The sequence below is a fragment of the Vigna umbellata genome, chromosome 9 (genome assembly GCF_029865625.1).
Source record: "Vigna umbellata cultivar VRB3 chromosome 9, Vumbellata_1.0, whole genome shotgun sequence".
NCBI classification, from domain to species: domain Eukaryota; kingdom Viridiplantae; phylum Streptophyta; class Magnoliopsida; order Fabales; family Fabaceae; genus Vigna; species Vigna umbellata.
In genome coordinates, this window is record NC_142173.1 from 32,169,709 (window position 1) to 32,239,705 (window position 69,997).

Consider the following 69,997-nt stretch of genomic DNA (forward strand, 5'->3'; position numbering starts at 1 on the left):
CGCTCGCTACCCGAGAACAAAGCAACATCAAGACCGAACGCCGCTTATATGAACGCTATAAGACAGAACACTAAGATCGATCACCATTAACCCTTACACCAATAGGACGAACGTTTGAATCCTGGCCGAATGGTCAAAACTTAACACATGACCGACCAATACCGCATCTGCACTTAACCGCATAAATCAAAGCATGACCGAACGGTACTTAAATTACTTCTGACCGATCGGTACCAGATTAAATCCAAACCGATCGGTAAAGATACTGGTCACAAAAAAACGAACGGCTGCACAGTAGGAAGGAGACGAACGCTTGATCATAAAGGACGAACGGTCGTATGCTTGAACACTTGAGGCTAAGGATGACCGAACGTTCGTATGAAGGAACGCTTGATGCTGAAAAAATGCTGAAAAGAGACTGCCATCTCTTTGGAACGAACGAACCCAAGAAAAAACAGCCATCTAGGGTTTTAAACTAAACCCTGCAACTGTTAATCCTTGGACCAATTTCTCAGTCTTGCGCTTCGATGGAGAATCCAAAGAAGAAGAAGAAAACCAGTCAAAATCCTGAGGCAAAGTTCCAATTTGAGCTCAACTCATGTTCCAAGGCTAAGGACCTGCGAGGCGCCATATCCCTCTATGACGACGCCGTTTTGAACAATACGCGCCTCAACCAACACCACTTCAATGCCCTCCTCTACCTCTGCTCCAACTCCGTCGCCGACGACTTGCTCAAAACCACCGCACTCGATTACGGTTTCCGCGCCTTCCGCCACATGTCCTCTCTCGGCGTCGTTCCCAATGAGGCCTCCGTCACTGCCGTTGCGCGCCTCGCTGCGGCCAAGGGTGACGCCGATTATGCCTTCGAGTTGGTGAAGGGCATGGGCAAGTACAACAACGCTACCCCGAGGCTGCGAACCTACGATCCTGCGTTGTTCTGTTTCTGTGAAATGCTAGACGCGGATAAGGCCTACGAGGTGGAGGAGCACATGAATGGCGTTGGGGTGAGTTTGGAGGAGGCGGAACTCGCCGCGCTTTTGAAGGTGAGTGCGCGGAGTGGTAGAGCGGACAAGGTGTATGAGTATTTGCATAAGCTTAGAAGCTGTGTGAGGTGTGTTAGTGAGTCCACTGCAGTGGTTGTTGAGGAGTGGTTTTGTGGTGCCAAGGCCTCTGAGGTTGGTGAGGTGGAATTTGATGTGGGGCAGGTCAAAGAGGGGGTTTTGCGGAATGGGGGAGGGTGGCATGGTCAGGGATGGATTGGTAAAGGGGATTGGGCCGTCAACAGAACGAGTGTTGGTGCCGATGGACATTGTTGTTGTTGTGGGGAGCAATTGGTTTGTGTTGATATTGATGATTCGGAGACGGAGAAGTTTGCAGGGTCTGTTGCTGGCTTGGCCTTGGAACGAGAGGTCAAGGCCAATTTTAGTGAATTTCAGGTGTTGTTGATATCTCCATTCATTGCAATGCAACACAATTTTAAATGACATGAATGATGATATATTATTGTTAGAGTTTAGTTTCTGTGCTAGGTAGGTATCAATCAGGAATCTTGATAGGTATGACTTTTTAGGGGTGTTATTGTTAAAGTCAACAAACTTAATATGCATGACAATTTTTGATTGGATTACTTTCGTATACAAACCCTTCGCAATATTGCTGCATCCATTATTTACTCTTCTTGATATTGTTAGTCTAGCTATAATAGCTTGGTTTTGATACTTCTGGTTGATCCCTTACAGGCCTGGCTTGAAAAGCATGACTCTTATGAAGCTATAGTGGATGGAGCAAATGTTGGGCTCTACAAACAAAATTTTGCTGATGGTGGATTTAGCATTTCTCAGGTTGTATTCCTAAGTTATAGAGTTCCTTTAATTTTACTGTCTGAACAAGTTATGTATGTTTATTGCTCTTGCCTGATAATTTTGCTTGATTGCTTTTGCAGCTAATTGTGTTTGTTTTGTTGATTTTGTAATAGTGCAGCTTGATTGTGTTGTAAAAGAACTTTACAACCAGAGTGGGAATAAATGGCCGCTCGTTGTGCTGCACAATAAGCGCCTAAGAGGGCTAATGGAAAATCCTTCCAGCAGGAAACTGGTGGAGGAGTGGATGAATAATGGTGCACTGTATACAACTCCTAATGGGTCCAATGATGATTGGTAAATTTCCAAATAAATGTCCTAAACATTGCATTTGCTTTTCACTGTTAATCTTTGGACAACCATATCGTTTCTTGTTCTGTTTGACTCTTTATTTAAAACTTGAATTTATCATGTTATCTATGCAATATGTATAATCTTGTGTGGGACTTAATTCACATTCGATGTCCCGTATATGATATGTTTCTGCATTACACAGCTGAAGCTCTTGGTAAAACCAAAGTGGACGTAGACTTGAATAACTGAGAAGGTCTAAATGAAAGCTAAACTTTTTAAGTACTAAAATGTAAACGATTTTAACTTTTGGAGGTTCAAATATTTAATAGTTAATTTAGTCAAAATTCTTTGTTGTGTTTTTCATGAATATGTTATAACATTTTTATTTTCTGTTTGGCACTGATTCATATGTATTTTTAAAATTTAGTTTCAATCTGTTAAGTTTAATAACCCATTTACTTATATATTAATCTTTTGGGTTGCAGGTATTGGCTCTTTGCCGCAGTAAAACTTAGGTGTTTGCTTGTGACAAATGATGAAATGCGAGATCACATATTTGAACTCATAGGAAGTAACTTTTTTAACCAGTGGAAAGAAAGACATCAGGTAAGTTATTCATTTTTCTGGCTTTACTTACTTTAGCAATATACGAGTGAGTTGTTGCCTATTCACAATTTAAAATGGGTCTTCTATGGGATCTTTTTCCCTATAAATTTAATTTAAAATTTTATTATATCTGTGTCATGTTTGGGCACTTTTCTGAAATTGATTACTCCTAAGGTTAGTTCAGGAGATTTTTCATTTGGATATTATGTTTTGTGTTAATTAAATTTTATTGTACCTGTTTTATGTGGGATTGGGATTTTTCCGGGAGGGGTGTGTAGTTTTTGTGAAAAAAAGGTGATGCATAATTTTTAATTGTTTGTTATTCCCTTTAGGACATTTTCCTATGTTTGACATAGGAGTAGTTGATTCCGTTTCGAGCTTTTAAGGTTCTTCTGCGTATAGTTCAACATGTGATATGTAGGTTATTCAAGATTTATATGGCTTACCCTTCTTTTTCTTTACTAGTTATCTTGTTTTCTTTACAGGTTCACTACACTTTTATTAAAGGAAACCTAAAGCTTCAGATGCCTCCATCATATTCATTGGTTATCCAGGTAATGTTGGAGTGGCCACTCTATTACTGTTCCTTCTGGGATGCGCTTGCATTTTGTTCTGTGTGACAACTTAGTAGTTTTGATCTTTTGGTATTCGAGGGGAGATGGTAGGAAGTTAGGACTTAGGGACCCAAGATTGAGGACTGAGGGTAAAGGGATTCTATTGTGTTCTGTCAGTGTAAGCTTCAAAACATAAACGAATCACAGACGAAAGAAAAAACATAAGTGTAAAAGGGGCTGCTTTACTTTTCTGGAGCACAGCTCCTGCAGAGAATACACCTATACTGCAATGCCCTCTGCTTTAGATGAAGAAGAGAATAATCAAAACCCACCTCTCTCATTTAGCAAACTTCCCCTAAATAATTAATTTAATTCCTCTATACCTTCTGAACGGGACTCAATAACTAGTTCCCAGTGCCACCTCAATCATTTTCATTGGTGTTTGTGTATATCTTCCTACTATTTGTCCTGAGACAATTATTCTGGTTATTAACAAGAGATTTGTATTGTCATTTAATAAAGTGATGATTCAGTATATTCTTTTTAAACTTTTTTTTACCTCTAATGTTCATGAAGTTGTGCAAGCAACTTTGATCTCTGTCCTTCAGGGATCAGAGTGAGATCCTTTTTGTGATGACAATTGTATGTCTCCTACAATTGGTGTGGATGCAGATAAGTTATTCTTAATTAGTTTGATCTCCAAAATATCGGCATTTGTGCAAATAGTAATGCTTAATATATATTTTGTTTGCATTTTTGTTTGTTCATTTCTTAAGCATGGTATGTTTTCATTGTATTTATTGTTGATAAGCAGAGGGGTAACACTGGAATATACTTGCAAATGTTTGGTGAAATGGTGCTTGCTCTGACATCTGAGCAAGATACTCACGATTTATTTACTAGGGTATGGCTTAACTACATATGCTTCGGATACCCTTTCCATCTACCAAGGAATATAAAGATGCCTGAGCAGGAGCAGTAAACAAACCTACGGCGCAAAGATACCTTGGATGCTCTTTCTATCTACCCAATTGGCCAATGTGTGTGGGATGTGACACCCTTCCAAACCCATAGGAATTTCAAGATGCCTGAGCACGATTTTTCTACCCTTTTTTTATTATCAATTGCTTGTTTTTACCTCTTAATTAGTTTCATATTACAAAAATAGCGTAGAAACCGGTGAAGTTGTATGTTTGGAAATTGAAGTTGGATATCTGATGATTGTTATTAGTGAAACATTGTATAAGAGCATTGAGATTATTCACGTGGCATCTAAGCTGAGCTTGCAAACATAAAAATCCTAACTACTTCAGCATCCAAAATGTTTGTATACCATGCCTCGTCAAATTCAGAACTTTGTTTCTTGACTACTGTTTCTAAATGCTGTTCTTGAAATGTTTCAGGAATCGGAAAAAGGTTATTGGCATGTGCCGCTAGCACCGGGCACTAGCAGTGAGTCTTCGATATGTTGGCTCTGCATTACCCGGCCAAGTGGTCATGATGCTGTCGCTACTGTTTCCAATGGTGTAAGTAGCTGCTTGGATTCCCAAGTCGATGAAAACAATGCCACTTCTATCAGTGGTAAAAGAAAAGACAAGTCAAACTAACGGCAAGCCCGCGGAAAGATTTATCATGAAGGAGGAGACCTCTGTTGGGTCATCATCATTTCATTTAGCATTTGTAGAAATTATATGCCCATAAGGTGTTTGTAGAAATGATGAAAAACTGTCCGTAACGGTGAAATACTTGTTTAGTCATTTGGTATATTTTTATAAAAATTTAATCACATTACTTGATTGTTTCTTTTTTTCACTCACCATTTATTCCTCCATTCACTTCCCTTATGTTGTGAATTAAATTCAAAAAGATAGACACACTTCTGAAATACAATAACCGTGAAGGCCGCGGTAAACCCCTGCATTTGCAGTTTTATACCCATCAACCGTTCCCTTGTACAGCCTTAGCTCACCGATCACCGCTAGCCAACCAATAGCAATACCAACTATACTATGATATTGTAATCCGTGTTTTTTTTTTCTGCAGTCGTATATTGTGAGCTGCTATAAAAAAGAAAAAGAACAGAAAAAACCAGAATTGTTGTGTTTTCTTTGCGGAAGGATTACCAGAAAGCAACCATGGATGGTACGTCATCTCTGTTATACTGACTATGTTGTCTTTACTGGCATGTTAAATTGTTTTGCTTTAGGTCACATACCTTAAAATATGAAAAGGTTCAAATGTTTGGAAGATGAATAATGCTAATAAACTTTTGTGTGGGTTTCAGTCGATTCGCAGCCAACTATGGATGAAACAATTTTGGTTGGTGATGATTTAATGACCGGTCCTCCATCGCCTGTAGTACCACCGGAAATAGCCTCCCATGTCCTCCAAGGTGTTGATTTGTGTGATGGACTTCTCAGGAATCTATTTCTCTGTAAGTATCGTTTTCATTAACCAGGTGCAACTGTTCTTTCCCTTAATTCCTTTTCTTGCATAAAATTAGGGAACAATTTATTCAAGGTACACAATTTATTCGGCATCTTTGGTATTATTTTTGGAATGTTAGTTTGTTTTTTATATAGTTTGTAGTTGTATTTTCTGTTTTTCTTGTTGCGGTATAGTATGTATATATAAACATTTCCTTTAAGTGAATAAATGTAGTGAATTCTCCTGTCTTAATTTTAATACAGTTGTATAGAGAAGAAAGAACGTCTAAAATCCTAATAATTAATGTGTATAAAAAAGGTTTAATCCTTTTCGACATCCCTATTTGTGTAGCAATGTCTCAGATAGGTCCTCGTATTTATTTTTATCTCAATTAGGTCCCTATTTTTGTAAAATTGAGTCAATTGGAACCTTGCCGCTAATTTCAATAGACGGCGTTAAATTTATTGAGTCGTGGCACACTGACGAAGCAAATTTTAATGACGTGGACCAAAGTAGGAATAATATGATTCCCATACATTAGTAATGTGGAGATGCCATGTTGAGTAGGAATAAGGCAAGATTATAATATATAAACATGTCAATCTTTCTTACAAGATTTTATGAAATTGAGTTAGACATAAACCTACTTACTAAAATAGTATCAAAGTCATTTCAGATTCTATAGCAGTCAAGGTTTTTGAGACAATTATGCTACCGTTATTAGGCTCCTAGTGTAATAGAGTATTGTATTGTAGATTTTACATTGACTAAAAATAAAATTATATTATAATATATAAGTGACGTACAACTCGATTTTATGAAATTGAGTTGTGTTTAAATTCACTTACTAAAAACTAATAACTTTATAATTGTGACTCTTTGCCCTCAGAAATCACTTCATAATTTCTAAAGAACTATTGATCTTATTCCTTAAACTTCAACAATGAAGGGGATTAGTTTCCGTTTTTGGTTCATCCGAGAACAGTGCTTCTATATTTCTATCATATACATGTTTCTGTGTCTCGAATGTAATCTGCAATACTATATTTTCATAACCTGTTTAAAGATTTGGATATGTTTGAAGTACAGTCAGAATTGAATACACGAAGCAAATATAAGTATCCGCGCACGTGCTTCATATGATACTATCTACAGCAAAGTTCTTCAATCCGCAAATTCGTGAAATTAAACAATCATAAGCGCTAAAGCGACTCTTTAATTTGGCATCACAAATCATGTCAGCATATTAGCACCTATCATATTCAAACACAATTGCGCAGGAGAATTTAAAAATAAAATAAAGAGAGGAAAGCAGCAGCAGAAAAGAAGAATAAGAAGATGCGCAACCTGGTTGCTCCTGCAGTTTTGGCCATAGGAAATCGACCTTAGTGGAAAGACAAGCGCCAGAGGCAATTGCCACGGCGGTGACCGCAACCTGTGTGATGGCTGAAGAAACGGCGCTATGGACGGAGGCAGCTTTGGCAGCGGCGGCGATTACGTTATCGGAAGTAAGAACAGGAGAGAGAGAGACGTCGGAACAGCGATTTGGTCAAGCAAACATCGAAATCTGGAACGGTGAGGTTTGAAGGATCGGAATCTGCGAAGAAACGGAGATTGGTTCTGAGCTGCTAATGTAAGGACCGTGCGTCCATTTTAAAAGAAGAAGTGGGGAAGAGGGCGGCTGCACGTTCGTGTAGTGGTGGGAGAGGGGCTCCACGTCCAGCAAAGAAGTGGGCAGCAGCAGATGGTGGTGGGTCTCTCCACCTGGAAGTGCTCCAGCCATCATCAGGAACCTCCATCATCTCCTTCGTTAGTGGACACTGCACTGAGGAGTGGAAGGGAACGGTTGTGGTTCTTCCAGTAGTGGAGTGTCCAGTTCCTCTTCCCTTAAAGGAAAGACTCCATGGATTCAAGGGGGCTGGGTTCTGCAGATTGGAAAGGTTGCTGCAAAAACATCTGTGAGAGGGTGAAGTGGGAGCTGCTGAAGTGCAAGGAGGCCTTGGATTGCAAGTCTTGGGGGAGATTGATTCAAGAGGGGTGTTCGGTGCTGCATCTGGAGGAGTGAAAGGCTTGCTGCAAATCTGGGAGAGGAGAAGTAGAAAGCTTTTGGATTTGGAAGGAGATCAAGACACTGCATTTCAAGATTCAAGGAAGTCTTCAAGAGGTAAGGGGAGTTAGATCTTTTGTTTGATTGTTGAAATATACTGTATTTGATGCAAATCTGGGAAGAAGGGGATGAAAAATGGAGTTTCTGGGTTTTCTGGAAAATCTGGTGCGATTCTGCAGAATTCTGCAGAACGCGCGTACGTTCAATTTTTGGTGCGCCAAAATGGGACGTTCGTCCCATTCGCTCGACCAATTAGTGGTCAGCCAAATAGTATGAGCGTTCGGTTTTGGTGTTCTAAAGTATCGAGCGTTCGCTTTCGTCCTTAGGTAAAGTTAGAAATATATTAAACGTTCGGTTTTGTATTATCATGTACGAGCACTAGCGTTCGTCTAAACAGTATTCCACCTCATAGCGATCTTCATATTAAACGTTCGGTTTTGATGTAATAGTAATGGTAAGCGTTCGGTCTTTACTTGGTGTTCTTAGGTTTGGATCTTAAACGGTCGGTCTTAGTGTTAGTAGCTTTCGGTCTTAATTTGGTATGATTAAGTGTTAATCTTGAGCGTCCGATATTGATCTGATATACTTAAGCTTATGATTTTAGCGTTCGGTCTCAAATTGATAGGTTTCAATCTTGAGTGTTCGGTCTCATACGATTGGGTCTATGTGCGTTCGTCCCAAACAGTGCTTACATATTGGGTTTCGTTGTATTTGGCTATGTGCGTTTGGTCTCATAGTATTGACTGTATGTGCGTTCGTCCAAACAGTATTTACATGTTCGGTTTTGTAGTATTTTTCTATATACGTTCGGTCTCTACGTATTTGATCTGTAAAGCGTTCGTCCAAACAGTGATTATTCGGTCTTATCATATTTGATCTGTACAACGTTCAACTAAACAGTGTTTATTCGGTCTCTTCGTATTGGATCTGTAAAGCGTTCGTCCAAACAATGATTATTCGGTCATATCATATTTGATCTCTGTAGCGTTCGTCTAAACAGTATTCGCAGTAATCTGATAGTGTTCGTCTTACTGAGCGTTCGTCCAAACAGTGTTCGTTGGATTCTGATAGTGCTCGGTATATTGTGCGTTCGTTCAAACAGTATTTACCTCACAGTATTCGGTCTCGTGGTAATTAGTCTATACACGTTCGTGCACACAGTATTCGATCTCATTACGTTTGGTCTGGTAGTGTTCGTCCAGACTGTTTGATCTCAGTGTTCGATTTCTTAGTAATCGTCCAAACAGTATTAAATCTGATAGTGTTCGGTTCTGATGTTGCTTGTTCTCAGGTAACGAGCGTCCATAAGTTGCTTTTGATCTTGATAATAATTGTTCTCAGGTGTCCTCAGGTAGCGAGCGTCAATAAGTGGTTACGAGCGTTCGGTCTTGGTGTTGCTTGTTCTCAGGTAGCGAGCGTCCGTAGGTAGTAGCGAGTGTTCGTATTAGTAGCGATCGGTCTTCGTAACGTTCGTTCAAAAAGTATTGAGAGTTAGATCTATATAGTGTTCGGCCTTATAGTGTCTAGTAAATAACGTTCGTCCAATAGCGTTCGGCGAATAGTGTTCGTCCAAGAGCGTCCAGATGAATAGTGTTCTGCAAATAGTGTTGGGTTCTAAGTTGAGTTTCTCTGGAATTGAATTATGTGTACAAATGTTTGGAATATATGCTGCGATGTGATATATGTGAAAATATGAGAATGTATGAAATATGATAAATTACTGTGATAATATGATTATGAATGTAAAATGATGAATTTGAGTATGATTCGGACATCTCGGGGAGAGATGGATGAAAGTGGTTATGTGGGGGATTGTGGTTGTAACATCCCAAAAATACAGTAAACACCATATAGTAGAATTAATCACATTTAGTGATAAACCAAATCAGTCTTAATTAAAACGAAAGCACAGGTTCTGGCCGAACGGCCTTACAAGAAGATAAATAAGAATAAAGACGTTCGACTTAATCATTCTTGACCGAACGGTTTACAAACCAACACCGAACGATCATAAAGAAACATAAAAACCAAAAACGGACGAACGTCCACATAACAAAATAAGAAAACACAGGCCGAGCGTCCTATTCTTCGGTCTTCACCTCGACTTCCACTAAATTCTCTTCCCCCAAGTATTGTTCTTCCAACGCCTCTTCCAACAAGGCATCTCCTTCTGCTCACATCCACACGGATGATCATTGCAAGGACAACGACGGACGTACAGATACAGGACAACGCAAGGAAAATACACAGGGTAAGCTTATATAATTTAATTCAATTAATAACATACAATCACATATACCAGCAATCAAATACATTCTAATAGACACTTCCATCAAAACCCTGATGCTAGACTGACTGTCCGGACTGTATGAATCTTGTGTAGCTACGACGTTCGTGCACCCAGGTGGAATAGCTGTAATTCTCATCAGCTGCCACCCGAGGTTAGTCCGTTCCGTCCAAGTTACAGTTATGGACTAGGACCTCCTGTCATTCCCACACATGACATACTCCTCTCTACTTGAGAACGAGCACTCACGGAATATCAGGATGAATCGACAGCTTAGCATTGCCACATTCATACTTTACAAATCTCAACTTTCATCCAAGAGTCGTTCCTCCCTGGAACGCTCGTTCAAAATCCACAACCATAATTTCATTTCTTATACTGTTCGCACATTACAGTTTTCCACATTAATATCAATTCAATCTTTCGTTCCTCTTTCATAAAATGACGAGCGTTCAGTCCTTTTCAAGATAAGGACGAACGTTAACACGATACATAGGAATCCTCGTTTCTGAACAGAAGGAAACGAATACCTTTCCAATGACGGACGTTGTGACAACTTGAATCAGTTAAATGAACTGATCCTAGAACATTTCATATGATACTTAGAATAATTTAAGTACAATAACTATAGATCGAATCCAAATGAATAGAGACACCACAAGGTGTTTAAATACTTATACAGAGTATGATTTAATCAAAGAGACTAACCGCCAGTCAATGACCGAACGCGGTAATGGATATTTATTGAAGTTTTGGACGAACGCTGTTTCTCTCGTTTGTCAATTAAAGGAAAGAACGAGCGTTCGGTATAAGACCGAGCGCCACTCATAACGTACGCTTTAGGTCGAGACCCATCGCTGATTCAAAATTATAGAAAAAAGGATTTATATATGGCGAGATGGGAAAGTTATGTTTTTAACAGAAGGTTTAATCATTCACTAAGTCCCTATTTTCGCATGGAATCTCAATTTCGTCCCTTTCTTTCTGAAAATATCAATTGGGTCCCAATTTTATGAAAATTGCAACAAATCGATCCTTTCCGTTAAATTGGCTGGACGGCGTTAAAAAAATTGATGAGTGGATGCTGTGATGACGAACGAACGCTCGTTCACCAGCGAACGAACGCTCGTCCACCAGCGAACGAACGCTCGTCCACCAGCGAACGAACGCTCGTGGACCTCTTACTGCTGGACGACCGTTCGTTCCACACTGGACGACCGTTCGTTCGGTGGTCGACGAGCGTTCGTTCGCTGGTGGACGAGCGTTCGTTCGCTGGTGAACGAGCGTTCGTTCGCTGGTGGACGAGCGTTCGTTCGTCATCTCAGCATCCACTCATAAATTTTTTTAACGCCGTTTGACACTATTTAACGGAAAGGATCGATTTGTTGCAATTTTCATAAAATTGGGACCCAATTGATATTTTCAGAAAGAAAGGGACGAAATTGAGATTCCATGCGAAAATAGGGACTTAGTGAATGATTAAACCATAACAGAATGACTAAGTGTCCGAATGTATACTTTTAAGCTTCTCAATTTCTCACACAACACTCAGGATATCTACGTTTGGCCGAACGCTCGAACGTAAGACTAATATAAGAGGGCGTTCGTCCTCTGCTGGAATCCTTTCCAAATGAAAGAATTCCATTTTAACCAGTTTACTAGAAAACCGAACGGTAGAGGACCGTTCGATGACGAACGTACATAATCATAGTCAGAAGTTCATATTCAAATTTTGCAACTATTTTTAACTTAAGTTTTTCAACATACCAGTTCATACTTTTATTCTTCACATCAAATATCAATTTTTAGACTTTATAGCATCCACATTAATAATTCATACTTCGAATTAATAACTCATTTTCACATTTATACAAATCAAACATCATTATACAGATCAACCAGCATACACCATATTCATTCAAATCAAACAGCGATCGTTCATACAAAACACAACATACGAATTAAATCAAATAAGCTTCCCTTACCTGGATTTTGTCAGCAAATTGTCCTAAACGCAAGATTTGGAGCTCGTCCAACTAACGTTTTCTACCCTCAACGGTCACTTAATTCTTTCAAACTAGAACAATTTACAGAACCAAGATTTTGATTCAGACACAGTGTGATGGCAACCCCTTTAGGGACTTTCCATCTAAAGAAGTATCAACTTTACTCTAAGACCAAGAAAGGGAAGTTGAATAAAGGACTTAATATTTTCTTTCTAAGTCTTAGAATGTTCTCTTTAACTAAATACATTTACCTTGTTTTGTAAGTCACTAATAAGAGTGGAAAACCATAGCCAATCAACCAAAGAAGCTTGGTGAACTAAGGGAAGCAAAGGAGGTAAAGAAAGGAAGAAAGGAAGTGCTTTTTGGATTGGAAAAGCAAAGCTGATATACAACATTCGGCCAACCAAGCAAACCAGCGTTTCCACTTTCTTTTAAAGCATGTTTTCAATGTTTACCGTATGGAACATGTGGCCAGCTGTATAGCTTCTCCTGCACACTTCTTATAGAGCTTCATGTACATTGCTAATATGTCCAGTAGCTTGCTAGGCAAGTTTCTCTTCATCTATAAAAGAGAAGCCAAATCACTTGTAAATGTAACTTGAGTTTGATAATGAAATGCTGCTGAAATCCAGCCATTCTCTCAAGTTCATTGCTTAAAGCTATTTTAGCTTGTCTTCCTCTAGCTCCCTTCCCCGTTGGAAGGCCATCTGAGTTAGAACTCTACCTCACACACACATCCAAACACTGTCACGCATTTTGACAAACACCTTGCATGCGCCGAACTCCTTCAAACCATTCTTCATTCCGCTGCGTCATTCTGTCCAAGGAGCCGCTCCAGTCTTGAACGTGGAGGCTGCTTCCATCATTTGGCATCAAGAGCCAGTCGTTTCAGTCACGCTTCAAGAGCTAAGTGTCTCGTATCCATTCCTCTGTTTTTTTTTTCCGTCTTGTGCTGTTCATATATGTCACTGTTCCATTTTGTTTTTCTGGTTTGATTCTGTGTTTGAGTGAATGTTTGATTCTATTCACTGTTCGTTAGTGCTTGTTTTCCATTTTAATCGGTGCAACTTCTTTAATTTTCGTTTGAATCCAGCTTAATCATCATTCCAAGTTTTGTCCAGTTTTGTGCAAGTGTTTGCTGTTTTTCACTGTCTAATTGGTTTACTTCTGTTCCAGCATTATCTCTTGTTGTTTAAGTGTGTTCAATGCATTGCTAGCTCTATGTTGATCATATAAAGCAATGGCAACATGTCCAGCTTTGATCATTTGAGCCAATTAGCATTGCAAATATTGATTCCAGTAGAAAAATCTGCATAAAACATCATTTCTGGATTAATTTGATATCAGCTGATGCAGTCCCGATTTCTTTATTTTCAAGCTTTGTACAAGTTTGTTTACTGTTTTTACATGTGTTTGAAGTGATAGCAACTCCTAATAATCACAGAATTGAAAAATGAGTGGTTGAGTTGCTTGAAATCTGGTTTCACATCACTGTTACTGTTTTATCCAAGCTTCTGCACCGTGCTTGACTTCTTTGATGTGTCTTAGGTGTTTAAAGTTCCTCTAGCTGATACTCTACAATTAGATCTAGTTGTTTAGGACCTTTCTTGCATGATTGTTGATTCATCCAGCTTTGACTCTGTTGCATTTTAATTTCTGGTGCAGTTTTGTCCAATTTTTCTGCATATTTTGGCAACTATTAGAGTGATTTTGAGAATCTGTGTGCCTCTGTGGTGTTGGATTGTTTGTGCAAGAATACTTGACCATTTCAAACTTGTTGTTACTGTTCAAATGGTAATTTTCCAGCCTTTGTATCAAATCACAGTTTTAGTCATCAAATTTGGTTAAATTTGAAAGTACACCAGTCAAAACTGTTATGGATTTTGCTGTGGCTGTTTAAGTGTTTCAACATATTCCATTTGATGATACAAACTTGTTTGAAGTGGCATTTGAGCATTTGAATCACTGCTGTTCTTTTTCACCACTACAGTTTCCAATTTTTTTTTGCCAAATTTCTAATTCTGGTGCAGTTTTTGTGCATTTATTCTGCATAAGTCACAACTGCCACTGCCAATTGCTGCCTCCCCTTGTTTCTGTGCATTGTGACTGTTTGAACAAGAATGTTGGGTCATCATCATTTCATTTAGCATTTGTAGAAATTATATGCCCATAAGGTGTTTGTAGAAATGATGAAAAACTGTCCGTAACGGTGAAATACTTGTTTAGTCATTTGGTATATTTTTATAAAAATTTAATCACATTACTTGGTTGTTTCTTTTTTTCACTCACCATTTATTCCTTCATTCACTTCCCTTATGTTGTGAATTAAATTCAAAAAGATAGACACACTTCTGAAATACAATAACCATGAAGGCCACGGTAAACCCTGCATTTGCAGTTTTATACCCATCAACCGTTCCCTTGTACAGCCTTAGCTCACCGATCACCGCTAGCCAACCAATAGCAATACCAACTATACTATGATATTGTAATCCGTGTTTTTTTTTTTCTGCAGTCGTATATTGTGAGCTGCTATAAAAAAGAAAAAGAACAGAAAAAACCAGAATTGTTGTGTTTTCTTTGCGGAAGGATTACCAGAAAGCAACCATGGATGGTACGTCATCTCTGTTATACTGACTATGTTGTCTTTACTGGCATGTTAAATTGTTTTGCTTTAGGTCACATACCTTAAAATATGAAAAGGTTCAAATGTTTGGAAGATGAATAGTGCTAATAAACTTTTGTGTGGGTTTCAGTCGATTCGCAGCCAACTATGGATGAAACAATTTTGGTTGGTGATGATTTAATGACCGGTCCTCCATCGCCTGTAGTACCACCGGAAATAGCCTCCCATGTCCTCCAAGGTGTTGATTTGTGTGATGGACTTCTCAGGAATCTATTTCTCTGTAAGTATCGTTTTCATTAACCAGGTGCAACTGTTCTTTCCCTTGATTCCTTTTCTTGCATAAAATTAGGGAACAATTTATTCAAGGTACACAATTTATTCGGCATCTTTGGTATTATTTTTGGAATGTTAGTTTGTTTTTTATATAGTTTGTAGTTGTATTTTCTGTTTTTCTTGTTGCGGTATAGTATGTATATATAAACATTTCCTTTAAGTGAATAAATGTAGTGAATTCTCCTGTCTTAATTTTAATACAGTTGTATAGAGAAGAAAGAACGTCTAAAATCCTAATAATTAATGTGTATAAAAAAGGTTTAATCCTTTTCGACATCCCTATTTGTGTAGCAATGTCTTAGATAGGTCTTCGTATTTATTTTTTATCTCAATTAGGTCCCTATTTTTGTAAAATTGAGTCAATTGGAACCTTGCCGTTAATTTCAATAGACGGCGTTAAATTTATTGAGTCGTGGCACGCTGACGAAGCAAATTTTAATGACGTGGATCAAATTCATTTGCACGTGGACCTACAGCACCGTCGAGTACTCTCCTTCTCTCCCCTCCTCCTCTCCCCCTCCCCCTCCCCCCGCCTTCGTCTTTCTCATCGATCTTTCCTCCCCCGACGACCAACTGCTCTCCCTCAAGAAGGACCTCCTCCTCCTCCATCACCACTTCCCCGATCACGCCCTCATCACTCTCCTCACCTTCGATTCCATGGTCTATCTCCACCATCTCGCCTCTTCCCCCTGTTCCTCCCTCCAACTCTTTCACGGCAGCCGCCATCTCTCCTCCAATCAGGTATTTCACTCTACTACACTTATTATTCTTACTTCTTCTGATTCAATCCCCGCTTTCTTTTACACTCAATCCACTTCATTCGATCATCAACTGACTTTATTCAATTTTCCTTAATCTCTCCCTCAGATCCGCCAGTTCCTCAACATCGGCCGCCCCCACCCGCTGCATCACGGACACACCCCAAAACAGGATTTTCTGTTGCCATTTTTCGAATTTGAATTCTCCATCACTTCTGCAATTGAAGATGTAAGTAATCAGAGAAAACGAGGAAGAGAGAACCAGAAAGAAAAGACTGAAAAGAATTGTATTATTGAAAATTACAGAAAATACAACAAAGCAAATGTATTTATACAGAAAAAAAAGAAACAACTACTAAAAATGAATCGCAGACCAAGCGACTTCCTAGACCGATCGTCCTAGAGAGGAGACGATCGGTAGTGAGAAGACAATTGAATCTAACGAGCGGTAAGACCGATCGTCCAAGAGTAGATGTCGAGCGGTACGAGCGACAGAGCAGATGACGAGCGTACCTGTCGAGCGACAGGCTCGATGACGAGCGTACCTGTCGAGCGGTACGAGCGACAGGCTCGATGACGAGCGTACCTGTCGAGCGGTACGAGAGCGGTATGACCGAGCGTAAAGGACGATCGGTAAGTAAAAGATCTCTATCAAACCGATCGTCCTACAGTATGGACCAAGACGAGCGTTAAGGACGAGCAGCAACAATAAGATTTCAATCATCCGAGCGTTAAGGACGAGCGGCAACAATAAGATCTCTGTCAGAAGACATCCATTCCACATTCTACTCCACCTCCGCCACTCGCCCTCCAAGGTGCACCGGCACTGCCATTTCCGTCGCCCTCGGACTTCTAGAGTCTTGCCTTGTCACCACAGGCTCCAGGATCATGCTCTTCACCTCCGGACCTGCCACTATCGGACCTGGAATCGTTGTTGATTCTGATCTCCGCCAACCCATCAGAACCCACCATCACATCTTCAACAACCAAGTCAGACACCACGCCAACTCGTGCTCTTTCTATAACCAACTCTCCAAGAGGCTATCTAATGCGTCTGTTATTCTTGATCTCTTTGCCTGTTCGCTCGACCAAGTTGGGGCCGCCGAGCTTCGACAACCTGTTGAGCAGTCTGGTGGATTCATGATTCTCTCCGAATCTTTTGAATCCGATCAGTTCAAGAAATGTCTCGGGCATATGTTCAAGTCTCCCATGGAATCGAAGGTGAGGAGAGCGACGAGGGCGTGATCGGGGAAGTGGTGGTGGAGGAGGAGGAGGAGGAGGAAAGATCGATGAGAAAGACGAAGGCGGGGGGAGGGGGAGGGGGAGAGGAGGAGGGGAGAGAAGGAGAGTACTCGACGGTACTGTAGGTCCACGTGCAAATGAATTTGATCCACGTCATTAAAATTTGCTTCGTCAGCGTGCCACGACTCAATAAATTTAACGCCGTCTATTGAAATTAACGGCAAGGTTCCAATTGACTCAATTTTACAAAAATAGGGACCTAATTGAGATAAAAATAAATACGAGGACCTATTTGAGACAACCCTACACAAATAGGGATGTCCGAAAGGATTAAACCTATAAAAAATAAGGAAATTAATGGCGCAAAAAGAAAATAAGAGTAATTTATTTATATACTTGGTTTTTTTTGTAGTTTAATTCTAGTAACATATTATATTCTGGAAATTGAACTTGTATCGTAAGATTTACTTTTAAGAAAAATAGCCCTTAGATCTACGTTTTTATTTTCATTTGATAGTTCTAAGTAGATGCAATGACATGCATTAAGCAGTTATTTTGCTTCGTTGTTTTGTAATTAGGATTAGGGTTATGTAGGAACGTGAGTCACTTGATTTTTTTCCGACCTTGTAAAAAAAGTGGGTACACTTTTTGGTATGCCCAGATTGGAGAAGTTAAAGGACTAAAACTTCAACAAGGTTCAGTAACAGTGCAGTATGTTAACGAGATAATTGTTTTTAATATTAGATGTTTGTCTATTGCAGCCTTTTTTATCTGAACGTTTTATGAGCTTTATTATATCTTGCAGGCTTGCAAATCAATGACATTGAACCATTTTGTCAAGATGAAATTGCTTTATATAAGCAATGTGCTGAACGAAGGGTGAGAACATTGTTATCATATATCATTTATGAATATTCATTTATTTTTCTTCCTCCTTACTCCATCTCTTCCATTTTACCACTAAATCATATGTAATCTTCTTTGAATGATCTTTAATATGTGTAGTATTTTGTTAGGTTTCCTATAAAGAAACCTAATTGATGTCCCTCTCAACACACAAGAACAGCCAAAAATACTGTATAACCTCCGAAATATTATTGAACAGAGAAAGAATACAAGAAGAGTCAAAGTATGGGAGCCCAACAGGAAATAACTATCCTGCTCAGACAAACAATAACGAATCCAAAAGCTCTCTCTCCAACTACCAAACTCCTATTTATACAATAACATTCCCGCCCTTTATCTAACTGTAAAACAGTTAGATAACTAACGTTTCTTTCTTCTCTCATACACCAATAACCTCCTATCATTACTCCCCCCCTTTTCAGCAACCTTGTCCCCAAGGTTGAACTCAGGATATTGATCCTGAATAGTTGCTACATCTTCCCATGTAGCTCCCTCCTTACCTCCTTGCTGCCACTCGATCAAACTTGATGTAATACCTCCCCTGCTTGTTGTATTTGCCTCTGATCCAGTACATGTATGGGCCAGAAGTTCGGTCCCTCAACTTGTAACTCCTCAGGCAACTCCTTTTCTACCCTTCTATCCCCCACCGCTTTCTTTAATTGTGAAACGTGGAATACCGAGTGAATTCTGGCTGTTTCTGGTAGCTTTAGCCTAAATGCCACTTGTCCCACTCATTGAAGGAAGATTGGAGGTCATAGAAATCTCCATGGGAGGACTGGAGGCAGCAGTCCAGGAACTGGTGAAGGTGATGGGAGAGCGAGGTCGACGACATGAGGGAAATCCTGATGGAAGTCAGGGTTCTGTCAACGGGAGAAGGAATGAGGAGGACGAGAGAGAAGGCAGCGGGCTAGATGGGGGTACCCGAGAGGAGCAACCGTATTGGAGGAGAAGGGTAGACTTACCCCTCTTCGAAGGCAGCGATCCTTTGAATTGGATCTATAGAGCGGACAAATTCTTTGAACTGCAAGGAGTGCCGGAGGAAGAAAAGCTGCGCCTAGCCTACATCAGCATGGAGGGAATCGCGGGACACTGGTTCAAGTTTTGGAGGGAGAAGGCCATGAACAGCTCGTGGGCCGGATTAAAGGAGTCGTTGGTGAACCGTTTCGGAGGCAGAAGCCGGGGAACGATCTTCGAGAGACTGGCGGCCTGTAAACAATCAGGGACCGTGGAAGAATACATCCAAGAATTCGAAGTGTTGGTCGGCCAAGCAGAAAAAATACCTGACGCACAGCTGATGGGATACTTCATGGCAGGATTGCAGGAGGGGATCCGTAATCAACTCCGATTGCTTGACCCGAGGGAATTGATGGACGTAATGAGACTACCAAAGGACGTGGAAGAGTTCCAAGGGGGCGTAAAGGCTTGAGGAGGAATCATAAGCAAGAGCCAGACGTGGGGAAAACCGAGCGGTTCAGTAATGAGGACGAACGCCAGTCGGCATAATCAGAATCGAACGGGAATCGCAGAGAGGGGGCAGACAGGAGGAAAGGAAGGGATCCCGAGGCGAGAAGGAGAACGAACGTTCTCAAACAACCAAGAAAGGAACGTGCGGGATTTACCGTACGCTGAATATGTCAAACGAAGGGAAGAAGGGAGGTGTTTCAGGTGTGGGGGACCGTTCGGTCCAGGCCATCGTTGTCCGGAAAGGAGTCTTGGGATGCTGATACTGGCCGAAGAAGAGGAATCAAGCGGGGAAGAAGAAGCTGAGACCGAACTCGACCAAATGGAGCTATCGGCATTCTCGGCAGGAGGGCTCACCCAGCCCAGAACGATGAAATTGCATGGACAGATAGGAACGAAACAGGTACTGATTTTGATTGACAGTGGCGCCAGCCACAACTTCATAAGGAAAGAATTGGTAGAGGAACTGGCACTACCCCTAGTAGATACACCACCCTATAGGGTGAGTTTGGGAGATGGTCAGAGAAAGGAGACGAGGGGTTGTTGTGAAGAAGTAATGATTCGCATGGGAGAAGCGGTGATCACCGAACGGTTCCACCTATTTGAACTGGGCGGAGTTGACGTGATACTGGGGGTAGAATGGCTGGCTAAGCTGGGAGAAGTAACATTAAACTGGGGCACGCTAACCATGGTGTTCGGTCAAGCAGGGAGGAACGTGACCATTAAAGGAGATCCTACTTTAACTCGGAGAGTGGTGGAACTCGAAGCATTGTTCAAAATGAAAGAAGTAGATGTCTGGTTGCTAGTGTGGGAGCTTGGGGAGACAGAAAAGGACGAGGAAAGAAAACCGTACGGTCAGAGAGAAGGACCGTTCGGTCCGGAGATGACAAAGAAGCAGACGCATGACATGACTCGAATTTTGGATCAGCACGCGAGCGTATTTCACGAACCGAGCGGACTCCCGCCAGATAGGGGCATGGTTCATCAAATTCCATTAAAAGAGGGTACGGATCCCGTGAATGTAAGGCCGTACCGTTACCCCCATGTGATGAAGGGGGAGATTGAGAAACAGGTGGCCGAAATGCTAAAAACGGGCGTCATAAGGTCGAGTAACAGTCCATATTCGAGTCCGGTAATATTAGTGAAGAAGAAGGATGGCAGCTGGAGATTTTGTGTGGATTATAGGGCCCTTAACCGAGCCACGGTACCCGATAAATTCCCTATCCCACTGATAGAGGAATTGTTAGACGAACTGAGAGGGGCCAAATATTTCTCGAAGGTGGATTTGAAGTCAGGCTACCACCAGATCCGAATGGGAGATGGAGACATAGAGAAAACGGCCTTCCGGACGCACCAGGGTCACTACGAATTCATGGTTATGCCGTTCGGCCTCACCAATGCACCAGCCACATTCCAGAGTGCAATGAACAGCCTGCTGCAGCCTTACTTGCGGAAATTCGTACTGGTGTTCTTTGATGATATTTGGTGTATAGCCGATCCTGGGAGGAGCACTTAGAGCATGTGGGGACGGTGCTAAGGGAACTCGTGACCAATAGGTGGGTGGCCAACCGAAAGAAATGTGAGTTCGGCAAAACTTAAATAGGATATTTGGGTCATCGGATATCCGCGAGGGGTGTAGAAATGGACGAAGACAAAGTAAGGGCCGTGATAGACTGGGAAAAACCTAAGACGGTGAAGGCCTTGAGGGGATTTCTGGGGTTGACAGGATACTATAGGAGGTTTGTGAAGGATTATGGGAAGATTGCCAAACCCTTGACCGACCTTCTTAAAAAGGGGGAGTTTGCATGGACGGAGCAAGCCGAGGAAGCTATGTCAAGGTTAAAGAAGGCCATCACTACTGCACCGGTGCTGGTTCTACCTGATTTTGACTAGCCTTTCCACATTAAGTGTGATGCATCGGGAAGAGGGATAGGAGCGGTACTCATGCAAGGAAAGAAACCCATAGCTTTCTTTAGTAAAGCGTTATCCGAGGGGTCACTGAGTAAATCGATATATGAGAAGGAATTAATGGCATTGGTTTTAGCCATACAACACTGGAGGCCCTACCTCTTGGGACAACGGTTTGTGGTTCACACCGATCAAAGGAGCCTGAAGTACCTTTTGGAGCAGCGTATCACCACTCAGAATCAGCAGAATTGGATTGCGAAGCTCCTGGGTTATGACTTTGAAATTGTGTACAAATCAGGTGTCACCAACAATGTAGCAGACGCCCTATCACGGAAGGAAGAGGATGATCCGCAGGAAGAAAAGGAATTGAGGGTTGTGGCCCGACCTTACTGGCAAGACTTCAGGGAGATTCTGGAAGAAGTTGAGGTAGATGAAGAATTAAAGAAGGCGATAGAAGATTTGAGAAAAGATCCCAACTCACATCCCTCGTTCACTCTGGAACACGAGAGGTTACACTATAAGGGGAGGCTTGTGCTGTCTGGCCGATCGGCCTGGGTACCCAAGTTGATAGCCGAGTTTCATACCACGCAAACAGGAGGACACTCAGGGGTATATCGGACTTATCGCAAGGTGGCGCAATCTCTTTATTGTGTTGGGCAGTACTAACTGTCCATTAATCAAAACCAGCTTTCCTTCCAAACCAACTCTTTGAGCAGCATCAGTAGCAGTGCTTCCAGCTTTTAACCTCAAAATTTCACCATGAGGCCAACAAATAATTACCACTTCCCCAAGAGAACCGTGAAGATCATAAAACTTTGAGTCGTATTTTGTTTGCTTGACACTTACTTCAGAGCGCAATTGCTCTTCCCAGGAAAGCATTGTTCTCAAAAGCTTCACCTAAAGGATGAATTACATACACAATCACCGAAACATTCATCTACATTCACAAATCTACTGGAATGAATAACAAGGTGAAAATAAAATATCAACTTTTCAAGAAAATAATTGCATTTATATAATTTGATTCGCAATGAAAACAAAGGAAAGCAAACAAAAGAAATCTCCATTTGCACAATCTGTGTAAGAGAGGTAAGATGGTTGCCAAATACCTTGTTATTGATGCCGGCTTCAGCAGAAGCTGATGCAACCAAGTCAAATTTTGAGTGAGATGTTATCCAGTTAACTTGTCTGCCCTCAAACACGGCCGCCACAACAGCCCAATATTCAGATTCTTCTTGCTCAGTAAAATTGATAACTTGGATGAAAGTTGGGAGTAGTCTCCCAAATTGATCTTGCTGCGAATGATGCAAATAATAATATAAAATTCTTCAGTACAGCAGTCTGCGTTTGCAAACCCACTGTAGTTCTAAGAAAATCAGTAATGAAAGAAATCAACATTACATAAATATATTGTTTTTTCTACATCTTCAATATAAAAAAGTTTTACATTCTCATGTAATCATGTGCAACAACTTCACTAAATCAGTTTCCTCACAATGCAAAGTAAATTCTAGATTATGATCAAAATTTTGAAAACAATTATTTTATCCATCACGTGGCATTCGAAACATCAGAGACTAAATATCATATTTATCTTTAACACTAGAAATACGATAAAGAATGACATAAATGATGAAAAATTAAAAAATGTGACCGATTAATATGGATACAGAGAAATAACAAGATATCATCAGAACGGTAACTATTATTTATGTTCCGGAATATAATGCTAGTTGTATAATTCATTTGATTTTAATATTTTTCTGCACTACCTGAGGACATAATGTTTCCGAAAAGTATCCGTTCCTTATGTTTTATCGAGCATTTAGTCAACACAGGAGAATGAGCTCTAACACAAATTTGCTGTTCCTCACTCATGTGTGTGTGTGACTACAACATTACATTAATATAATTGAGCACTCTCAAAGCAAAAGAAACATATTTACTAATAGAAGACCTGTAGAACAGCAAAGCATAAATCTTCCAGTTCAGCTTTCAAGGCCCACAGTCCCAATCTTGAAGCAAGTGAACACCAAATGATTAAGGTCTCCTCAGCAACAGCTTGAGCTTTTTGCAATGGTAGAGCATGACTGAAAAGAGAGATAGTGTCACACAATAAAAATGACCTATGAAACATAACTTATAATCCTTTTAGCAAAAAAAGTCAAAAGGCCCCATGTGGCTTAAGTATGCTGGTTGAAGACAACTACTATCGCAGGGAAGTAAAAACTCACTACTAAAAACCATGAAGAATTGAGAAGGCTATAGTACTAAAATAAATTTTATTTCATCTTCAAATAATAATAGATCTGAAATAAAGGGCCAGAAAAGGGAAAATAAAAAAGACCAACAATAATTGAGTATAAAAGAAAAGAAGTTAAGATGCCCAGAGTAAGTACATTGTTCTCATGTTGTGAAGGCGATCTGCAAGCTTGATGAGCACAACACGTGGATCATCAACCATTCCCAAAAGCATTACTCGTAAATTACTTGCCTAACAGATTTTGAATGTAACATATCAGAAAAGTATGCTGCTAATTCCACCACCCACTACCACGTTTTACAAATTTCAGAATGCATATAGTTTCAGTATTGTCTAGACCAACTACCAAATGCATTACATTGATAGATACAAAAGATTGTTTTATTGGCCTGTATTTTGGAAGCTTAGTTTTGTAAAGTGAAACGGATTATGCACAAAATTGGCCAACCTCAAGCTTCTATAGGAATAAGTATTAAATATATATTACAAAGAAAGATGATGATATGATACATTTTTCTCTTCACAATTAATCCTTGTATTGTTTAAAAACCATCTCAGGCATCCATTGTTTTCAGCATATTTTGATATTGATGATTAACATGATACCAAAGTAAACTTGAAAGTCTCGGGCTAATTGATGCACACGTCAAAGGCAGATTATGTACCTCTTCTTGGCCAAGCACACCCTGGTTTACACTTACCCTCCTATGTCTGCGTAATAGCTGCAAAAGATAATGCAGTTATTCCTTATGGTAATAAAGGAAAACAGAAACAGTCTCCAGATTTGTTAGGAGAATTGAGCTTCTAATCCACAAATACAATGAAATAGAAGAATATGCCACTAAACTCTTTCGGTATTAGACCATACATCTGCATTAGTTATGAGATAGGTGTTAGAGATTAAGATTTCTAAAAACTTGAGATATTAGGTGCATTGAAAATGGTTTACAGTTTCATAGTAACTTGCAATGAAATTTGTTTCTATTACGAAAAATGGAGCAGCTGATAGAGACATTAATACCATGTCCAAGACCAATACGAGCCAAAAGCTTTAGAATCAGTTTGTCAGATGAACGCATAAGAAGACTTCTATATCTATATTTCAATCAAGTTGTGTAAATTGAATTCTAAAATCTAGCAAGATAACTATTATGTGCCTTCCACCTTCTTCAAGATACAAAACAATTAAAAAAGACATTCTTTATGGTATCTGATTAATATAGCTTAACCTTGAAACACTAGCTACCAACTTGACCACATCATCCCCAAACTCTGCCTGAATGTCCTGCAGACTTTGGCTAGTGTCGTCAACCACATCATGTAAAATCCCAGCCACGACAGTGTCAACAGCCTGAAATAGAGTATTACTATCTCAAACAAAGGAACAATTGAATAGAAACATGTTTTCAACCTGCACTGCATTAAGCTGAAAAAATGCAAACGATAACAGTAACATAAATCTTAATGCAGTTCAAAAGTAGTAAAGATTCAGTTTAGCTGTCTCAGTGATATCATAGGCTAAATCTGATAAAAAGAAAATCAATATTTTCAAATAGCTTTTCAAACAATCAAGAAATTGAGATGTGCAGCCCCAGAAAAAATTATATCATTCATTATCCATAGTTTAAATATCAATACTAAAAATTATGGATAAATAAGATAAATGATATTGATATGTATCATTGTAATTAATAATACTTCGTCAACTTTAGTGTTCCACTAATATGTTTCTTCAGAATTGTTGTAACATCATAAAAGAAGACCATCCACAGCATGTTCATTGAAATTTATGGTGTATTAAAAAACATATATGTTCTAATTAATGAGAATGTCATTATATGCTTGGTTAAATGATGATGGCATCATGATCAAATTTATCAAATTACAGTTGGATGTGCCAATTTAGTTGTTCCATAATGGTATGGGTTCTCCGTATACGTTGATGATGAAGGGGCATTGAGGAGGAAAGGAAGTCAGCCAATCCATTCTTTGTTTTCCAGAAAGTAAAATAAATACCATAACAAATCTAGTCACTAGTACTAGCTGTTCATTGGAGTTCATACTCGTTTACCACTTGATGGAACCAATGCAGCCAAAATTCTTCCTGTGTGGATACAATGTGTTAAATAAGGGTCTCCAGTCTTCCGCATTTGTCCACGGTGTGCTTTTCTTGCAAATGCTATAGCCTTCTGTACCTGCCTTCACACATAAGGTGTTTTAATGATGTAACGAGATAACATATAAGTCAATACAACCCCAATGCAGATAGTAAACCTTTGCATCGTTAAATATTGGGAAACCAGTAACATCTACTCCATCCAGCGTCACTGTACCTGCATGTACAAATTTAGGTAATAAGAAACCTTATGAATAGACCCCAACCCTATCATGTGGTGACAGAAGCGGCAACAGAAACTTTATGTGGCATGCAAAGAGGTATGAATTGCATATTTCAGCACTATTTAGTGACATGCCTTGATGCTCCCCCTCAAGCATTTCAGTTATGATATGACACTTAAAAACATATATAGGATATGATAAATGTGGACTACATATGTACAAGTATAATAAAAAATCTAAAAACATAATAAATATATAATTGTAATTTCAAATTAATAATATGATTCCCATACATTAGTAATGTGGAGATGCCATGTTGAGTAGGAATAAGGCAAGATTATAATATATAAACATGTCAATCTTTCTTACAAGATTTTATGAAATTGAGTTAGACATAAACCTACTTACTAAAATAGTATCAAAGTCATTTCAGATTCTATAGCAGTCAAGGTTTTTGAGACAATTATGCTACCGTTATTAGGCTCCTAGTGTAATAGAGTATTGTATTGTAGATTTTACATTGACTAAAAATAAAATTATATTATAATATATAAGTGACGTACAACTCGATTTTATGAAATTGAGTTGTGTTTAAATTCACTTACTAAAAACTAATAACTTTATAATTGTGACTCTTTGCCCTCAGAAATCACTTCATAATTTCTAAAGAACTATTGATCTTATTCCTTTCTTAAACGTCAACTTTAGTGTTCCACTAATATGGCGTTGGGGTGAGTTTGGAGGAGGCGGAACTCGCCGCGCTTTTGAAGGTGAGTGCGCGGAGTGGTAGAGCGGACAAGGTGTATGAGTATTTGCATAAGCTTAGAAGCTGTGTGAGGTGTGTTAGTGAGTCCACTGCGGTGGTTGTTGAGGAGTGGTTTTGTGGTGCCAAGGCCTCTGAGGTTGGTGAGGTGGAATTTGATGTGGGGCAGGTCAAAGAGGGGGTTTTGCGGAATGGGGGAGGGTGGCATGGTCAGGGATGGATTGGTAAAGGGGATTGGGCCGTCAACAGAACGAGTGTGGGTGCCGATGGACATTGTTGTTGTTGTGGGGAGCAATTGGTTTGTGTTGATATTGATGATTCGGAGACGGAGAAGTTTGCAGGGTCTGTTGCTGGCTTGGCCTTGGAACGAGAGGTCAAGGCCAATTTTAGTGAATTTCAGGTGTTGTTGATATCTCCATTCATTGCAATGCAACACAATTTTAAATGACATGAATGATGATATATTATTGTTAGAGTTTAGTTTCTGTGCTAGGTAGGTATCAATCAGGAATCTTGATAGGTATGACTTTTTAGGGGTGTTATTGTTAAAGTCAACAAACTTAATATGCATGACAATTTTTGATTGGATTACTTTCGTATACAAACCCTTCGCAATATTGCTGCATCCATTATTTACTCTTGATATTGTTAGTCTAGCTATAATAGCTTGGTTTTGATACTTCTGGTTGATCCCTTACAGGCCTGGCTTGAAAAGCATGACTCTTATGAAGCTATAGTGGATGGAGCAAATGTTGGGCTCTACAAACAAAATTTTGCTGATGGTGGATTTAGCATTTCTCAGGTTGTATTCCTAAGTTATAGAGTTCCTTTAATTTTACTGTCTGAACAAGTTATGTATGTTTATTGCTCTTGCCTGATAATTTTGCTTGATTGCTTTTGCAGCTAATTGTGTTTGTTTTGTTGATTTTGTAATAGTGCAGCTTGATTGTGTTGTAAAAGAACTTTACAATCAGAGTGGGAATAAATGGCCGCTCGTTGTGCTGCACAATAAGCGCCTAAGAGGGCTAATGGAAAATCCTTCCAGCAGGAAACTGGTGGAGGAGTGGATGAATAATGGTGCACTGTATACAACTCCTAATGGGTCCAATGATGATTGGTAAATTTCCAAATAAATGTCCTAAACATTGCATTTGCTTTTCACTGTTAATCTTTGGACAACCATATCGTTTCTTGTTCTGTTTGACTCTTTATTTAAAACTTGAATTTATCATGTTATCTATGCAATATTTATAATCTTGTGTGGGACTTAATTCACATTCGATGTCCCGTATATGATATGTTTCTGCATTACACAGCTGAAGCTCTTGGTAAAACCAAAGTGGACGTAGACTTGAATAACTGAGAAGGTCTAAATGAAAGCTAAACTTTTTAAGTACTAAAATGTAAACGATTTTAACTTTTGGAGGTTCAAATATAGCATTTAACCATATAATAGAATAATTACAATTAATAATAACACAGGTCAGTTTTAACGCTTACAGATAGTACAACTATGGCCGAATGACCTTACAAGAAGTTCCAAAAGTAAACTGTACAAGATTAGGGAAAACGTGACCGAACGGCTTACAAAAGCCAAAATACCGATCAGTCAGAGAGTAAAACGAAAGAGAGGAGGTGATCGAACGATCACCTCATACTAAACTAATATCTAATAACCGAACGTCTTACGGCTCAGCCTTTACTTCCACTTCGACTAAGTTCTCCTCTTCTAACGCCTCTTCCAGTAGCGCATCTCCATCTACTCACATCCACACGGATGATCATTGCAATGACAAGACGGACGTACATGGACAAGACAACACAAGGAAATACACAGGGTAAGCTTATATAATTTAATTCATGCATCAACATATAAGTTAAACAATTCAACATACAAGAAACATTTCAACGTACGTATCATACCAAGCCTATCACTAGACTGACCGTCCGGACTGTATGAAATCTGTGTAGCTACAGGCGTTCGTGCACCCGGGTGATGTAGTAACTGGGATACACTCAACAGCTGCCACCCGAGGTTAGCCCTATCCAAAGTACCCCTAAGGACTAGGACCTCCTGCCGTTCCCACACATGACCTACCCTCCTCTACGTGAGGATGAGTACTCATGGAACATCAGGATGAACTGCCAGCATTAGCATAACCACAGTCATACTTTACCAATTCCAATATTCAATACATGAGTCGTTCCTCCCCGGAACGCTCGTTCAAAATCCACAACCGTATAATCATCTCATATACTATTCATCTTTTATAATCTTTCACTTTATTATCACTTTCATCATCAGTTACAAGGACATTAAATAACAAACGTTCAGCCCTCTTCAGAACGAGGACGAACGATAAGAACGAGACCGATGATCCTCCCGTTCAGAACAGAATAAGACTAAAAGAGTTACTTTTGGATTAAAGAAATGAGCCGAGTAAAATAGTGCAATATGTGACGAACGGTATTTACCACGTGAGTCAGTTAAATGAACTGACTCTCTTGAGTTCAAATCAATACTTAAGGAATAATTCAAGTATGGAGGCCTTAGGCCGGATCCAATGCAAGAAGAATAATCAAGATGTTAAGGACTATATTTAGAATAGTTCACATACGGAAATCCAATGCCAGTAAATGACCGAACATGGAAAAAGAAATATTACTGAAGTTGGACGAACGCTATTTTATCAAGATTGATTATACATTAGTACGAGCGCTTGGTGTAAGACCGAGCACTACTCAGTACGAGCGCTAGGTGTAAAACCGAGCACTACTTAGTACGAGCGCTAGGTGTAAGACCGAGCACTACTTAGTACGAGCGCTAGGTGTAAGACCGAGCACTACTAATCTTAAAGTACGAGGGTATATATATGTATTACTTTATTTCGAATATCCGGATACAACTATGCTGAGCCGAACGCTCCAACCTAGTGTTTCCCATGAGGACGCTCGTTCTCGAATAGAATTCTCTCCAAATGAAAGAATGCCATTTTAAATGTGTGTGTGTGTGTGAACTCAGTCATGTAGGGTGTGCCCAGAAATTCTGCTTTGAAGACAGGGGTGTGAACTTAGCAATTTCAAGGGGTGCGCCAGTAAAAAAAAAAGAAAAAGAAAAACTCTCTTTTAAACAATTATTGAGAATTGTTGGTTAATTTCTTTGGTATTATTTTAAAACAATTATTGAGAATTGTTGGTTCATTTCTTTGGTATTATTTTAAAACAATTATTGAGAATTGTTGGTTATTTTCTTGATCTAATATTGGTTTATGAGAATATGTATGAATCCGTGATTGAGCACGTTTATTTTGTTTGATGTTGGTACGTACACTATGTTATTTACTTGTAACTTCGTCTGTCTTGTGAGCATTTCAATACTAAAATAAATGCGATTCTCACGAGAGATTGAGATACGAGTGTCACCTCCTTCTGCGCAAGGAGGTGAATGTCTCGCCCAATGACTTCGGCTCGTGTTGAGTATAGTGCATCGTTACGCGTAGTATCGATGTTTTTACTCGTTAGTCCTTGAGGAGTCGGGGAGATAGGTCTGAAGTCGCGACAGAAGATGACTCGAGTCGCCTATTATTGAGAACAGGTTATGACGACGAATTACAAGGAAACAACATCAGTTTATGAAAGACTAGTCTATAATGTCATGTGTGTCGATTTATATTAAGTCATGGAAATTGTTATAGTTTATATGTAATGGGTTTATGATGTGTTTTTTTTATATGATACTTCTGGTTACTCACCCTTGCATGTTGTGGTTGTGGTTTCCACCTCCCATGATCGTACTTGTACGGGAGTAGATGGTAATGCAGATAAAGCTGGACTGGAATAACTCTTCGAGAGACACGGAAAATAAAACTTGTTGGGGGTTTTATAATATTTTCTTATTTATGTGTGTTTGAATTTGTTGTTTTAACGAACAAGTAAGATTTGTTTCGTTGTAATGTATGAACTTATGATGTGTGTATGGTTTGTTTATGTGATGTGTTGTTTAAAAAAAAATTGTCTCATAAAATTCGTGCTCAAAGATTATACTTATATAAATATATTTTTTTAATATATTTGTAAGGGGTGTTACAGTTTACAGTAACAATACGTTAAATACTTTTTAAATTATACAAAATTTAATTTTTATATAAATGTTTATTAAATTTATACTTTTATTAAATATTTAACATCATTTTTAAAATATTTCTAAATATATTATTAGATTTATATTTATTTTTTTATAAATATAAAAAAATTAGAATTAATTTAAAAATATTAAATAATTTAAAATATATCATTTGTGAGAACCTGATAATTAATACACACTAATTCATTCTCTGATCACTATTTTAATGCACCGTGACACGTCAAAATGCACTCACACTTCCACTGCATGCGCTTGCCATGTGTCACGGTTTGAGCATTCTGAGAATGGTTAGTGGGAGACAAGTGGCGTGTGGAGGTTGGGGAGTTTATTCTGCATAGGAAGAGAAAAATAATTCTGGAAACTCTCCCTCTTCCTCCTGCATGTTTCATCTCCTTCTCAGAATTTCTGTTTTCGATTTCTCTGCTTTTCTCTAAACCGTGTTCATCTTCTCCCTAAGATCACTCACTATCAATTCCTCCAATCCTATTTCAGACACCATAGAAACCTTCCCTGCACTGTGAACCTCATTCTGATCCGAACAGAATTGAGAACTGAACTGGTAAGTTCTCATCTCTGCACCTTCGTCCATTTGGTTCATGCACACCAAAATTCTGGTTGCATGCATGAGTTAGAAGTCTGATCTGCTTACGGTTTTGGTGTGTTAGATTAAGTGGAAGTGGTTGAGTGAAAGTCTGATAGAAAGCTGTAAGAGCACGAGAGAAACTCTAAACAATTGAAGTGAACTGCTTGATAAGGTAAGGGAAGCTTATATGTTTAATTTATACTGTATGTTGAATGATCTGAGTTGCATGAATGAAGAATATAAGATTTGAATTGTATGGATGATCACTGTTATTGTGCATGTATGAATTTCATGAAGTTGAGCTGTTATGAATGGTTACTGAGATCGGATATGAATTCTGGTTTTGATTGATCTGTTATGGATGAACACTGACTTTTATGTATGATATATGTTGTTGATCTTGATTAAAAAGCATGTTGAATTGATTATGTATGAATGGAGTATGTTTATGATATTTGGAAGGATTTGGATATTGAAACTGTATGATAATGATGTTGAAGGTGAATTAAATCTGGAATGAATGTTATAAAGTTGAAAAAAATGAAATCTGGAAAATTCTGTTAAGTTTGAGAAATCTGGAATTTTAATCTGCCCTTTTATGAATGACGCTCGTCACACTGTACGGTCATAGACCGTTCGGTTTTTCATTAAAATAACTTAGTTGGAATTCGTTCATTTGGAATGAATTCTGCTCGAGAACGAGCGTCCCCAATTTAGTGAATGAGCGTTCGTTTCAGCTCAGTTTAGATAAATATTTGAAACTTTATAAATACGTGACGTTCGGCCTTAAGTCGAGCGTTCGTCCTTAATGTCGTTCGACCTTATGTCGAACGTTCGTTCTACAGAGCGTTCATTCTTATACTGAACGTTCGTCCGAATTGGCGCTCGGTCCTATACCGAAGCGTTCGTCTTAAATAGCGCTCGGTGTATATCCAGCGTTCGTTTTAATTCGTGCTCGGTCATTGACCTAGCGTTCGTCCAAAGCAGGGTTCGGTTTCTAACTGAACGCTCGTCCTTATTATTGAATTCTGAGCGAACGTAATTGACGTTCGTCCAAAGTAAATTTCTGAACGTTCGTTCATTGACAGTAAGAGTTGTTTTCTGTACTTTGAATATTCTGGTTATTTATCTAAGTTATTCTGTAAGATATTTATTCTCTTGATTCAACCTAAAGTTCTTGTACTCAACATCTTCTAAGTATTATTCTGAACTTCTAAATTCAATCTCATTTAAATTCTTTAAGAATTCTTAACGTCCATCAATGAATAAGAGTTCGTTTCTTTTGTTCAGAAACGTGAAATCAAAGGTTCTGTAATAAGTTCGTTTTATTTGATTAAAGAATGCATGACGTTAATGTTAAGAGAGTGGAACACAGAATGGAAGGATTATAACTATGAAAGGATTTGATGGTTGAACACTATGTGATATGATTATACGATTATGGAATTGAACGAGCGTTCCAAGGAGGAACGTCTCATATATGATTGAATATGGAATTTGTAAAGTATGACCGTGGTTAGTTAATGCTGGCTTGGTCCATCCTGATATTCTGTGATGCTCATCTTCACGTAGAAGGGAGTAGTCATGTGTGGGAATGGCAGGAGGTCTTCGTATCCCTCACTTAGCAGGGGCGAAGGATTAACCTCAAGTGGAAGCTGATTAGGTATATCCCGGCTACTACACCACTTGGGTGCAAGGACGCCTGTAACTACATGGTTCATACAGTCCGGACGGTCTGTCATATATATATATTTATATGTTAAATTATATGATTAAGTTACTTGATGAATGTGTGAATTGAATCATGAACTGTATGTATGTTGTATTTATTAAACAATATAAGCTTACCCTTGCAATGTTCCATGTGTTGTCTGCTGTTTCTGTATGTCCGTCTTGTCAAAATGCAATGATCATCCGTTGTGGATGTGAGCAGATGGCGAGGCACCCTTGGAATCATTGCTGGAAGAAGAAAATTTGGAGGATGCCAACTTGGTGGAAGTTGAAGTCAAATCGGAGCAGTAGGGATTAGTTCCGTAGTAGATATTAGATTTTTCTGTACTGTATTTTGACAGTTCTGTATACGGTTGTGCAGAATAGATTATTCAGAACTGGTTTTGTATTTTGGATGAATTTCTGAACACGGAAATCACTGTAAATACTGTTATGTACGTGCTGTATCCTTTTGAGCAGCTGCTGTTTATATTTAAAGACTGCACTGTATTTTCTGTAAATGTAATTAGTTCTGATTAATGGAGATTTCTATTTATTGGGATGTTACATTTATTGGTATCAGAGCAGTTTTGTTCTTCTAAGGACACTGTAGGGTTATGAGTGCACTGTGTTTTTGCTGTGTGCTTATTGCATGTTTAATGAGTTATTCTTGTTTTAACTCTTGGACATAACTAATGCTCGTTTGTTTTTCTCTGCATCCAGAGAACAAATGGCACCTAGACTTCCTCCTCCTCCTCAACCGAATGAGTCCGAAACGTCCAACAACACTAGATTGTTGGAAACCGTGGTGGAAAGATTGCATCAACAGAATACCACGTTGCTGGAGCAAAACGCCACCTTGATGCAGCAAAACCAAGCTGCTATGCAAGGTTTGGAGGCCTCGCGTGTCAATTCTGAAAACACGCAAAGGCAGTTGATGGAAATCTTGGCGGCAACTAGAGGTGCGCCTGGAGCATCTTCTTCAAACGCTGCTCAACCTGCTGCCGAGTGGAGTTTGGAGAGCTTCCTGCAGCATCACCCAGCTAAGTTCAGTGGGAAGTGCCTCCCTGATGAGGCTGATCAGTGGCTAAGGGATATGGAGAGGATTTTTAACGCCAAAAGGTGTCCGGATGAGAACAGGTTGGCGTATACAGAATACTTATTAACTGGAGAAGCAAGCCATTGGTGGACGAGCACAAGGGCCATACTGGTAGACGCTCACCGCCCTATTACTTGGGAAGTATTCCGTAATAAGTTTTATGAGGAATATTTCCCTGACAGCGTAAAGTTTGCAAAGGAGGTGGAGTTTTTACAACTGGCTCAAGGTGGAATGTCTGTATCAGAATACACCAATAAGTTTAAACACCTTGTCCGATTCAATACAATGGCCACTAGTGAGGAGTGGCAGTGCAGAAAATTTGAGAACGGTCTACGCAGTGATCTAAAAGTTGTAATTTCCAGCTTGTGTATCAGAACGTTCCCTGCTATGGTTGAGAGAGCCAAGGTGTTGGAGAAGAACTTGGCAGAGGCGGAACGACACAAGAAGCAACAACAAGCTAGTAGGGGACCAATTGTGTCCAGGGGAGGTTCTGTTCAAAGGAAAATACCTTACACTCGTCCAAATCAATCAGCCAATACGAGTGGTTCTCAAGCATTGATTCCTGTCGGACACACTGGACAAGGAAATATAACTTGCTTTCAGTGTGGGGGGCCGCATTATCGTTCATCCTGTCCTCAGCTAGTGGGAGGAAAACACTGCAACCGATGTGGACGAAATGGACACTTGGGGAACGAGTGTAACATGAGTGGAAGAGCAGTGATGAGACCACCAAACACGGGAAGAAATCAGCCCAGGGGGGGGCGAGCACAAGCAGTAGGCCGTGTGTACGCTATCACTGGAGCGGAGGCAGCAAGCGCAGGTAATCTTATAACTGGTGAATGCTTGCTGTTTGGAATGCCTTGTCATGTACTGTTTGATTCTGGGGCGACGCACTCCTTCATCTCGAAGGCGTGTGTTGAAAAGCTGGGAATAGTGGAGAGGGATATGCAGTTTGACTTGGTGGTATCAACACCAGCGGCTGGAGAGATTAGGACATCTACCGTGTGCATTAGATGTCCTATTGTGGTTGAGGGGCATAGTTATAAGGTGAACTTAATCTGTTTACCTTTGAAGGACTTGGAAATAATTCTAGGAATGGATTGGTTGGCTACCAACCATATTATTATAGATTGTGGGAAGAAGGAATTAGTTTTTCCCAGTGAAGAAGAGGAAGAACTGTCAATCACTGTTGGGCAGTTTAGGGAGGACATCATGGAGGGAGCCAGCTGTTTCCTCATCATGACGCATGAAGATAAGGAATTAGGAGGATTGGCAGAAGCACGGACGTCCCAGGAGAGCAGTATTGAACGAGCAGTTGTGAATGAATTTCTGGACGTTTTTCCAGAAGAGATACCAGGATTGCCTCCTGTTAGAGAGATTGAATTCACCATTGATCTGGTGACAACGGCAGCCCCTATATCTGTTCAACCATACCGTATGGCACCTGCAGAGTTGGTTGAACTCAAGAAGCAGATTGAAGAGCTTATGGAGAAGCAATTCATTAGACCAAGCGTATCACCATGGGGGCTCCTGTGCTCTTGGTGAAAAAGAAAGATGGCAGCTCTCGGTTATGTATAGACTACAGACAATTAAACAAGCTGACCATCAAGAACAAATACCCGTTACCAAGGATAGATGATTTGTTGGATCAGCTACATGGAGCAACGGTATTTTCTAAAATTGATTTGCGTTCGGGATATCACCAGATAAGGGTTAAGGAGGACGACATCCAGAAGACAGCATTCAGATCACGTTATGGGCATTATGAGTACGTGGTAATGCCATTTGGAGTGACAAATGCTCCAGCCATCTTCATGGATTACATGAACAGGATATTCAGACCCTATTTGGATAAGTTTGTGGTTGTGTTCATAGATGATATTCTCATCTACTCCAAAACTAATGCCGAACATGAAGAACACTTGAGAACAGTATTAACCGTGTTGAGGGAGAAAGAGTTGTACGCAAAGCTGTCCAAGTGTGAATTCTGGTTGAAGGAGGTGCAGTTTCTGGGGCATGTGATATCGTCTGAAGGTATTTCAGTGGATCCCTCTAAGGTGAGAGCAGTGTTGGATTGGAAGAGCCCGCGTTCAGTCACGGAAGTGAGGAGTTTTGTGGGACTGGCAGGCTATTACAGACGTTTCATAGAGGGGTTCGCCAAGATAGTGGCTCCGCTTACCCGGTTGACTAGAAAGGATCAACCCTTTGCTTGGACTGATCTGTGTGAGGAGCGATTCCAGGAGCTGAAGGTGAAACTGACGAGCGCACCAGTTCTAATTATTCCAGACACGTCCAAGCCATTTGAAGTGTACTGTGACGCTTCTCACCAAGGCTTGGGCTGTGTGCTCATGCAAGAGGGACGTGCAGTAGCATACGCGTCTCGCCAATTGAAGATTCATGAGAAGAATTATCCCACCCACGATCTGGAGTTAGCAGCAGTTGTTTTCGCATTAAAAATTTGGAGACACTATCTATACGGATCAACATTCCAAGTCTTTAGTGATCACAAGAGCCTCAAATATTTGTTTGATCAGAGGGAGCTGAATATGAGGCAAAGACGTTGGTTGGAGTTTTTAAAAGACTATGATTTTGAACTGCTGTATCACCCTGGGAAAGCCAATGTAGTGGCAGACGCTCTAAGCAGGAAGGCAGTGCAAGTCTCGTTAATGATGGTGAAGGAGCTGCACTTAGTGGAGAGTTTCAGAGATCTGAGATTACAGTTTGAGTTGGAGCCTAGCAGCATCAAATGCTACAACCTTAAAATATCAAGCACTGTATTTGACCGTATCTGGATGAAACAGCGTGAGGATGAAGAGTTGGTGAAAATTTTGAACGTGCTTGGTACAGATCAAGCTAAGGGATTCAATGCTGGAACGGATGGTCTACTTCGATATATGGGGAGGACGTGCGTTCCAAATGACAGTGAGCTGAAAAGGATCATAATGGAAGAGGGGCATCACAGCCGTCTTAGCATGCATCCTGGCATGACTAAGATGTATCAGGATCTTCGTTTGTCATTCTGGTGGCCTGGGATGAAGAGTGACATTGCACGCTTTGTGTCATCTTGTTTAACCTGTCAGAGAGCCAAGGCTGAACATCAAAGACCAGGAGGATTGCTGCAGCCATTGGAGATTCCAGAATGGAAGTGGGATAGCATCTCCATGGATTTCGTGACTCATCTGCCACGTACAGTCCGAAACCATGATTCAATTTGGGTGATTGTGGATAGATTGACTAAGAGCGCCCATTTCCTGGCTGTTAATTTGAAGATGTCCATGACAAACTTGGCCAAATTGTACATTAAAGAGATTGTTAGATTGCATGGAGTTCCTTCAAGTATCATATCAGATCGGGACACGAGATTCACATCTCGTTTTTGGCAGTCATTGCAAGGAGAATTGGGAAGCAAACTGCAGATGAGTTCTGCATATCACCCTCAGACGGATGGCCAATCTGAGCGAACCATTCAGACTCTTGAAGACTTGTTGAGGACTTGCGTGATAGATCATATGGGAGTATGGGATGAAGTTCTGCCGCTTGTTGAATTCACGTATAATAACAGTTATCAAGCAAGCATAGGAATGGCACCGTTTGAAGCTCTTTATGGAAGAAAGTGTAGAACTCCTTTGTGTTGGTTCCAAGAAGGTGAAACTGCAGTAACTGGACCTGAATTAATTCAGCAAACAACTGAGAAGGTGAAACTGATTCAAGAACGTTTGAAGACTTCTCAAAGCAGGCAGAAATCGTATGCAGATAAGAGAAGAAGACCCTTAGAGTTCTCTGCTGGTGATCACGTTTTTCTGAGATTGAATCCAATCACTGGAGTGGGAAGAGTTCTTCGTCCAAAGAAGCTTTCACCAAAGTACATAGGACCCTATCAGATTCTGAAAAAGATTGGAGCAGTGGCGTATGAACTGGCCTTACCTCCTCAACTGTCCAACCTTCATCCAGTCTTTCACGTGTCTCAACTCCGGAAGTATATAGCTGATCCATCTCACGTACTGGAGTTAGAAGATATTCAAATTCGCCCAGACAGAACACTGGAGATGCAACCTGTTTGTGTGGAAGACAGCCGCACCAGACTCTACAAGGGGAAGGATGTTCGTCTCGTGAAAGTGGTGTGGAATGCAAAGACCGGTGACTCAACATGGGAGGTTGAAGAGGCTGTGAAGAAATTGTATCCTCACCTATTCCCTGGTAAGCTTTAGAATTTTCGAGGACGAAAATTTTTGTAGTTAGGGGGAATGTGAGAACCTGATAATTAATACACACTAATTCATTCTCTGATCACTATTTTAATGCACCGTGACACGTCAAAATGCACTCACACTTCCACTGCATGCGCTTGCCATGTGTCACGGTTTGAGCATTCTGAGAATGGTTAGTGGGAGACAAGTGGCGTGTGGAGGTTGGGGAGTTTATTCTGCATAGGAAGAGAAAAATAATTCTGGAAACTCTCCCTCTTCCTCCTGCATGTTTCATCTCCTTCTCAGAATTTCTGTTTTCGATTTCTCTGCTTTTCTCTAAACCGTGTTCATCTTCTCCCTAAGATCACTCACTATCAATTCCTCCAATCCTATTTCAGACACCATAGAAACCTTCCCTGCACTGTGAACCTCATTCTGATCCGAACAGAATTGAGAACTGAACTGGTAAGTTCTCATCTCTGCACCTTCGTCCATTTGGTTCATGCACACCAAAATTCTGGTTGCATGCATGAGTTAGAAGTCTGATCTGCTTACGGTTTTGGTGTGTTAGATTAAGTGGAAGTGGTTGAGTGAAAGTCTGATAGAAAGCTGTAAGAGCACGAGAGAAACTCTAAACAATTGAAGTGAACTGCTTGATAAGGTAAGGGAAGCTTATATGTTTAATTTATACTGTATGTTGAATGATCTGAGTTGCATGAATGAAGAATATAAGATTTGAATTGTATGGATGATCACTGTTATTGTGCATGTATGAATTTCATGAAGTTGAGCTGTTATGAATGGTTACTGAGATCGGATATGAATTCTGGTTTTGATTGATCTGTTATGGATGAACACTGACTTTTATGTATGATATATGTTGTTGATCTTGATTAAAAAGCATGTTGAATTGATTATGTATGAATGGAGTATGTTTATGATATTTGGAAGGATTTGGATATTGAAACTGTATGATAATGATGTTGAAGGTGAATTAAATCTGGAATGAATGTTATAAAGTTGAAAAAAATGAAATCTGGAAAATTCTGTTAAGTTTGAGAAATCTGGAATTTTAATCTGCCCTTTTATGAATGACGCTCGTCACACTGTACGGTCATAGACCGTTCGGTTTTTCATTAAAATAACTTAGTTGGAATTCGTTCATTTGGAATGAATTCTGCTCGAGAACGAGCGTCCCCAATTTAGTGAATGAGCGTTCGTTTCAGCTCAGTTTAGATAAATATTTGAAACTTTATAAATACGTGACGTTCGGCCTTAAGTCGAGCGTTCGTCCTTAATGTCGTTCGACCTTATGTCGAACGTTCGTTCTACAGAGCGTTCATTCTTATACTGAACGTTCGTCCGAATTGGCGCTCGGTCCTATACCGAAGCGTTCGTCTTAAATAGCGCTCGGTGTATATCCAGCGTTCGTTTTAATTCGTGCTCGGTCATTGACCTAGCGTTCGTCCAAAGCAGGGTTCGGTTTCTAACTGAACGCTCGTCCTTATTATTGAATTCTGAGCGAACGTAATTGACGTTCGTCCAAAGTAAATTTCTGAACGTTCGTTCATTGACAGTAAGAGTTGTTTTCTGTACTTTGAATATTCTGGTTATTTATCTAAGTTATTCTGTAAGATATTTATTCTCTTGATTCAACCTAAAGTTCTTGTACTCAACATCTTCTAAGTATTATTCTGAACTTCTAAATTCAATCTCATTTAAATTCTTTAAGAATTCTTAACGTCCATCAATGAATAAGAGTTCGTTTCTTTTGTTCAGAAACGTGAAATCAAAGGTTCTGTAATAAGTTCGTTTTATTTGATTAAAGAATGCATGACGTTAATGTTAAGAGAGTGGAACACAGAATGGAAGGATTATAACTATGAAAGGATTTGATGGTTGAACACTATGTGATATGATTATACGATTATGGAATTGAACGAGCGTTCCAAGGAGGAACGTCTCATATATGATTGAATATGGAATTTGTAAAGTATGACCGTGGTTAGTTAATGCTGGCTTGGTCCATCCTGATATTCTGTGATGCTCATCTTCACGTAGAAGGGAGTAGTCATGTGTGGGAATGGCAGGAGGTCTTCGTATCCCTCACTTAGCAGGGGCGAAGGATTAACCTCAAGTGGAAGCTGATTAGGTATATCCCGGCTACTACACCACTTGGGTGCAAGGACGCCTGTAACTACATGGTTCATACAGTCCGGACGGTCTGTCATATATATATATTTATATGTTAAATTATATGATTAAGTTACTTGATGAATGTGTGAATTGAATCATGAACTGTATGTATGTTGTATTTATTAAACAATATAAGCTTACCCTTGCAATGTTCCATGTGTTGTCTGCTGTTTCTGTATGTCCGTCTTGTCAAAATGCAATGATCATCCGTTGTGGATGTGAGCAGATGGCGAGGCACCCTTGGAATCATTGCTGGAAGAAGAAAATTTGGAGGATGCCAACTTGGTGGAAGTTGAAGTCAAATCGGAGCAGTAGGGATTAGTTCCGTAGTAGATATTAGATTTTTCTGTACTGTATTTTGACAGTTCTGTATACGGTTGTGCAGAATAGATTATTCAGAACTGGTTTTGTATTTTGGATGAATTTCTGAACACGGAAATCACTGTAAATACTGTTATGTACGTGCTGTATCCTTTTGAGCAGCTGCTGTTTATATTTAAAGACTGCACTGTATTTTCTGTAAATGTAATTAGTTCTGATTAATGGAGATTTCTATTTATTGGGATGTTACATCATTATTATTATATATTTGTATTTTATATGTAGAATACTTCATTAATTAGAGCTGGGTATTGTATGCACGTGTTAATAAGTCTTTAACCGTGTTAGCTCTTATTTTCATCCCTGTATTATCGGGGAATGTTTCTGTTATCTCCTAAATCTTAAAGAATAATTAAACGTAAACTATTTTAGCAAGTTAATTAGTTTTCTTCATATTTGATTTATTATATTATTATCTGTACCAGAGAGTGTCGGGCGCCGTACAAGGGACGCCCGAAATACCGAAACCGCCGAAGGGCGCCGAAGTGTCAGGCGCCGTACGAAGGGCGCCGAAGTGCCAGGCGCCGTGCGAAAGACGCCCGAAATACCGGGCGCCATACGGAAGGACCGTCCGGTTGCCCAATGATCGCCTACCCAGATGTACCGGAGTCCACTCCGGAGGCCACGGTGACTTACGACAATGCCTGTACGCAATCGTATAAGGCAAGCCGGAGGCTCATGCGTTGAAGAGCCGGCCAAAGATTGAACCTAGACCCGGTATAAACTCTCCTAACCCTCTTGTAGCAGGGAGGAACACCTACCAACCGGGTCGAACCTCTTTATAAGAAAAACTTTGAAGAACTCACAAGGAATTCTACCATCACAGAGCGACCCGACACGACAGCCACTGCATCAAATCTTGCCTGTTAAGTGACCCAAAGTCCTACGCTCACTACGGGCACTAGGACTTGGGGGGCTTGTGTATCTGCAAGGGCCGGACGCCGTATGGAAGGATCCGTGTGAGCGGACGCACAAGCTAATTGGGCGGATCTCCATGCGGACGAGGCGGACGCCCATATCACATGGACGGATCTCCGCGGACACGGCCAGCAAAACCGGACCCCGGACCAAAGATCCCACATGGGCGGATCTCGCATGGGCGGATCTCCGGGCGCGCGAGGCAGACGCCCATTTCACATGGGCGGACGTCCACGCCCGCCAAAACACTAATCAACATGACTTAAGGAAAAGCAGCCTGGTTTAAAGGTAAGTAGAAATTAGAAGCTATTGGGCCGTTTTGGGCCGTGATTAACTTTTCACTAATCCCAAGCCCATAGCGAAAACTATAAATACAGGTCCACGGTGAGTGGTAGATAGTTTACATTGAATGCACATTTATTGCTACTACTGAAAATAGCCACTGCTCTGAAACTGACTTTGGCATCGGAGAATCTTTTGTAGGTCTCCACCCCTCCGGATCAAGAGGAGAGCCAGAGCGCCAGGAGAAGATCCGCCACGGAGACAAGACCACGGAAGGACTTGGAAGATTTGGAACCGCACAGCCCTACACATCCGAAACATTTGGCGCCCACCGTGGGGCCGTGTGATTTAAAAAACCCAATGGTGACCACGAGAAATATGAGCTTAGACGATCCCGCTGAGATGATGCGCGTGCTACAACAAAAAATGGACGAGATGCAGCAACGTCATGAAGAAGAGATGGCGGCCGTGAAGGCCGACTGCGAAGCCCGGATAGCTCGGGAGATCGGGCGGATGAACGGGGAAGAACGAACGAAGGATAAGGGAAAGGGGGTGGAAGGAGAACGCCCGCCCCCGGGTACCGAGAGCGATAGGACTTGGAGGCCTTCCGGATCGGAGGCAGCGGAAAGCAAGGCTAAGTCGGTGCACGCGGAAAGCGCTGCCGAGGACGGGCGGATGGTTATCAAGCCGGAGCCTTCATCCACCCTATTGCTCCCATTTACCCAGAACATAATGAATGTCCAAATCTCGGAGCAATTCATGGCTCCGCAGTTCAAAATGTATAACGGAACGACGGACCCCGCGTCCCACATCCAGACATTTTCAAATGCGATGGCGTTCCGAACAGGCAATGACGCCATTTGGTGCCGAGCATTCTCGCTCTCGTTGGAAGATGAGGCACTGGAATGGTTCAACACTCTCCCCCCTAATTCAATAGAAAATTTTGCCGGATTGAAACAGCTGTTCATCAAACAATTTGCGGCCAGCAGCACTCAAGATCTGACCGTATTCGAATTAATGACCCTCAAGCAGGAGAAGGACGAGACCTTGCGAACGTTCATGGACAGGTATCAGAAGACCGTCCGGCGAGTGAAAAGCCTGACACCGGAGCTCGCCCTTCACTACATCCTGCCGGCTCTTAAGCCGGGGCCGTTCAAAGATAGTGTCTGCAGGCGAGCACCCGAAACAATGGAGGAATTGAGGGAAAGAGCAGCTGATGAAATAAGGGTGGAGGAGATGAAGCTCTCCTATAAAAAAGAAACTCAAGAGGCCAGAGGAGAGAGGACGGACGGTAATAAACCCGCCAATCCTACGGGAAAAACGTTCGGCCCTAGGCCCCGGGAGCAGAAGAAAGGACCCCGTTTCCAACAATATACGCCCTTGAACGCCTCAAGGGAGAAAATTCTCCGAGAGGCCCTAAGTGCAGAACTGATAGTGGAGCATGAGGGACTCCCAACTTCGAAGAACGCTGACCGGAGTAAACACTGCTCCTACCACAAAAACATGGGTCACAGCACCGAAGAGTGCTGGACCCTCAAGGACAAAATAGAGGAGCTCATCCGGGCGGGAAAGCTCAAGAAATACGTCCGCGATGAGCGTCCGCCATTACAAACCGAACGACCTGCTCAGAGGCCGGCCTACCGAAAGGACGAGCCAAAGAGCACGAGGGCAGGGCGACCACGCTCGGAAAGGCGACCAAGCAGAAGCCGTAGCAGGGAGCGCCCCTTGAGAGGGCATATCAACACCATTTCCGGAGGATTTGCGGGGGGAGGATCATCTTCCTCCGCCCGTAAACGCCATATTCGGGCCCTCCATTCCGTCCATGTGGTTGATAAGCCGCGCCGTTCCATGCCGGCCATCACCTTCTCGGATGAAGACTTTCACGCCCCCGATCCCGACCAAGACGACCCAATGGTCATAACGGCAGAAATAGCACGTTACGGGATAAGTAAAGTCCTGGTTGATCAAGGAAGCTCGGTCAACATCCTCTACTGGAAGACTTTCCTGCAGATGGATATCTCGGAAGATCTGATCGTCCCCTACGATGGACAGATAGTGGGATTTGCCGGAGAGAGAGTTGACACGAGGGGGTATGTGGAATTACGAACGAGGCTGGGAACCGGACGATCTAGCGAGGAGAAGAGGGTCCGGTATTTGCTGGTGGAGGCCAACACGTCATACAATGTACTGCTCGGGAGGCCGTGTTTAAACGCCTTTGGAGCGATCGTCTCTACCCCCCACCTCGCAATGAAGTACCCCTCCGAGAAGGGAACTATCTGTACGGTTCGGGCGGACCAGAAGACGGCACGAGAATGCTACGCGGCGGGGTTGAGATTGCACGTCCGTCCAATGAAAAGACGGGCGGCCGGCTCTGAGGTGGCCATGGCAGACCTCGACCCGAGGACGAATACCGAAGACCGCTTGGAACCTATTGGGGAAACCCAACCTATCTTGATAGGAAAGGAACCCGCCCAGACCACCCTCATCGCCAGGGAGCTAAACCCTGAGATGGAAAAGGATCTGAGGGCACTCCTGTGGAAAAACCGGGATCTATTTGCATGGACGGCAGCGGATATGCCGGGCATCCATCCCGCCGTAATGAGCCATAAGCTCTCGCTTTTCCAGAACGCTCGCCCAGTGGCCCAGAAGAAGCGACGAATGGGCGAGGAGAAACGTAAGGCTGTGCAAGAAGAGGTGGACAAGCTGAGGAAAGCCGGTTTCGTCCGGGCAGTCACTTACACCACGTGGCTAGCTAACGTGGTCATGGTGAAGAAGGCCAACGGGAAGTGGCGTATGTGTACTGATTACACAGATCTGAATAAAGCCTGCCCGAAGGATTCCCACCCCTTGCCCAGTATTGACGCCTTGGTGGACGGCGCTTCCGGGCACCGGGTATTGAGCTTCCTAGACGCATATTCCGGGTATAATCAGATACCCATGTACGGGCCGGACATTGAAAAGACAGCTTTCATTACGGAGAAGGCTAACTTCTGCTACGAGGTTATGCCGTTCGGCCTGAAGAATGCAGGGGCAACCTATCAGCGCCTAATGGACAGAATCTTCCAGGGCCAGATAGGCCGGTGCATGGACGTATACGTAGATGACATGGTGGTCCGGTCAGCAGACGGAGAGGGGCACCTCAAGGATCTTGAGGAAGTTTTTCGCCAAGTTAGGAAATTTGGCATGCGTTTAAATCCCGCAAAGTGTACGTTCGGGGTAGCAGCCGGAAAGTTCTTGGGTTTCATGCTGACATCCAGGGGGATCGAGGCCAACCCGGACAAATGCGACGCGGTATTGCAAATGCAGAGTCCGGCCACCCTTAAGGAAGTGCAGAGACTGGTGGGACGCCTCACTGCTTTATCCCGGTTCATCCCCAAGTTGGCAGAGCGGATGAGGCCGGTCCTGCGTAAGTTAAAGAAGGGGACCGGCCAGTCATGGGACGACGAATGCGAGCGAGCGTTCCAGGACATCAAGATCCTCCTTAGCAACCCACCGGTCATGAACCGACCAGTCCCAGGTGGAGATTTGCACATCTTCTTGGGAGTGTCTGAAACGGCTGTCAGCGCCGTGTTGATGCAGGAACGGCCTCTGGCGAGGCTAATTTACTTCGTGAGCCGCACGCTCTTGGACGCAGAAACCCGGTACCAGCGGGTAGAAAAGGTGGCCTTGGCCTTGTTACATGCCTCCCGAAGACTTCGTCCTTATTTCCAAAGTTACCAGGTCATAGTCCGGACGGACTTCCCAATCTCCAAAATCCTCCGGAAGCCAGATCTAGCCGGACGGATGGTGGCTTGGGCGGTAGAGCTCTCAGAGTTCGGCTTGCGCTATGAACCAAGAGGATCGGTTAAAGGCCAACATCTGGCGGATTTCGCGGCCGAATTACCCCCTTCCGGCCAAGACGTCTGGAACTTGTACGTAGATGGAGCTTCCGGCCGCTCGGTCAGCGGTGCCGGCATCGTACTTGAAGGCCCCAATGGTTTCCTACTGGAGCATTCTTTGATATTCAAATTCAAAGTATCCAACAATCAGGCCGAGTACGAGGCCCTTGTAGCCGGCCTCGAACTGGCAAAAGATATGGGGGCGAGGAGGATAACCTGTCGGACGGATTCTGAGCTAGTGGTGGGCCAAATGAATGGCAACTTCCAAGTCAGGGAAGAACGCCTTTCGCGATATTATCAGAAAGCGACCGAGCTCACCCGGGCGTTCGACAAAGTTGATATACAGCATATTCCCAGGGAACAAAACACGAGGGCGGACGTACTATCCAAACTCAGTTCGGGAAAGGAAAAGGGGCAGCTGACTACTATCGTACGGCAGGTTCTACTACAGCCTTCTGTAGAATGCTCGGTGGTATCCGGCGGAGGACAAGATTGGCGCGCAGGAATCCGGGAAATCATGAACCGCCAGGATGAGGGGCGGATGGTAGGTCCGGGCGAAGCCAAGAAAGTCGCCCGTTATTTTATCGTGGGAGATGACTTGTACCGAAGGGGATTCTCCTCCCCCCTCCTTAAGTGCCTGGGGGCTGAAGAGGCATACTATGTCATGGACGAACTTCACAACGGCGTTTGTGGCCTCCACACGGGCTGGAGGACGTTAAAAGCCCGGCTACTGAGAGCCGGATATTATTGGCCTACCATGGAGGCGGACACAAGAGCGTTCGTCCAAAAGTGTATCCGCTGTCAAGAACACTCCAACAACTCCCATCTTCCGCCACATGCCTTACATTCAATATCTTCCCCTTGGCCATTCGCACAATGGGGAATGGACATCGTAGGACCATTCCCAACAGGGCAGGCACAGAAGAAATTCCTTTTGGTGGCAGTTGATTACTTCACCAAGTGGGTGGAGGCCGAACCTTTGGCAACCATCACGGCCTCCCAGGTCCAGAAATTCTGCTGGAAATTGGTATGTCGCTTCGGCCTCCCCCAGTCCATCATCACAGATAATGGCCGGCAGTTTATTGACAAAAAACTCGCCGAATTCTTCAAAGGGCTAGGGATCAAGCACATCACCAGCTCTGTAGAGCACCCCCAGACGAACGGACAAGCAGAGGCAATGAACAAAACCATAGTTTCGGAACTCAAGCGGCGTTTGGGAGAAAGGAAGGGAGCATGGGTGGACGAGCTGCCCGAGGTCTTATGGGCCTATAGATGCACACCTCATGGAACCACAGGCGAAACCCCTTTCAACTTAACTTATGGTACTGATGCCATGTTGCCGGTTGAGCTGGGCGAACCGTCCTTAAGGCGAGAAGTCGAGGACCTGAACCTCAACGATCAAGAGTTGAGAATCGAATTGGACTCCCTGGACGAACGGCGTGACCGAGCGGCGCTGAGGGCCGAAGCTTGCAAACGAATGGTCGAGAGAAAATACAACTCCAAGGTCCGCCCAAGAAGTTTCCAAGAGGGGGATTTGGTATGGAGAAAAACGGGGGATGCCCGCCGAAACCCGGCGCACGGAAAACTCGCCGCCAAATGGGAGGGGCCGTTCAGGATAGTGGAAGCCCCGGGGAACGGAGCCTACAGGCTGGAACGCATGAACGGACGTCCCATCCCCAACACCTGGAACGCCACACATTTAAAGTTTTACTTTAGTTAATGTCAAATACTTGATTCGATGTACCCCCATAATCAATGAATCAAGATATCTGTTTTCTCCCACAAAGCTAATGTCATCTTGTAGAAATGTAGTAACGAAGGATCGTCCGCCCTACCAAACTCCAAGCCAGCGAACGGGCGTTCCAAAGAGAACGACTCTCAGCTTGGTTGGGCGACGAAGTGAAAAGACGTCCGTCCTACCAAACTCCAAGCTAGCGAACGGGCGTTCCAAAGAGAACGACTCTCAGCTTGGTTGGGCGACGAAGTGAAATGACGTCCGTCCTACCAAACTCCAAGCTAGCGAACGAGCGTTCCAAAGAGAACGACTCTCAGCTTGGTTGGGCGACGAAGTGAAAAGACGTCCGTCCTACCAAACTCCAAGCTAGCGAACGGGTGTTCCAAAGAGAACGACTCTCAGCTTGGTTGGGCGACGAAGTGAAATGACGTCCGTCCTACCAAACTCCAAGCTAGCGAACGAGCGTTCCAAAGAGAACGACTCTCAGCTTGGTTGGGCGACGAAGTGAAAAGACGTCCGTCCTACCAAACTCCAAGCCGGCGAGTGTTCCAACGAGAACAACTCTCGGCCTGGTTGGGCGACCCCGCGAAAGGATTGTCCGCCCTACCAAACTCCAAGCCGGTGAGTGTTCCAACGAGAACAACTCTCGGCCTGGTTGGGCGACATCGCGAAAGGATTGTCCGCCCTACCAAACTCCAAGCCGGTGAGTGTTCCAACGAGAACAACTCTCGGCCTGGTTGGGCGACATCGCGAAAGGATTGTCTGCCCTACCAAACTCCAAGCCGGTGAGTGTTCCAACGAGAACAACTCTCGGCCTGGTTGGGCGACATCGCGAAAGGATTGTCCGCCCTACCAAACTCCACGCCAGTGAGTGTTCCAACGAGAACAACTCTCGGCCTGGTTGGGCGACATCGAGAAAGGACTGTCCGCACTACCAAAATCCAAGTTGGCGATTGTTCCAACGAGAACAATTCTCAGCTTGGTTGGGCGACGCTATGCAACTAAACCGGATAAAAATAAAGGCAGATAAAGATGTGCAAAATTAAAGAGCTGTGTATTAATCATTTGCGCTTAAAGGCGCTGCGATCTACAAAAAAGACCGCCCAGCCAACCTCTGGAACACTCGAGACGTTGGATGGACGGTCGAAAGATACACCTCCAAAAAACAATATTAAAAAAGAGAAATTCTAATTCTTCCCGCCCCCAGCGATCTCCACGGGCGGCTCGTTCTCTTCGACGGCATTCAAGTCCACAAGGACACCGTTGAAGACGTCCTTTTCTATATCCACGCCCAAAGCAAAGGGATCCTGGACGCCCGCCAAGAGAGTCACTTGGCGAAGGGCTTTGTTGAATCCCTCCTCATGTTCAAAAAGGATGGTGGACTCCAACTCAGCAATCTGTTCCTTGGCCTTAGCCACTTCAAGAGTGAGCTCCTCATTGGCCTTGGCGTGGCACGACTCGGCCTCCTTCGAGCGGGTTACCTCCGCCTCCAGCAGCTCAACTTTCTGGCGGCTCTCTTCCGCCAAACGCTCCTGCTCAATCCGGGCGGCTTCCAACCCTTCAGCGGACTCCCTCTTAGCTTCTTCTAGCTCGGCCTCAAGCTGCTCGATCCTCTTATCATATTCGTCTTGATTCAGTACCATCTCCTCCAAAGTCAGCTGAAGGGAGGCCGCGTTTTTCTTCTCCCGGTCAAGCTCGGCCCGTACCTCTGCCACTCCGGGGCGGTCGGCCCACTCCTTCAAATACCAAGCCAAGGCGGATGTCCGGGTTGACATCTCCAGCATGGCGTTAGTAAGCTCCAATTCGGAAAGTGGTTCAATGAGCGCCCGTTGGGAGGAGCTCATGTGAAATTTAGTGCGGTCGCTCATGCTAAAGGCCGGGCTAAAAATGCCGCCAGGAAGAGGAACGAATGGGGCTTTCCCCCGATCCTTCTCCTTGTCTTTGCCCTTCCGGGCCTTCTTCGAGGCCGAGCGAGACGACGACCCCTCTTTGTCTCGTCGCCCCTCCGCAGTAGGATCTGCTCTTTTGCGCTTCGAGAGATCGGCTGAAACAGTGGCCGCCTCAGACAAAGGTTCCACTTGGGCGGCCTCCAATTCCGGCGGAGGATTGGAAGGCGGTGCCTGCATACTGTGACCCCCGGTTCCGGCAGCAGGGGTGACTCCTACCTTAGGAGCAGCGCGGGTGGTCGCCTGGCGGACCCCCGAAGGAGGAGGACGGGGCGCATCTGGAACAACAGTCGGCCGGGCGGTCGACGAGCTAGCCCCAGACTTCTTCCTCAGTGCGAAAAAGTTGGATTTGCGGGGACCGGGATTCGTCATTAATTCTGCAAGAGACAGGAAAATTCAGAAAATTTAACGTCAGTAAGCGAAAAACAAATACACCCAACGGGACAAGACCATACCGAACGCCTTTGGTCCACAATCTTCGAGACTAAGGCCTTCGACCAAGTGGCGGGCGGATATCCGGCGGGGGAGGGCGTTAATGGTGCGCACAGCTTCTAGGTCGGCTGCCGTCAAGGCTCCTGTGGAAGTCGCCCTTATGTGTCGGGGATCTCTTGTCCAATAAAGTGGAAACAGCGGATTCCCTTCACCGTCAGAAAACTCGCGGACGCCGACTTTGTTAATGATTATTTTAAAGTAATGTTGTTTAAAATTCTTGAACGAATCAGAGAAGGGGCGAAAAAGGGTCCTGCCCCGTACCGATCTAAAAGACACCCAGCCGCCAGAACGGGATGGGCGGACTACGAAGTAATGAAAGAAAACCGGGATGGTTGGGGTGACACCTACTGCTAAACACATAGCAAGAAAAGCCTGCACGGCCGCCCACGAGTTGGGGTGCAGCTGCGTTGGAGCCACGTTGACCTCCCGAAGAATAGCCGTTTGAAAATTAGTAAAGGGAACCCGGACAAAAAGGTGGGTGAAGAAAGCCACATACATGAAAAAGAAATCGTACGGACTAGACCGCCCATCGTGGAAAACCCTCTCATTTAGCAAAGTTACCCCGGCTTTAATTAACTTAGAGTCCTCCACATCCCGGACAATATGGATGCGACGAACCTGCCACACTAAATCCTTGCGAAAGGCATAAGAGGAAGCATACCGGCTAGGAACAGGGGGAGCCAAGTCCGACACAGCCACCCCTTGACCTTCCGGTTCAAAGGGGGACCCGACCACGGAAATACCGCCCTTGAGCAGGAATAACGGCAAACCATGAAAAATCCGGTCATCCGCCGCCGCCGGTGAATCGGGATCCGCCCCAGAAGACCCAATCGCCTCCTCCAAAAAGTGAGAAGACACTGAGCTGAGAGAATCGCTGCTGTCGCCCCGCGCCGACCCCTCCCGGACTCCGCCCGACGATCCAGAACCTGACTCGATGGACACAGACGCCATTTATTACCTGATAGAAAAAAGAATCTTGAGCGCGTGAATGATGAGGATAAGCGAAAATGACACCACCTATTCCGCTATTTATAGGGAAAAATTAGTAACCGTTGAATGTATCTTGGCCGTCTAGATTTGGTACAACCAACGCTCCAGATTTGGCGACGCTTCAGCCCTATTCAATGAGGACGCGCCACGTGTTTTCCCGCTCGAAATTCAAATTCAAAAAGCCCACTGGATAAAGCCCAATTACGGGTTCCCGACCCCCACGCGCCGTATCCAAAATCCTACGTCCACTACGTGTACTAGGACTTGGGGGGCTTGTGTACCAGAGAGTGTCGGGCGCCGTACAAGGGACGCCCGAAATACCGAAACCGCCGAAGGGCGCCGAAGTGTCAGGCGCCGTACGAAGGGCGCCGAAGTGCCAGGCGCCGTGCGAAAGACGCCCGAAATACCGGGCGCCATACGGAAGGACCGTCCGGTTGCCCAATGATCGCCTACCCAGATGTACCGGAGTCCACTCCGGAGGCCACGGTGACTTACGACAATGCCTGTACGCAATCGTATAAGGCAAGCCGGAGGCTCATGCGTTGAAGAGCCGGCCAAAGATTGAACCTAGACCCGGTATAAACTCTCCTAACCCTCTTGTAGCAGGGAGGAACACCTACCAACCGGGTCGAACCTCTTTATAAGAAAAACTTTGAAGAACTCACAAGGAATTCTACCATCACAGAGCGACCCGACACGACAGCCACTGCATCAAATCTTGCCTGTTAAGTGACCCAAAGTCCTACGCTCACTACGGGCACTAGGACTTGGGGGGCTTGTGTATCTGCAAGGGCCGGACGCCGTATGGAAGGATCCGTGTGAGCGGACGCACAAGCTAATTGGGCGGATCTCCATGCGGACGAGGCGGACGCCCATATCACATGGACGGATCTCCGCGGACACGGCCAGCAAAACCGGACCCCGGACCAAAGATCCCACATGGGCGGATCTCGCATGGGCGGATCTCCGGGCGCGCGAGGCAGACGCCCATTTCACATGGGCGGACGTCCACGCCCGCCAAAACACTAATCAACATGACTTAAGGAAAAGCAGCCTGGTTTAAAGGTAAGTAGAAATTAGAAGCTATTGGGCCGTTTTGGGCCGTGATTAACTTTTCACTAATCCCAAGCCCATAGCGAAAACTATAAATACAGGTCCACGGTGAGTGGTAGATAGTTTACATTGAATGCACATTTATTGCTACTACTGAAAATAGCCACTGCTCTGAAACTGACTTTGGCATCGGAGAATCTTTTGTAGGTCTCCACCCCTCCGGATCAAGAGGAGAGCCAGAGCGCCAGGAGAAGATCCGCCACGGAGACAAGACCACGGAAGGACTTGGAAGATTTGGAACCGCACAGCCCTACACATCCGAAACATTATCTTTAATAGTTAGTTTGAATTTTTTTGCCGACATAACATATTTTGTTTTTTTATTTTCCAAAGTAACACACAATTAATATTTATCGAGTAGTATGATTTTTAAACATGTCAAAATTTGATTTTCAGCTTAAATTTTCGTTAATTTAATTGAATTGTATTTCAGAATTCAAATTTTGAAATGAGCTTTTATGATTTTAGTCAACATATATTCTGAAATTTGGTTTTCGAACAGTTTGTCGAGTTCTCACTTAATCTAAAATCACAAAAAACCAAATCAAAATTCAGTTGTCTAAAAAATTAAATCAAAACTTGACTGTCCATAAACTAAATTTCAAAATATATCTCGATTAAAATTACGAAAACTCATTTCAAAATTTGACTTTCTAAAACTCAATTTTTCAATTATAACTCGATTAAACTCACGAAAATTCAAATAATTCAAATAAGAATTTAGTTAGTTAAATAAAATGTTGTATAATTCAACGGAAGGAAAGACACGTATACTGGAATTTGGGACAAAAGAAAACAGGAAAAAGGTTGGAGAATGAAAGATGGCGAAGAGAAGAATCAATGATTAAGAAAGAAATAACACGCAAGATGGTATGAGTGACTGGGAACATGTTCTTCTTTCTCTGCATATTCTGTGGAAGAGAGAGAGAGAGAGTGGCAGAGAGGGTGTCCCACAAATTGATCTGCCTCTTCAAGGAAAATGACTGATCAAAACCCTGACTTTTTAAGCAATTGATAATGATGGATTCTGCGGGATCTAATCTGAACATGAATACAAAGCAGCGATTGTTGAGGTTTTTGTTCTATTTGGTGTATCTGTTTCAGCAACTGTTGCATCTCCTTCAAATGTTTCTCTTCAAATTCAACTGCTTTCGGAGACGAATGAACAACACTCTCATCACTCTCCCCCAAGCCTTTTCACTTTCCTCTCCGCTTCCCCAATGGCCTCAAGGTTATTATTCCCCAACGCACCCTTCATTAATTTTTAACTCTAAACTTGTTATTTCATATATTTTCATTCATATGTTTTTAGTTATACCATTTTTATATATATATATATATATATATATATATATATATATATATATATATATATATATATATTATGAAATTGAGTGCCTATGATATATTTTGGAGTCAAAACTTGGATGAAGTTTGTAAAGTGATTTCAGTGTTGTACTATGAACTTTTTCATGGACTATGTGATAAACTTCTATTCTAATTAGAGAATAATACATAAAAGAAGGCACTGTATAATATATGTATGTAAATAAAAACTATACAAAGATAAGATTTGTCATGTTTTAGTTACTTGTGTCTCTCGATCAGTGATTAATCCGTGCTGTGATTTTGTGTATCTAGTCACAGGACAAGATTTTGCTTCTGGGATTGTAAACCTTGGTGAAATAGAAGTGCGCAAGGTCACTACGTTTGAGTTTGTTTGGAACAGCAACATGGGAAAGTCTGTTGCATTCTATAAGCCTGTGGGAATACCAGATGGGTTCCATATCCTTGGTCATTATTGTCAGCCAAGCGACAAGCCGTTATGGGGTTTTGTGCTTGTTGTTAGGGAAGTGGAAACTGGCTCATCTGAAAGAAGCAACCGTGACAAGTTCCCAGCTTTGAAGAATCCCCTTGATTATATGTTGGTATGGTGTTCCAATGCAGGAAGAAGGGAATTGACAATAGGTTCTGCATACTTTTGGATGCCTCAGCCTCCTGAAGGTTACTGTGCCCTTGGCTACTTGGTTACTAACAGGCCTGACAAACCCAATTTGGATGAAATGATTTGTGTTCGTGCTGACCTTACTAGTAGGTGTCAACCTTACAGGCTGTTGCTTGATGCTACTTCTGTGAATCCTGAGTTTCCATTTCAGGTGTGGAGTCTAAGACCTTGTGAGCGTGGCATGCTGGGAAAAGGAGTTTCAGTGGGGACTTTTTTCTGCACAAGTTGTTGGAACAAGGGAGAAGAGCTACCTATTGTGTGCTTAAAGAACTTGAATCCTATGCTACCTGCAATGCCACGCCTCCACCAAATACACGCACTTATACAGCACTATGGTCCTACTGTTTTCTTTCATCCTGAGGAAGTTTACTTGCCTTCTTCTGTTGATTGGTTTTTCAATAACGGAGCCTCGTTGTACAGAAAGGGCGTGTGTACAGGAGAGGCCATTGATGCAGCTGGCTCAAATTTATCAGGTGGGGGAACAAATGATGGGGAGTTTTGGATAGATTTGCCGAGTGATGATAGAAGGGAATTTGTCAAACATGGTGACTTGAATAGTGCCAAGCTTTATATTCATGTGAAGCCTGCTCTTGGTGGAGCTTTTACTGATATTGCTATGTGGGTGTTTTGCCCTTTCAATGGACCCTCCACTCTGAAAATTGGAATGACAAGTAGGGCTTTCAGCAGGGTTGGAGAGCATGTTTGTGACTGGGAGCATTTTACACTTCGTATATGCAACTTCTCTGGAGAGTTGTGGAGTATATATTTGATAGGTTTCTTGTTAAAGAATTCCTATCTCTCACTCAACAACTCTCGGAAACAGTACAGAAAGTCTGTATAACCTCTGATATTATTGACTTTCAAGAAAGAATGCAAGAATAGGAAGAACAAAGGAAGCTTAACCTTCCCCAACAAGGATAACCAAATCCTGTTTTAGAAACTACTAACTGTCCAATCACTCTCCCCTTATTCCCCTTAACTATTTATACACAATAAGTGTTCCCCTTTTTTAACTGTCAGACAGTTAGGCCAGCTAATGCAACTAACTACTCACATACTCTTCTTTCTCCTAACATACACCCTCATCATCCTATCATTACCCCCCCCTCCATCCATAACCTTGTCCTCAAGGTTAAATTATGGAAACTGTTCCTGGATTGTGGTTTGATCTTCCCAAGTTGCTCCTTCTTTTCCCCCTGTCTGCCATTCTACCAGAACTTGGTGACATACTTCATCTTCTTTTTGAATTTGCCTACGCTCCAAAATTCTTGCTGGCCAAAAAGCAGGACCGTCAGCTTGCAACTCCTCTGGCAACATCTTTTCAATCCCATGGTCCCCCACCGCTTTCTTTAACTGCGCCACATGAAACACTGAATGAATCCTGGCAGATTCAGGTAACTCCAATCGAAAAGCTACACTCCCCACCTGCTGTAACACCTTGTAGGGCCCAAAATAACGTGCCGAGAGTTTTGGGTGTAGTCTAGTTGGCATTGAAGATTGACGGTGTGGTCTAATCTTCAAGTACACCCAATCTCCTACTTTTATATCTATCTCCCTCCTCTTCTTATCTGCTTGCTGCTTCATTAATTCCTGAGCCCGATTCAAGTGATACTTTAGCTGTTTGAGGGCTTCATCTCTTGTCATCAAATCCTGCGCCACTGCCTCCACTGGTGTTTCCCCCGGAATGAACCGGCTAAATGAGGGAGGTGCTCTCCCATATACAACTTCAAACGGCGTGCATCTTGCAGCTCCTTGATAGCTCGTGTTATACCAAAACTCAGCCCAAGGAAGCATAGCATACCAGCTCTTTGGTTGTTCAGAGCAAAAGCACCGTAAATATCCTTCAACAATGCGGTTAACCACCTCAGTTTGCCCATCCGTCTCTGGATGATACGCCGTGCTCATTTTGAGCTGTGTTCCCTGCATCTTGAATAATTCCTTCCAGAAAATACTCAGAAATAAGGGATCTCTATCACTCACCATAGAAACCGGAATCCCATGTAGCCTGATGATCTCTTTGGTGAACACATCAGCTACGGTTTTAGCAGAATATGGGTGTTTCAATGCTATAAAATGCGCGTATTTACTCAACCTGTCCACCACTACCATAATGGCATCATACCCCTGGGATTTAGGTAATCTTACTATGAAGTCCAAGCTGATTTCCTCCCAAACAGCTTGCGGAATGGGTAGGGGTTGCAGTAGCCCTTGAGGATTTGCTGCCAAGTACTTATGCTGCTGGCATACTGCACAACTCGCCACAAATTCAGTGATTGTCTTCTTCATCCCCACCCAATACAAAGATTGGGCTATCCTCCTATATGTACGATAGACTCCCGAGTGCCCCCCAGTTTTGGTTACATGGAATTCATCAAGTAACTTTGGTATCCAAACTGAACTGGACGATATCACCATCCGGCCTTTGTAATGCAATCTTTCATTTTCTAAAGTGTAAGCTCCATGAGAGTTTGAATCCTGTTTCAGATCAGCAATCACTTTCTGCAATGTCACGTCCTCCTCTACCTCTCGCAGGATGTCGTTAAAATCCTGCCAAAAGGGTCTGGAAATGAGCTGTAATTCTCTTTCTTCCCTCTCTCCTTCATCTCTCCTCGAGAGGGCATCAGCAGCCTTATTGGTACTTCCCTTTTTATATACGATCTCAAAGTCATATCCCATTAATTTTGCCAACCAGTTTTGCTGACTTTGAGTGGTAATTCTCTGTTCCATCAAGTATTTCAAACTGCGCTGGTCAGTGTGCACGGTAAATTTCCTCCCCACCAAGTAAGGTCTCCAGTGCTGAATGGCTAAAACGAGAGCCATTAATTCTTTCTCATAAATTGACTTACTTAGAGAAGCCGTAGACAAAGCCTTGCTAAAAAAAGCTATCGGTCTCTTATTCTGGGTCAACACAGCTCCCACCCCACCTCCAGAGGCATCACACTCGATGTGAAACTCTTGTTCGAAGTTTGGCAAAGCTAACACGGGAGCTGAGGTTATCGCAGCCTTCAACGTATCCATCGCTTGTTTTGCTTGCTCGGACCAGTCAAACTTACCCTTCTTCAATAGCTCCGTCAACGGTCTGGCCAATTTTCCATATCCCGCCACGAATCTTCTATAGTAACCCGTTAACCCCAAGAAACCCCTTAATGCCTTCAAGCTCCTCGGCTCTCCCCATTCCACCACGGCTTTCGTCTTATCACCATCCATCTCCACCCCCTGTTCTGAGATTTGATGGCCTAAATATTGGATCCTCCTTCTTCCAAACTCACATTTCTTTTGGTTGGCCACCCATCCATTCTCCTCTAGCACCCGTAGCACTCCGTCTAAATGCAGCAAGTGGTCTTCCCATGTGGAACTGTAAACAAGGATATCATCAAAAAAAACTAACACCCATTTCCTAAGATACTTCCGCAATAGCTCATTCATCGTACTCTGGAAAGTAGCAGGGGCATTGGTGAGCCCAAATGGCATAACAAGGAACTCGAAATGGCCGAGGTGAGTGCGGAAAGCAGTCTTGGGCACATCCCCTTCCTCCATTCTAATCTGGTGATATCCAGATTTTAAATCAATTTTCGAAAAGTAACGTGCACCGGTCAGCTCATCTAGCAATTCTTCTATCACGGGGATAGGAAACTTATCGGGGACAGTTGCTTTATTTAGGGCCCGGTAATCTACACAGAATCTCCAACTCCCATCCTTCTTCTTCACCAAGATGACCGGACTAGAGAATGGGCTCGTGCTCGGACGAATGATGCCTGCCTTCAACATATCTTCCACCTGCTTCTCAATCTCCCCCTTCATGAGGTGAGGGTAGCGATATGGCCTCACATTTATGGGGTCTACTCCCTCTTTTAGTTGGATGCGGTGTTCTCTGTTTCGGTTTGGAGGCAGCCCCTGAAATTCACGGAAAACGGAATAGTGCGCCTGTAGCACCGCCTGTAATTGTTTTTTCTGCTCTTCCGTCACATCACTATCCCACTCACTGCAGTTTTCCTCCTCCACTTTGCACAGATTCCAAACCACAGCCCCTGAGTCAGCTTCCACTAATTTAAACAAGCTCTTAGCATTCACCACCTGTCTCGATAATGATGGATCGCCCCTTATACGTATCTTCTTGTCCCCCACTTTATAAACCATAGTCATTTTTCCCCAATTGGTGCTTACTTCTCCTAGTTTGGCCAGCCATGCAACTCCCAAAATTACATCTACACCCCCCAGCTCAAAGACGTAAAAATCTTCCTCCACATCGACTTCCTCCAGCTTCACCGTCACCTTCTCACACCGGCCCCGCGTCATTCTCCGATGGCCATCACCCAAACTCACGCAGTACGCCGGGGTGTCCGTCACCTTCAATGCTAATTCCTCCGTCAGCTTCCGGCCTATGTAGTTGTGACTGGCGCCGCTGTCTATCAGCACCACCACCCTCCTTTCTCCGATCATCCCCGTCAATTTTAGCGTTCTGGCCGACGTTAGCCCTTCTGCAGAACAGGCCGATAACTCCAAGAGCTTCTCTCCTTGGGTTTCGGGTTCTTCACCCACTTCCTCCTCCTCGTCTTCCGCTAACAATAATACCCTCAAACTCTTATCATCACAACGATGGCCGGGCGCGAATGGGCCACCGCACCGGAAGCAACGACCCTCCTTGCTTCTCTTGAGAAACTCCGGATATGGTAGGTTTCTCACCATTCTTCCACGGTTATCGTTCCCACCCGCAATATTCGGTCTCGTATTCGCGTTCGCGATACCCCCATCTCTTCTCGCATTTCCCGCCGTCTCCACTCGGCCTCCTTGGTTTGCCGGATTACGAATCGGGTCTGTTCGTATCACTCCTCCCGATGATCGCGCCCCTACAGGGTTCATTCTGAACCCACTCGCAAAACCCCCTTGCGCTCTCACCATCGCATCCTCCACGTCCCGAGCGACCCTCATTGCCTCCATTAAATCCCGCGGGTTCTGGATTCGAACCTGCCCCTTTATGTCCTCCCGCAGTCCGGCGAGGAAATATCCGAGTACTTGCTCCTCCGGAATGCCCCTCGTCTGTCCAGTCAATACCTCAAAGGTGCGCACAAATTCCTCCACCGTGCCCTCCTGTCTCAACGACGCCAACCTTTCGAACACCGTTCCTCTGAATCCCCCACCGAACCGGTTGATCATCGCGGCCTTTAAACCGTCCCAGGAGCGATTTCTTGCTTTCTGTCTCCAGAACGTAAACCAGTACGCTGCGCTTCCCTCCATACTCACATACGCGATTTCCACTTTGTCTTCATCGCTCATCACCTTCTGAATGTCGAAAAACCTTTCCGCTCTATTGAGCCAACTCAAAGGCTCGTCTCCATCGAATGTCGGCAATTCAATCCTTTTCCGCCACGGCTTTTGTTCCTCGCCTCTGTTTCCATTCCCTCCATTCTCATTTTCCCCCACGACTCGGTGTCTGTTGTCGTTCACCGAACTGTCATCAGAACTCCCCTCCGGTGGATTAACGCTCGTACCCAAGACCCTCATAATTTGCTGCAAGTCTCGTCGTACAGCCGCTGACTCAGCCTTCATTCCCTCCATCGTGATCTCAATTGCCTCCAGTCTCGCATCGGTATGGTTCTCCATCTTCGTTCACTTCTCGCAAAATTTGGAATCCGGCAGGTCGGACCAAATTGATAGGTTTCTTGTTAAAGAATTCCTATCTCTCACTCAACAACTCTCGGAAACAGTACAGAAAGTCTGTATAACCTCTGATATTATTGACTTTCAAGAAAGAATGCAAGAATAGGAAGAACAAAGGAAGCTTAACCTTCCCCAACAAGGATAACCAAATCCTGTTTTAGAAACTACTAACTGTCCAATCACTCTCCCCTTATTCCCCTTAACTATTTATACACAATAAGTGTTCCCCTTTTTTAACTGTCAGACAGTTAGGCCAGCTAATGCAACTAACTACTCACATACTCTTCTTTCTCCTAACATACACCCTCATCATCCTATCAATATTTCTCACAGCACAGTGGTGGTAAATGGGTGGATACCTATGAACTGGAGTATATTAATGGAAATAAAGCTATTGTCTACGCATCAAAAAATGGACATGCAAGTTACCCCCACCCCGGAACATATATCCAAGGGTCTTCAAAATTAGGGGTTGGTATTAGGAATGATGCTGCTCGTAGTAATTTGTACGTGGATTCCAGTGTTCAGTACGAGATTGTTGCAGCTGAGTATCTAGGAGATGCTGTCACAGAGCCTCAGTGGTTGCAGTTTATGAGACAGTGGGGTCCTAAAATTGTTTATGATTCAAAAACTGAGGTAGATAAGATGATAAACACCCTTCCCGGGAGGCTACGAAATCCATTTGGTTATCTGATTAGAAAGCTTCCAGTGGAGCTGTATGGTCAGGAAGGTCCTACAGGGCCAAAGGAGAAAAATAACTGGATAGGAGATGAAAGATGGTGAACTTATATGAAGCTCAATATATACATGAAACCAATTGGTCACATCGGCTAAGTTATTTTTTTCTGGGCCAGAATGTTGTAACTATATGTTGTTGTACATTCATATATATAGTGAGAGAGGTTATATACTTGTGCTATAGTTTTGGGAGGAACTTCTGTATGTCTGATATCCTCCGGTGATATGTTTATCAATACCAAAAAATTGTTTGGCATGACTGTGGATGATTCAATGAAAATTACTTGTAACTCAAGACCTCCCGCTTACTAAATTATAACGTAAACTATATGTTGTTGTACATTCATATATATAGTGAGAGAGGTTATATACTTGTGCTATAGTTTTGGGAGGAACTTCTGTATGTCTGATATCCTCCGGTGATATGTTTATCAATACCAAAAAATTGTTTGGCATGACTGTGGATGATTCAATGAAAATTACTTGTAACTCAAGACCTCCCGCTTACTAAATTACTTGTAACTCAAGACCTCCCGCTTACTAAATTATATCTAACTTTGGCCTTCGACAATTATCCTATAATTGTGATACATAAAATTCACTATTTCTAAATGATTTTTAATTTGATTTGAACAAATGATTATAAAAAAAATTCATTATTTCTGAATTTTATCTCTCATTGTTAACACTGATTAAATCATTAAATCCGTCTTTTCTCCATTTTCAAGGCATTTAACGCACCAAAGAAGGAAATATTTGGCATCAATAAAAATGTGTTCCATCTAATTAGAGAACGAAAGTATAGGTTTATTTTATAGAGATATAAAGACAAAATATTCTCGTTTTTATTACATGTCTTTATTTGAAACCTTTATATATTCTTATATACATATATTCTCTTTAACTTTCTACACAGTCAAGCAATTTTCATCTTTATGAAGCAAACTACAAAAAATGATCTTAATTTCTAATCTTTTATTTATTTTTCTTTATTTCTTGATAAAGCAAAAAAAACTTTCCTAATAATTATCATTTAGAAGTCAAGTTCGACATGGCTTCAATTAGTCATAAAAAATTGCAAAATCAGTACAAGTATTATATCTTAACCTTTCAAAAGCAGAACAATCTGAAGCAGACCATGAAACTAATGTTTTACAATCTCAGTAAATATTTGCATAAGAACGTAAATGGTAGGAAAATCGAATAAATAGCATACCATTAGATAGTTTCACAAGCTTAATATTTTAGATCATCTGTTGATATTTTAACTAATCCTTGATTTATTAGGGATGAAGATTTAACTCACTTCAGAGAATCCAAATCTTAATACGTCAATGACAACAGTTTTCAGCCACACAACAAAGGGAAAAAAAAGGGAAGGATTAGGGTAAATCATGCGAAAATGAACCAAAAGATACATGTCCACCACAAACAGGGGCATCTATATGACAATAGAATTGGTGAGATTCAAATTAGTTTTCATTCGACAGGTTCAAACTTCTATACACTGTGCAAAGTCTTCTCTAAGCACCTTCAAAGTCAAAGCATCTATCTCCTTCATCATGAATAGATAGAGGTAACCTAATGCAGCCCAAAAAATTTGATTACTTTTTTACAACATTCTTGAATGAAACTGACCCTACATGTTGCTCGATGGCAAAGGCTAATATACCTGCAGTATGCAATACCCATGATGATGGAATGGTAAAAAGGAAGGTAATTTATTTATGAACATTGAACAGATAGATAGTTCAAACCTAGATTAGAAGGACGAGGCTCCTATTGAAGAGAACCCAGCAGCTTTTCTTTCCTTCAGAGTTGAAGCCAACCAGTCCAGGCCTTCATAAAGGCCATCTCCTTTAAGTGCACATGTGCCTTGTATGTGCCATTTTCTATTCTTTAGATCAAAGAAACCTAGGCCTTCACATACTTCCATTGGCGTCATAGCTCCTCTCTACAAAAGAGAAAAAAAAAATTATTAAGGCAAAACTCACTGTTTGACCAGAATACTTTGTTCAAGAATAGAAGTCTGCTATTTTACAGGATATCAAAGATTAATAATTTTATATAGCATATAATAACCACATAGAACAAAACAATTCCAACATTTCAGCTTTCCCACCTTCTTGGTCTACATTTCTAGCAAAAACATTTTATCAATACCACAAGTTAATTTCAGCCATCAACTTGGTACATATCTAGCAAGATATTTTCAACCCGTTTATACCCCCATCAAACAATCAATCTGAGCAAGGTTAAACACAAGCCTGAAATTGGCACGAATTGCAGCATTATCCCCTCCTAATAGCGGAAGAAGTAAAAACATATATTACTCCACATAATATAGCAAAAAGATGAGTTGAATTTTAGACCAAGATGAAACTACAGTTGTTAGTGATTTTTTTTATGGTCGGGCAGGCTATCTGGCGTATGGATAGCTCTAAGACCAAACGCTATACTTCTGGTTATCTTTAGAGCTGTTGTATTATGTGTCTACCTGATCCAGTTCTACCATTTGCTGAAATTTAATCACGAGGAACAGGACCAGGAGGGACCATACTTTCTAACCATCTTCGCAAAAAGGCCCTAATATCTCACCCCAAAAGTTATGAGCACAACCGACTTACATGCTCTTATTTGAGGAGTGTTATAAGTACAAAAATAAGGCACAAATATTTCTAATCAGGAATATATAAATTATATATGAATTATTAGGAACATTTTTACTTATTCCCGTATCATATCCTTATTAATAGAGGATGTTAAATTTCCTCTATTTATTGTATTAATTTCATTTTCTCAATATAAATAAAACACTTGTACTGCCTCAAAACCATATGGTTTCAATTTAATGTCTCTCTGTATCCTAAAGTTTAACACCCGAAAAGCTTTATTATATTCACCTAGTGGGATAGGACTTTTTTGTTGTTGTTATTGCTGTTCTACACAAGATTTAAGATAGCAGTAATAACATTTCAGAAACCTCCTAACTAATATGTTAGGGCCTGGCGAGTTTACGAGAGAAGAAGATATAGGAGGGAGAGAGAAGGGACCGTACGGTAGAGGACAGTGGCCGAACGGTTGAAAGGGAGGAGCATGATGGCCGAACGACAAGGGGAAGAGAAAGAGAGCTGAGCGAGCGGAACGAGGACGAGCGTCCTGGGCAAGTGGAGGCAACAAGGGGCGAGGACGAGCGTCCTGAGCGAGTGGAAGCAACAAGGGGCGAGGACGAGCGTCCTGAGCGAGTGGAAGCAACAAGGGCTGAACGAGCGGAGCGAGGACGAGCGTCCTGAGCGAGTGGAAGCAACAACGAGCGTCGAACTGACAACAGTAGGATATTATAGAAGTAAATATAGTAAATAAGGATAGAAATATTCTTACCAGATAATTATAATAAATAGGCATAAATATAGTAAATAAGGATAGAAATATTCTTACCAGATAATTATAATAAATAGGCATAATTACTATTATTCTCTACCCTTTTGGGAAAGAGTAATTAGTATTAATAAAGGAGGAACCTAGGGTTTACGGTATGCTTTTTGATTAAGGAGTTTGTAAGAGAGGTTAGGCTCTCAAGTGACTGACGGAGACCCTGCTCCCAGTTATTGGTTGTTTATTATGATATCCATATTTGCAGTAATAAAGAGTTTTTATTCAGTCAAAATACCATTGTTAATTGCCTTTGGGGGTTTGAAAGGGTGTGAGTGGCAAGTCTCATACTCAGGTACATAACAATTGGTCCGACCTGCCGGATCCTATTGAGAGGAGGAAAGCATTATGGAGGGAAGAGTGAATGCTGTCGAAGGAAGATTGGAGGTCATAGAAATCTCCATGGGAGGACTGGAAGCGGCAGTCCAGGAACTGGTGAAGGTGATGGGAGAGCGAGGTCGACGACATGAGGGAAACCTTGATGGAAGTCAGGTGTCTGTCAACGGGAGAAGGAATGAGGAGGACGAGAGAGATGGCGGCGGCTTAGAGGGTGGACACCGTGAGGAACAACCATATTGGAGGAGAAGGGTGGACTTACCCATATTCGAAGGCAGCAATCCTTTAAATTGGATCTATAGAGCGGACAAATTCTTTGAACTGCAAAGGGTGCCGGAGGAAGAAAAGCTGCGCCTAGCCTACATCAGCATGGAAGGAATCGCGGGACACTGGTTCAGGTTTTGGAGGGAGAAGGCCAGGAACCGTTCGTGGGCCGGATTAAAGGAATCGTTGGTGATCAGGTTCGGAGGCAGAAACCGGGGGACGGTCTTCGAGAGACTGGCGGCCTGTAAACAATCAGGGACCATGGAAGAATACATCCAAGAATTCGAAGTGTTGGTCGGCCAAGAAGAAAAAATACCCGAGGCACAGCTGATGGGATACTTCATGGCAGGCTTGCAGGAGGGGATCCGTAATCAACTCAGGTTGCTTGACCCGAGGGAATTTATGGACATAATGAGACTAGCAAAGGACGTGGAAGAGTTCCAAGGGGGCACAAAGGCGGAAGGAGGAATCATAAGCAAGGGCCAAACGTGGGGAAAACCGAGCGGTTCAGTAATGAGGACGGACCCCAGCCGACATAATCAGAACTGAACGGGAACCGCCGAGAGGGGGCGGACAGGAGGGAAGGAAGGGATCCCGAGGAGAGAAGGAGAACGAACGTTCTCAAACAATCAAAGCAGGAACGTGCGGGATTTACCGTACGCTGAATATGTCAAACGAAGGGAAGATGGGAGGTGTTTCAGGTGTGGGGGACCGTACGGTCCAGGCCATCGCTGTCCGGAAAGGAGTCTTCGGATGCTGATACTGGCAGAAGACGAGGAATCATGCGGGGAAGAAGAAGCTGAGGCCGAACTCGATCAAATGGAGCTATCAGCATTCTCGGCAGGAGGGCTCACCCAACCCAGAACGATGAAATTGCATGGGCAGATAGGGACGAAACAAGTACTGATTTTGATTGACAGTGGCGCCAGCCACAACTTCATAAGAAGAGAATTGGTAGAGGAATTGGCATTACCCGTAGTAGATACACCACCCTATAGGGTGAGTTTGGGAGATGGGCAGAGAAAGGAGACGAGGGGGTGTTGTGAAAAGGTAATGGTTCACATGGGAGAGGCCGTGATCACCGAACGATTCCACCTGTTTGAACTGGGCGGAGTTGACGTGATACTGGGGGTAGAATGGCTGGCTAAGCTGGGAGAAGTAACGTTAAACTAGGGCAAGCTAACCATGGCGTTCGGTCAAGCAGGGCGCATCGTGACCATTAAAGGAGATCCGACTTTAACTCGGAGATTAGTGGAACCCGAAGCATTGTTCAAAATGAAAGAAGTAGAGGCCTGGTTGCTGTTGTGGGAGCTAGGGGAGACAGAAAAGGACGAGGAACGAAAACCGTACGTCCAGGGAGAAGAACCGTTCGGTCCGAATTTGACAAAGAAGCAGACGTGTGACATGAAGCGAATTTTGGAGCAGCACGCGAGCGTATTTCACGAACCGAGCGAACTACCGCCAGATAGGGGCATGGTTCATCAAATCCCCTTAAAAGAAGGGACGGATCCCGTGAATGTAAGGCCGTACCGTTACCCCCATGTGATGAAGGGGGAGATTGAGAAGCAGGTGGCCGAAATGTTAAAAACGGGCGTCATAAGGTTGAGCAACAGTCCATATTCGAGTCCGGTAATATTAGTGAAGAAGAAGGATGGCAGCTGGAGATTTTGTGTGGATTACAGGGCCCTTAACCGAGCCACGGTACCCGATAAATTCCCTATTCCCCTGATAGAGGAACTGCTAGACGAACTGAGAGGGGCCAAATATTTTTCAAAGGTGGATTTGAAGTCAGGTTACCACCAGATACGAATGGGAGAAGGAGACATAGAGAAAACGGCTTTCTGGACGCACCAGGGTCACTACGAGTTCATGGTGATGCCGTTCGGCCTCACCAACGCACCAGCCACATTCCAGAGTGCAATGAACAGCCTGATGCAGCCTTACCTGCGGAAATTCGTATTGGTGTTCTTTGATGATATATTGGTGTATAGCCGAACCTGGGAGGAGCACTTAGAGCATGTGGGGACGGTGCTGGGGGAACTCGTGACCAACAGGTGGGTGGCCAACAGAAAGAAATGTGAGTTCGGCAAAACGCAAATAGGCTAATTGGGTCATCGAATATCCGCGAGGGGTGTAGAAATGGACGAAGACAAGGTAAGGGCCGTGATGGACTGGGAGAAACCTAAGACGGTGAAGGCTTTGAGGGGATTTCTGGGACTGACAGGATACTATAGGAGGTTTGTGAAGGATTATGGGAAGATTGCCAAACCCTTGACCGACCTTCTTAAAAAGGGGCAGTTTGCATGGACGGAGCAAGCAGAGGAAGCTATGTCAAGGTTAAAGAAGGCAATCACTACTGCACCAGTGCTGGTTCTACCTGATTTTGACCAGTCTTTCCACATTGAGTGTGACGCATCGGGAAGAGGGATAGGAGCGGTACTCATGCAAGGAAAGCAACCCATAGCTTTCTTTAGTAAAGCGTTATCCGAGGGGTCACTGAGTAAATCGATATATGAGAAGGAATTAATGGCGTTAGTTTTAGCCATACAACACTGGAGGCCCTACCTCTTGGGACAACGGTTTATGGTTCACACCGATCAAAGGAGCCTGAAGTACCTTTTGGAGCAACGCATCACCACTCAGAATCAGCAGAATTGGATTGCAAAGCTCCTGGGGTATGACTTTGAGATCGTGTACAAATCAGGTGTCACCAACAAGGTAGCAGACGCCCTATCACGGAGGGATGAGGATGATCCGCAGGAAGAAAAGGAATTGAGGGTGATGGCCCGACCTTACTGGCAAGACTTCGGGGAGATTCTGGAAGAAGTCGAGGCCGATGAAGAGTTAAAGAAGGTGATAGAAGATTTGAGGAAAGACCCCAACTCCCATCCATCGTTCACTCTGGAACACGAGAGGTTACACTATAAGGGGAGGCTTGTGCTGTCTGCCCGCTCGGCCTGGGTACCCAAGTTAATAGCCGAGTTTCATACCACGCAAACAAGAGGACACTCAGGGGTATATCGAACTTATCGCAAGGTGGCGCAATCTCTTTATTGGGTGGGAATGAAGAAAGCCGTGACCGACTTCGTTGCAAGCTGCTTGGTATGTCAACAACATAAATATCTGTCATCATCTCCGCAAGGGTTGCTGCAACCTTTACCCATTCCCAACGCCATTTGGGAGGAGATAAGCATGGATTTTATTGTTAAGTTACCCAAGTCCCAAGGGTATGATGCTGTGCTAGTAGTGGTAGGACCGTCTTAGCAAATATGGACATTTCATACCACTGAAACATCCCTATTCCGCTCGAACAGTAGCTGCAGTGTTTGTAAAGGAGATCGTCCGGTTGCATGGAGTGCCAATATCTATCGTAAGTGACCGAGATCCACTGTTCCTGAGTAATTTTTGGAAGGAGTTGTTTAAATTACAAGGAACTCAACTGAAGATGAGCACCGCCTATCATCCTGAATCCGATGGACAGACTGAGGTCGTAAATAGGGTATTGGAGGGTTATCTGAGATGCTTCTGCTCCAAACAACCAAAGGGATGGAGCATAGTACTACCCTGGGCGGAATATTGGTATAACACCAGCTATCAAGAGTCGGCCAAATGCACCCCATTTGAAACAGTATATGGGAGGTCTCCTCCTTCCCTACACAGGTTCGTTCCGGGGGAAACCTTAGTGGAAGCCGTCGGCCAGGAGTTACAGACAAGAGATGAGGCACTCAACCAGCTAAAGTTCCACCTAGCCAGGGCTCAAGAATTAATGGTAAGGCAGGCCGACAAGGCAAGGAGACCATCCCATGTAGAGGTGGGAGATTGGGTGTATCTAAAGATCAGACCCCACCGGCAGTCGTCGATGCCGTCCACACTACATTTTAAACTAGCCGCTCGGTATTTTGGACCTTTCTCGGTCATACAGCAGATAGGTGAAGTGGCATTTAAGTTGCAACTACCCGAATCCGCGCGGATACACCCAGTGTTCCATGTGTCGCAATTAAAGAAGGCCGTGGGGAGAACAGGGTGGAGAAAGAGTTACCCAAAGACTTGGAGATGGAGGGACCGTCCCCCCGGCTGGTCAGAGTTCTGGATAAAAGGCAGGTGCAACAAGGAGAGGACGAACGACAGGAATTGTTGATCGAATGGCAAGAGGGAGGACCGGACGGGGCAACATGGGAAGATGCCATAACCATCCGAGATCAATATCCAGACTTCAACCTTGAGGGCAAGGTTGATCTTCAGGAGATGGGTAATGTTAGGGCCTGGCGAGTTTACGAGAGAAGAAGATATAGGGCTTTTTGGACAACTTCAAGAGAACAGATAAGGGCTTTTTCAAGTTTAGTGGAGCAATCGAAGATCCCAAATCCAATGTTATGAAAACCAGTCTAGTTATTGACCCGGTTGAGATACTAGGTTAATGGTCGGACCTTTGGGTCACTTGATTAACTCGATTGACCCAGTCTACAATAAAAAATTGTAACATCCCATAAATATAGCATTTAACCATATAATAGAATAATTACGATTAATAATAATACAGATCAGTCTTAACATTTAAAAGAGAGAGTACGCTTATGGCCGAACGACCTTACATAACATCCCAACTAAAATTGTACCACATAAGAGAAATTTTGACCGAACGGTTTACAAAACCAATACCGAACGGTCATTCAAAACTTAAAAAAAAAGGTGAACGAACGGCCACCTAACCGCGCTAACCAACTACTAGCCGAACGTCCTATTGTTCGGTTTTCACCTCGACTTCGATCAAGTTTTCTTCCTCCAAATATTGCTCTTCCAACGCCTCTTCCAGCAGTGTGTTTCCTTCTGCTCACATCCACACAGATGATCATTGCAAAGACAAAGACGGACGTACAAACGAGACAACACAAGGAAAAACACAGGGTAAGCTTATGTAATTTAATTCAAGTAATAACATACATTTTCATATACAAGCACATTCAAATACATTTCAATAAACAAATTCAATCAACCCTGATACTAGACCGACTGTCCGGACTGTATGAATTCTGTGTAGCTACGACGTTCGTGCACACGGGTGATGTAGTAACTGGAATTCTCATCAGCTGCCACCCGAGGTTAGTTCGTTCCATCCAAAGTACTCGTAAGGACTAGGACCTCCTGCCGTTCCCACACATGACCTACTCCC

The 69,997-nt window shown here is 42.9% G+C and overlaps 5 protein-coding genes, 1 long non-coding RNA gene and 1 pseudogene across 17 annotated transcripts; 5 read left to right on the forward strand and 2 right to left on the reverse strand.

Moving 5' to 3' along the window:
• The first annotated feature begins 275 nt into the window (after positions 1-275).
• Positions 276-5,125, forward strand: LOC148193234 (proteinaceous RNase P 2-like). Of its 4 annotated transcripts, none has more exons than XR_015782219.1 (7): positions 280-1,436; positions 1,740-1,841; positions 1,981-2,156; positions 2,639-2,759; positions 3,245-3,313; positions 4,128-4,636; positions 4,717-4,851. XR_015782219.1 is itself a non-coding variant. In XM_088098969.1 (6 exons), exons 1-6 carry the CDS (start codon positions 528-530, stop codon positions 4,918-4,920), a joined length of 1,554 nt encoding a protein of 517 aa, XP_087955095.1. In that variant the 5' UTR covers positions 276-527; the 3' UTR covers positions 4,921-5,125. The 4 variants fall into 4 exon arrangements, 2 of the variants coding, with proteins under 2 accessions (XP_087955095.1, XP_087955094.1); XR_015782220.1 differs by having other exon boundaries at positions 290-1,436; positions 4,217-4,636; XM_088098969.1 differs by lacking the exon at positions 4,128-4,636 and having other exon boundaries at positions 276-1,409; positions 4,717-5,125.
• A 141-nt stretch (positions 5,126-5,266) lies between these two features.
• On the forward strand, positions 5,267-18,089 carry LOC148193235 (uncharacterized). 2 transcript variants are annotated; one of them, XM_088098971.1, is made up of 5 exons: positions 5,267-5,455; positions 5,598-5,747; positions 14,656-14,754; positions 14,897-15,046; positions 17,905-18,089. In XM_088098971.1, the coding sequence occupies exons 3-5, from the start codon at positions 14,748-14,750 to the stop codon at positions 18,072-18,074; spliced, it is 327 nt and encodes a 108-aa protein (XP_087955097.1). In that variant the 5' UTR covers positions 5,267-5,455; positions 5,598-5,747; positions 14,656-14,747; the 3' UTR covers positions 18,075-18,089. The 2 variants fall into 2 exon arrangements, with proteins under 2 accessions (XP_087955097.1, XP_087955096.1); XM_088098970.1 differs by lacking the exons at positions 5,267-5,455; positions 5,598-5,747 and adding an exon at positions 7,763-7,904.
• A 4,972-nt stretch (positions 18,090-23,061) lies between these two features.
• Positions 23,062-25,992, reverse strand: LOC148193236 (putative GTP diphosphokinase RSH3, chloroplastic). Of its 4 annotated transcripts, XR_015782223.1 has the most exons (6): positions 25,912-25,992; positions 25,701-25,836; positions 24,867-24,988; positions 24,303-24,359; positions 23,774-23,868; positions 23,062-23,464 (listed from the first exon to the last, which is right to left on the reverse strand). XR_015782223.1 is itself a non-coding variant. In XM_088098972.1 (5 exons), the coding sequence occupies exons 1-4, from the start codon at positions 25,944-25,946 to the stop codon at positions 24,335-24,337; spliced, it is 318 nt and encodes a 105-aa protein (XP_087955098.1). In that variant the 5' UTR covers positions 25,947-25,992; the 3' UTR covers positions 23,062-23,464; positions 24,303-24,334. The 4 variants fall into 4 exon arrangements, 1 of the variants encoding a protein (XP_087955098.1); XR_015782221.1 differs by having other exon boundaries at positions 24,303-24,988; positions 25,912-25,991; XM_088098972.1 differs by lacking the exon at positions 23,774-23,868.
• A 704-nt stretch (positions 25,993-26,696) lies between these two features.
• LOC148193237 (proteinaceous RNase P 2 pseudogene) lies at positions 26,697-30,109 on the forward strand (annotated as a pseudogene). The gene is made up of 3 exons (XR_015782294.1): positions 26,697-27,140; positions 27,441-27,542; positions 27,682-30,109. The product of XR_015782294.1 is annotated as a proteinaceous RNase P 2 pseudogene (transcript).
• An 11,513-nt stretch (positions 30,110-41,622) lies between these two features.
• LOC148193238 (uncharacterized) lies at positions 41,623-47,838 on the forward strand. Its single transcript, XM_088099390.1, has 2 exons — positions 41,623-41,703; positions 42,442-47,838. Exons 1-2 carry the CDS (start codon positions 41,623-41,625, stop codon positions 47,836-47,838), a joined length of 5,478 nt encoding a protein of 1,825 aa, XP_087955516.1.
• A 5,340-nt stretch (positions 47,839-53,178) lies between these two features.
• LOC148193239 (hypothetical protein At1g04090-like) lies at positions 53,179-61,090 on the forward strand. 2 transcript variants are annotated; one of them, XM_088098503.1, is made up of 3 exons: positions 53,179-53,625; positions 54,036-55,161; positions 60,378-61,090. In XM_088098503.1, the coding sequence occupies exons 1-3, from the start codon at positions 53,412-53,414 to the stop codon at positions 60,838-60,840; spliced, it is 1,803 nt and encodes a 600-aa protein (XP_087954629.1). In that variant the 5' UTR covers positions 53,179-53,411; the 3' UTR covers positions 60,841-61,090. The 2 variants fall into 2 exon arrangements, with proteins under 2 accessions (XP_087954629.1, XP_087954630.1); XM_088098504.1 differs by having other exon boundaries at positions 53,403-53,625; positions 54,042-55,161.
• A 961-nt stretch (positions 61,091-62,051) lies between these two features.
• LOC148193240 (uncharacterized) lies at positions 62,052-63,447 on the reverse strand. 3 transcript variants are annotated; one of them, XR_015782388.1, is made up of 3 exons: positions 63,293-63,447; positions 62,553-62,749; positions 62,052-62,467 (listed from the first exon to the last, which is right to left on the reverse strand). It is a non-coding gene; the product is annotated as an uncharacterized LOC148193240 (long non-coding RNA). The 3 variants fall into 3 exon arrangements; XR_015782389.1 differs by lacking the exon at positions 63,293-63,447 and adding an exon at positions 63,063-63,276; XR_015782390.1 differs by lacking the exon at positions 63,293-63,447 and adding an exon at positions 62,918-63,041.
• Between the last annotated feature and the right edge of the window lie 6,550 nt (positions 63,448-69,997).

Bases quoted from the DNA above. Each gene is read 5' to 3' on its own strand.
- LOC148193235 (XM_088098971.1), top strand. The intron at 15,047-17,904 runs GTAAGTATCGTT...TATATCTTGCAG, and splicing joins TCTCAGGAATCTATTTCTCT to GCTTGCAAATCAATGACATT.
- LOC148193234 (XM_088098968.1), top strand. From the start codon at position 528: ATGGAGAATCCAAAGAAGAAGAAGAAAACCAGTCAAAATCCTGAGGCA. The intron at 1,842-1,980 runs GTTGTATTCCTA...GTAATAGTGCAG, and splicing joins GTGGATTTAGCATTTCTCAG to CTTGATTGTGTTGTAAAAGA. The intron at 2,157-2,638 runs GTAAATTTCCAA...TTTGGGTTGCAG, and splicing joins AATGGGTCCAATGATGATTG to GTATTGGCTCTTTGCCGCAG.
- LOC148193236 (XM_088098972.1), bottom strand. From the start codon at position 25,946: ATGTTACTGGTTTCCCAATATTTAACGATGCAAAG. The intron at 25,837-25,911 runs GTTTACTATCTG...TTATGTGTGAAG, and splicing joins CAATATTTAACGATGCAAAG to GCAGGTACAGAAGGCTATAG. The intron at 24,360-24,866 runs GTTAAGCTATAT...TATCTTTTGCAG, and splicing joins TTGGTAGCTAGTGTTTCAAG to CTATTACGCAGACATAGGAG.
- LOC148193238 (XM_088099390.1), top strand. From the start codon at position 41,623: ATGATCGCCTACCCAGATGTACCGGAGTCCACTCCGGAGGCCACGGTG. The intron at 41,704-42,441 runs GCAAGCCGGAGG...AATCTTTTGTAG, and splicing joins CCTGTACGCAATCGTATAAG to GTCTCCACCCCTCCGGATCA.
- LOC148193239 (XM_088098503.1), top strand. From the start codon at position 53,412: ATGATGGATTCTGCGGGATCTAATCTGAACATGAATACAAAGCAGCGA. The intron at 53,626-54,035 runs GTTATTATTCCC...TTGTGTATCTAG, and splicing joins GCTTCCCCAATGGCCTCAAG to TCACAGGACAAGATTTTGCT. The intron at 55,162-60,377 runs ATATTTGATAGG...ATCATCCTATCA, and splicing joins TCTGGAGAGTTGTGGAGTAT to ATATTTCTCACAGCACAGTG.